The sequence below is a fragment of the Myotis myotis genome, unplaced genomic scaffold (genome assembly GCF_014108235.1).
Source record: "Myotis myotis isolate mMyoMyo1 unplaced genomic scaffold, mMyoMyo1.p scaffold_m19_p_2, whole genome shotgun sequence".
In the NCBI taxonomy this organism is placed as follows: Eukaryota; Metazoa; Chordata; class Mammalia; order Chiroptera; family Vespertilionidae; genus Myotis; species Myotis myotis.
In genome coordinates, this window is record NW_023416324.1 from 55,130,233 (window position 1) to 55,202,321 (window position 72,089).

A 72,089-nucleotide genomic window follows, 5' to 3' on the forward strand; every position below is an offset into this window, starting at 1 on the left:
ATAGACACAGACAACATTAAGGTTGATTACCAGAGGTAATGGAGGGTTGGGGGAGGTAGAAGAGGATAAAAGCAGGATAAACAGTGACGAAAGGAGACTTAACTTGGGGTGGTGAAAATACAATACAATATACAGATGATGTATTACAGAATTGTACTCCTGAAACTTACATAATTTTATTACCAATGTCACCCCAATAAATTCAATAAAAATTTTTTTAAAAGAGAGAAAACAAAAGGTGAAGGATTGAAAATATTTTAAGAGATGTCATTATTTACATACTACATGGCTCATAACCAAGATGACGGATCCAAATGGTGACCCAATGAGCTGACAGCTTGAAATCTCAAAGCTCATTCACCAAAGAGTGGCAGCAGGATTTGGTGGAGAGGAGGAGAGGTGACAACCAAGAGAAAGGCAATGAAGTGTTTTGTCTACACATACGTAGCTGTGTCCTCCTGGAAATAGGCTTCAGGGAAGGAGTGCTAGACTAGTTGTATAACCTGATCAATACAAAGCAAGAGCTCTAGCTGATCTGACTCAGTGGATAGAGTGTCGGCCTGAAGGGTCCTGAGTTTGATTACACTCAAGGGCATGTACCTCAGTTGCAGGCTCAATCCCCATTCCTGGTGGGGTGCAGGGGCATATTCGGGAGGCAACCAATTGATGTGTCTCTCTCACATCATTGTTTCTCTCTGTGTGTCTCTCCCCTCCCTTCCACTCTATAAATATCAATGGAAAAATATCCTCAGGTGAGGATTAACAAACAAACAAAAAATGCAAAGCAATGAGGCAAAGAAAATGACTGTTAGGTGGGGAGACTTTTCACAATCATTATAACCAGTCCTCACTGGGGCCCTCTAAAATAGGTAATCCCGCCATCATTTTGCAGATGACAAAACCAAGGTCCCAAGAGAGGTTACATATACTGACAAGGTCACAGAGCAGATGTCAGATGCAGGATTCAAGTCATTATCTCTCTGGCCCCAAAGTGCCTACTCTTCCTTATATTAAGCAGCTCTTCTGTGAATATAGAACGTTCCCAATTACTGCCCAGATATTTCAGGCAAAACCAAAGTTGCCCACATTGCCCACCTAGAAGACATTTGTCTGAGTGAAGCAGCAGTCACTTGGATTCTAAATTAATATCTCTCTCCCTCTCCCTTTCATCCACTGTGGAGAGGAAGCCAACACATATGAGAATAGATAAAGGCAGTGATTAGAAGGGTGTGAATACAAACTATAAGAAAGCATGAAAGTAAGGTTCTCTATTTATAATTGGCTTTAATTTGGAGTTAAGTGCATGTAAAGAGATGCTAAACCCAGCCCTTTATGTATGATGATCAGGAAAGTGATTTTGAGATGAAAATTTATTAGTCTACATATCTGCTCCTCCCTGAAACTCTGAGCACTTATTCTCATATTTTAATAAGTTTCACTACAGTTCAGACAACAGAGCTCTTATAGCTGTAAATAACCCACTGGATTCCATGCCTCTTTGTAAATTCCTAACAATTAACTAATTTGCCTAATGACACATGCTGGAGGAGGTAGATGATTTTTGTCACAGGTGCCAATGAGTGGAAATTTTTAATTGCATTGCCAATCGTAACTACTTAAGACACATTTTTCTAATTTCTCCACTTGTCACTTTCCTTTTTTTATCTTTCTTGTCTTCTGCTCACAAGTCATCTCTCCCTCTCTTTCTTCCAATGTCACCCCTGCAAATGGCACTCAAGGATAGAGTTTTCTCATCCCTGATTAAAATATCCAAAGATTCACATGTATTTTCTTTTTCCCAAGAGCCTACTACTAGATTCTGACCACACATTAGTTACCTTTGGGATAAGTTAATACCCCTAGAAGAAGTGAATCAACTTTTCTAGAGTAATGGCTTGAACTGCCTGGTCTAAGCCGTTGTCATCTTTCTCTGGGACCACTTTAAATGGCCCCTTTAGTGGCATCCCTAGTTACGCTCTGCCTGCTGCAACCCATTCTCACACAGCAGCTAGAGGATTTGTTGCTGTTGTTCTTTTTTAAAAAATATTTTATTAATTTTTACAGAGAGAAAGGGAGAGAGATAGTTAGAAACATCGATGAGAGAGAAACATTGATCAGCTGCCTCCTGCACACCTCCTGCTGTGGATGTGCCCGCAACCAAGGTACATGCCTTTGGCCAGAATCGAACCTGGGACCCTTGAGTCCCCAGGCCAACGCTCTATCCATTGAGCCAAACTGGTTAGGGCTGCTATTGTTCTTATTGTATACAAATCCATGTGCTGATTTTTGAAGTCCTCCTTTGGAGGACTCTTTAAAGTTCTCCAGTGGCTTTGACCACACATAAAAAAAAGAAAAACTACATAGAAAAGAGCTGGTCCCTGCTTCCCTCTCTATCCTCTCTCAACTCATCTTCCCCTCCATCATTTATTCCAGCTACAATGGCCTTCTCTCTGTTCCTATACACTGCCGAGCCCTTGCACTGGCTGATGTCTCTATGCTCTTCCCAAAATCTTCCCATGGCCATTCCTTTTGACATTCACTGTTTCATGTTGTTTTCTGAAGGAGGCCCCCTCTGCCCATTCAAACAAAAGCATCCCTCAACTTCCATCTATGACATCAGCCAGTTATGTTTTTATGATATTTTATTTCTATATTTTCTGTTCTCTTTAGATATCCACTATAATAAGTCCTCCAATGAAATCTAGAATTTTCTTGTGTTGTTCACAAATCTCCATGCCAGCCTGACACATAACAGGTGATTTTACATATATATATATACATATCTATATGTATATATATATATGTAAATATATATGTATATATATACATATATATAAAACAAATGAATACATATTTACAGTGTATTTTTAATATAAAATTGCCTAAAAATAGTATGTCTGCATTTTTATAAGTGTGAGTATGTGTGTATGTGCCTCTGTGTGTGTGTACAAAGTAAATATTAAAGTAGCAAAAAATAATAACTGGTTATCTCTAGGTTATTATAAACAGTTTATCTTTTTTCTTTTGTGTAATGGCTATAATTTCTAAATGTTCTTCAGTTATTATGGATTTTCATGGTATTACCAGGCAAGATCTTACTCCCCAATATTTGTATTGAGTCTGCCCAGCAGTGTGAAGCAAGGGCCAGCCCACCCCTGCATAGTCCAGTAACTCCTTCCCCATTTTCAGTTCATGACACCTGGAATGTCGACAATTAGATTGCTCCCCTCTACCTGTGGTTTGTGTGAGAGTGTAGGTGACACAGTAACACACCACGACAGTCATAGAGTCAAACAGAAATCTAGCTGACAATGAAATTCCTAACCCAACATCTCAGATACAAACGGGAATAAGGTACATGCAAATCACACAGAACTGCAGCCCCCAGCAGAGAGCCTGAGAGTACGGGCACTCCATAAACCCCTACTGAATACAGTGACTTTTACAAAATTTATTGTTCTAAGTAAAATAAGAGGCAGACCGCACAGCTGGATGCTTCCATCTCAAAACAGCTCTGGTGTTCTTGCTCTTGGCAAAACGACCTCATCAACCTGCAAACTTTGTGGCTTAAAGAAGATGGAAATCATGAAGGAAAGTGAAGGTAGCCATGGCCTTGGTATCTTTTTGCTGTCACTTCCAAGACAGTTTATTCCTCACTTCACAATGAAGAACTGGAAAAATGGCTCATCTGGAAAAAAGAATTGGATGCCTTTGATATTTGCCACCCTTCAACAGTTCTTTAGGGGCACACAACACTCAGGGGCAATCATTGTCATTTTCCCTGTCTCAGCAATAACAGCCAAATCAGCTTCGGTTAGGTGGTTATGCAAAATCAATTGTTCAATATCATAATTATCAGCTATTCTGAAGTGATTGAATTTATCGATGAGAGTCATCAATCCCAATGCATATGATATACCAGGGATAAGGCCTGAATTGCTAACTGTTCAGTGAACACGCTGGGCCTTGCAATTTTCATTGTGACAAATTGTTGACCCAAGATAGATTTTCTGACCTGTCCACCATCGTATCGTTCGGCTAGGGCAATTCCGTTGCAGGCGATAGTGGCTGTTACTGACACTTGCGTGGGGAAAATAAAGCTAAACATGACAAGGCTAAGGCATAGCATGTTTTCAGAGCAATAATCAGAACTTGTGCAAGTGAGGCTGGAACATATAGAAAGAGCGCCTGATTTGTTTTTATTAAGGTGAAGTGGGTTTTATTGCAGCTGTTATGATCAATTGGAGGTGAAAGGGAGAGAGAAACTACACAGAGAAGAGGAAGGTCTCCTCTCAAGGGCAGCTAGAAATCTGTCATGTAACCTAATCCTGCCAGACACACTGTGATCCGGGTCGTTCTTTAACCCAAAGGGTTTCCATCTGGACACGAGCAGAGGAAACAGCGCGTGGTGCTGTGAGCCTCACAGTTGCTGAAAGTTCCCTGTAATTTCTCATCCCCATAATCTTTCTTAAAAGTGTCGTGTGCGATAACAAAAGGAACAATCTTACGGCTGAAGTTGGAATCCTACTCACATGTTTTCTACTCAAGTTCAGTATAATTATGCACAACTCTGCCTGTTGGGAAAAGGAAGAGGATCTGTAAACAAACGATCCAGACTCATACCGTGAAGTTGAAAAGCAGGTGGGAAATGTAGGATTATTTGCACAAACATGTCAATGAGGTATGTGACTATGGGACTCAAATTCTCTCTCCTTCAACATTTATGCCCCCTCAGCTTTCACTTGTTTGCAGAGGGAGTAAGTGGTCGTGTCAGCAGTAGCTCCATGCGGTAAAGCCTCATTAAGTCCATTGTAGGTTACTTGAAGTTTTCTGAGTTTGAAAACACTTCGTTTTTGACACTCTCTTTCCATTAGGAATGCCTTGCTTTCTGGAACTGCTGAGTCACTGTTTATGCTGCCTGCCCTATATTGAGAATGCATCGCACTGTGTATCCATTTGCCACGGTCCTGCGTCACCTGTGGGCCCCACTCCTCCCATCTGCCTCCAGGTGCCTCTCTGTGGTCTCCTCAATCAGAACTTCTCTTCCACTCCCCTGTCCTCCCACTGACCTTTGTCCTTGAACTCGCCCCATATTCACTGCGGGTCCTGCAGTCATTCTAAGTGACTTCAACACCCCCAGGGGGACCAACCACTATTCCCATCATCCTCCACTTCAACAACTTATTCCCACCCAGGGTCTTACCTTCAGCATCATTTTCAGCAATAACAAACACAATCTCTCAATTCATCCCAGGGTCTAAATATTCTTTGCACTATTCCAGCTCTCTTACTCCCAATCCAACTCTCCTTTGCCCCTACAGGAAGGGGGGATGTGCTGATCCCCCACCATTTCACTGTCCTCATGTTTTCTGAATCTATATCTCCAATTCTGACCCTGCCATGAGCTACAAAAGTAGATTAATGACTACCTATGACACATTTCTATTTGGATATCTAAACAGGTACCACAAACTTAATGTCTTAAAATGAGATCTTGATTTTTATCTCCCAAACTTGTCATTTCCCCAGTGTTCCCCGTTTCAATAAATGTCACCACCATCCAGGAAGTTAAACTAAAACTCTTACATTGCCATTGTTTTTAGACACATTTTATTTTTTCCAGATTCTCTCTCTCTCTCTCTCTCTCTTTCTCTCTCCCTCTCTCCCTCTCTCCCTTCTTCCTTTTTTTTCTTTTCTTTCTTTTTTTTTTCTTTAGAGAGTATGGAAGGGAAGAAGGAGAGACACACAGAGAAAAATCAATGTGAGAGAGACACATCAATTGGTTGCCTCCTGCAAGCACCCTGACTAGAGCTGGGGATCAAGCCTGCAACTGAGGTACGTGCTCTTGACTGGAATCTAACCTGGGACCCTTCAATCCGAGGGCCAATGCTCTACTGAGCCAAACTGGCTAGGATCTCAAATTGCTATTTTAAATTTTTCTCATTTTAATATATCCTTCATTTAATCCTTCAGCAAGTGCTATTGGTTCAACCATCAACATATCTCTTCTCAACATTTCCAACTTCTAAAGTTAGCTCTAGTTTAAACTAATACATCATCTCTTAATTTTTTTTTTTCCTGTTTCCTTTTTGTCTCCTAAACTGCATGCTCCACACTGCAGCCAGAATGATCTCAATGCTTTCATTAAATCACATCACTCACCACTGTCTTTCCATTGTAAAGGCATCATGGTAGGCTTAATCTCCTGCTGACCTCATCTCCTCCTCCCTCTCCCTCACTTAATATATTCTAGGCACACTGGCTACCTTTCTGTTCCTTGAACACATCATTTTCTATCATGTCTCAAGGTCTTTGCACATGTTCTCCCTCTGCCTAGACTCCTCTTACGCCCACATAGTAGTCTGTCTGTCTTCCTGTCATCATTGAGACTTTAGACCAAATAACATAAATGAAGAGAGATGTTTCCTAACACTATAAAGTAGGCCCTATTCCCCTAGGCACTCCCTTTGCCAACTCCCAATTTAGTGTGTTTTAATACTTTGTGATATAAAAGTGTGGCCAGTTACTAGTCCTGGACAGTGTAGCTCAGTTGGTAGGGTGTTGTCCCCTTCACTGAAAGGCTGCCGGTTAGATTCCTGGTTAGGGGACATGCCCAGGATGCAGGTTCGGTCCCCAGTGGGGGGTGTGCAGGAAGCAGCAGATCAATGTTGGGCTCTCACATCTCGAATCAATGTTTCTCTCTCCCCTCCCATCCTTTCTTTCTAAAAAAAAAAAAAAATTTTTTAAACAATAAAGAGTGTTGTTACAATAAATCTGTCTCACCATCCCCACCCACTAAAATAACTGAAAGCTCCATAAGGTCAGGAAGTTTGGGACATTTAGTTCTTTCTATATCTCTTGGACACAAAACAGCGCTGAATGTAAAGCAAATTCTCAGTATTTATCGAAGATGAAATCAATAAAATTACATTGAGAAATGGCCTACGGTTTAATTTTATGCTAATAAAGATGGAAGTGCTGTGCTTCCAGACAAGGAAATGTATAAACACGATTTCAAACAGGGTGTTTGGCTACGTCGTAGCACAAAGCTCTCAAACACATCAGAAGCACCCATTTTCAGACAAATTTTGTGATCATCTAAACGCTTATACTGATGCTTCAATTTTATAACTATAAATGCTTGGGATTTTTTTATTTCTGTGTTAGGGCAAGACAGCTGATACAACACAGGGTAAATATAGTGATGCTTATAATTGTTTTAAAAGAGCCCATAGTTCACACATTTTATTAATTATTGCAAACTGGAACGGGTTTATTAGACATGATCTTTGGGCTGTATACCAATGTGACAAGGTTTATTTTATGTAATAGACACTGGGAGTGTTAAAAGAACATTTCAAGGATGTGCACTCCACAAAGTTGGCCAAGGATAACACATCAAATATTGGTCAGCAGCAACCAGTTTTAATCTTGTCATTTTCTTTAATGCATGTCTATAGAGACAAAAGAAAATAACTGATGAATTGTTGGAAATCATTAGCTAACAGCTGATAGAGCTTGAGCAGAGCTGTGCAGACTGCAATTGTACATCTCTCTAATCATTACTTGAATTTACTCTGGACCATGTGTGTTTAGGTAGTACTAGGTCATGCTTGATGGCATTCATTTTGTTTGGAACCTGAAAAAATGTAAAAAGAGTGGACAGAAGGCAGTTGACATTTATAGTGAGAAAGATTAGCTCTTGTTAACAATTATACCCATAAAAAATAGGATCAAGCTCCCATTGTAGCGTTCTCCTCTTCCTTCTGTGATTCCCTAACTCTTAGTACTGTACACTACCAATGACACCCAGGCTGAAACCTTGGAGTCATCGGAACTTCATTCTCTCCCTTCCTCCTATTGCCTCTTAAGCTCAGATTTCTTCCACTTCATTGGTTCCTACTTGTGCTTTTTTCTAGCATTGCAGAAACCATCTAATTAAATTACCTCCCGGCCTGCTGTACCCAATTCTATCTATTCCCAGCGTGAAGACTGAAGAGCGGGGAGGGGGGTGTTGCAGAGAGACAGGACTAAATCCCTAAAGAGGTGCACAGGAGCTGCCCAATACCCCCACGGCCTCATTAAAACTGTAAGCTAAGAGGACCCAGTGAAAAAGGCCCTTGCTCGTGCCTGGGAAATTCATCACTGGATGATCATACCATTCATGTCCAGTAATCGCTATTGAAGAAAAGTTTTATGACATACCATCCCCACTCATGGGGGCTTAGGTACCACTCCCCTATGCTCCCTTAGCACCTAGGCACAGATTTATAGGGATATGACTGCCGTATTTATGGAGTTTATATAATTAAAGCTTTGTTTGAACCACTTGAATCTCCAACCCAGATACTTACATGTCATCATTTTATTCCTGGTACATATTACAATGTCTAACATATCATAGAAGCATAGACAAGCCCTTGTCATGTTATAAGCATGCAATAACTCTTTGTTAACAAAGTAATTAATTAGTGCATGATTGATTAATAAACTAGGTTGTTCATAGGGCTTGAGGAGAAGGCATTAGGATCTTAATAACCTATTTTTGGGGGTGCACAGATGAGGCATCAAGAGTTCCCAACAGAACTCAAGCAGCTGATGATCTCAGTGCCTATTGTGGAAGAAAAACATTTGTTGTTAAATGCTTCATTTTTATACATTAAGAAACATATGCTAAGCCTACATAGAAGGAAGGCCTTAATTCTCTGCATTTGTTCTATGCTCCTTCAGAGTCCTGTGGATGGTACTTTATGCCTGGACTTTGATTCAAGCTAAGCAGCCTTGAAAATTCAAGGTTCCTTAATGAGCCAACAGAACATTCCCACAAGCAAGGTTTTGTTATCATCCAGATTTTACAGACAAAGAAACTGAGATTTTAAAAAGTTGAATAACTGCCAATGTCACAAAGCTAGTTAAGTGCAGAGCAGGAATTCTAAACCAGTTCTGTTTAACCCCCTAAGCCTTGTCTTAAGCACCATGATATCCTGCTTCTGTACCAAAGGTGAAGGTAAATATAGAAAAGAGCAGTACTTTTAGGTAGTTCCAGCATCATTAGTCAGATGAGGGCTAACTCCCGTGTTAACTAGAGGAGAACAGGAGGATCCCTACACTGGGCTGGTCAATAGTGAGTCACACACATGTCACTTACGTTTGCCTTGAACAAGTATCTATGTGCTGTAGGAAGAACATTCAGTAAGACATGCTACCTGCTCTGGAGAGTGCCTTAATGTGAAAGAGAGGTAAAGGTAAGTTTAGAATTCTCAGGAAACCCTTAGAACAGACATTTGGTCCAGTCTGGAGTCTAGAAAGACTTCCTGGAGAAGCCAGTGCTAGAAGTGAAAAATCAGAAGAAAAGTAAAAAAGGGTTTCCAGGCTAAAGGAACAGGATGCACAAACACTCAGAGGCTTGAAGTCAAATAAGTGGGTACAAAACTCTGAAAATGCTTGGGTAGTGCCCAATGCAAAAAGTGGAAATAAAGGAGTAAGTGTAAGATTGGAGTCACTCAAGGGATTAGGCAGATGCAGAGAGCAAGCAGGAGGAAAGTTTATTAGAGGGAACGGGGGATGGAGCCAACCGAGGAAGGTTAGGACTCAGCCTCCACTGTCCTTGGGGTTGAATTTTATGTGCCAAAACCACAAGGAGCAGAGGCTGGGGGATATAAGTGTTCTAGTCTGATTAGATGGAGTTAGTTGTCCTTCAGCCTGACGCGTGCTGGCCGTTGAGGCTGTGGGCTGTAAGCGGCTGTTGTTATCCTTGGCCGGCTGTCTCGCCCTCGGTGCCGCTGCCTCTTATTGTGCCGGACAGGGTGACCGCAGGCTGTTCCACGAAATGAGGCTGGGAGCCACTTCTCATTTGGGACTTTCTAGCCCACCTGAGCCAAATGTCCTCTGCTGGCCTGTCAGTAAGCAGATGAATAAGGTGACCATATGCCCAGATGTTCCTGGGATGCTGAAGTTTTATACCTGGATTTACATCTAAGTTAAGTGTGAATATCCCTCAAAAGTATCCTGGTTTGGGTGATAATTTATATGGACACCCTGCAGATGAGGCTACAGAGTGAAATAGAGGCCAAATCAAAAGAATCATTTATTTCACACTGAGAAGTTTCCGGATTTACCACAAATATAAAGAGATGATTTTAGGTAATTCACAAACAAACTTTAAAAAATTTTAATAGCTGTCTATGTAAGAAATATCCAAACCTGTAAAAAAATTTTATAAGAGTTTACTTGAGCCCAATCTGACAATTGCCGGGAAGCAAGATCTTAAATGCTCCTGAGAATGACAGTTTCGCCATTTCTTTTATGCCCTCGACATTAAGGAGGAAACAAAAAGATTACAGGAAGGTCAGAGAAAGCAAGGCAGGGATTGGATTATGAGATAATTAACAAGATTATGTGCTCATTAGGGTGTGGTAACTCAGCTGCAGAGAAACAATGGAAAGGGCTTGCTTAAGGCAAAGATTAGCCTTTTACTAAAATCATTATATGCCTGGGGCATGACTACTCTCCATTACCTGCCCAGTTAGGGATTTGTAATCATACCATCCTGTGAGATTACTTTCCCTGGAACCCCGTTTTCATTCACATAGTTATATACATACTAGAGGCCCAGTGCATGAAATTCGTGCACTGGAGGGGGGGGGTCCCCCCAGCCTTGCCTGTGCCCTCTCATAGTGCGGGAGCCCAGCGATCTATCTCCCCAAAGAGGTAGGCCCCGCCCACCCATCCGGGGCTCCTCAATGGATTGCCCCAAAGAGGTAGGCCAGAGCCACAGGACCCGCCTCCATGCCACGCAGAGCCATGGGACCCCTGGCCTCAGTGCGCAGAGCCACAGGAACCACCTTCCAAACCCCCGTCCACATGCGCACACACAGCCCCTCCCACCCGAGCACGCCTGCTGCACACACTACCTCCTTGTTTCTGCGTGAGGGCCTCACGACCACATAGGCTTTTATTAATAGGATGTTAATGAATATTGGGGAAAAACATAGCTAGCACCTCAAACTCATGATTTCATGGACATTATTGTCTTGAATAGACTAAAATAATCACTGCTCTGGTGATCCATCCTACTTGGACTCAATGTATTCAGACCCAGTTTTCTGGCAGGAATGTTTCAGAGCTTGAACAATTCTAAAAGGTTGGAAAGGACACATCATATGGACTCTTTATATGGATTCTCCTATATTGTATTCAGTATGGGTATCAATATATTCTTTTCAACAGTACACCGACTACCAGTGGTGCAAGATAACACAACAGTATGAAAGGGCTGTGTTAATGGCCAAAATCTAGGAAGCACTGCAGTAGGAGTCAAGGAGCTGAGGAAAGTCTCCAGGCCAGGGATTTCCATGGGAATATTTTTATTTTACTCTCCTGCTTAAAGCATTGCACTTTGATCCCTGGTTGGAGTTAAGGAAGCAATGCTAAATGGAGAAAATCCAGTAAGAAAATAAATTATTTTCATAATTCAAATAAATGGTGAAGACTTAAAAATAAAAGGTGTGGGGGGGGGGTGGAGAGAAGGCAATTTTTGAGATACTGTATGTTTAAGGGCTAAAAATCAATGAGACTAGATGATTGAGCAGAAGTGGGAGAGGAAAATGTCTAGTTTGACTCCTAGGTCTCTGACTAAGGCAACTACATAGAAAAGTGGTTCCACCATCCACAGCCAGGGCTATGAAAAACAGCGGGTTAGAAGCAGAAGACAGTGAATTTACCAGTTCTTCAGCCACAGCATGACCACATGGGAGTGGGAGGTAGAGGAGATGTTCAGAAAAGAGCATCACATTTAGAATAAAAAGAACTTGGTTCAAATTTTAGTCTCATTATTTACTTCTGGAAAATGTGCATAATGTATCAGTAGGTTGTTGTGAGAATTAAATGAGAGGCCATGTGTGAAAGCACTTTGTAAATTGCAAAGTTTCAGTTGTTATTTTGAAGTAAATAAGCAGAAGTGGTAATGAATTCGAAGAGTCTAAAAATGCTGAAGCTCAAAGGCACACTCAAGGAAGCCTACCACGTGGTCTGCCCTTGCTGTGCTGCACTCAAGCCACCTCCCACAGATGAGCATCTTATTTTTAAAATCCCCTAGAGAAAGAAACCTGATTCACCTGGTAAAAATCCTCACTATTTATCAATACTTAGCCTAATTTTATTGTGCTTCTACTCCTTTTGTTCTATATCATTGGGTCCCTTATATTATTGAAAACCCTTCAGGAGGGCTTTCCATCTTGTCTTCAGTAGGCTAAATGATACCTCATCTATTAAGCTATCTGCAAAGCTCTTGAATGTATATACTTCTCAGAGTAACCAGCTTAAAGAAATAACAATTCCTCACCTCTTTAAATCCTTTCTGAAAAAAAGCAGGTTATAAATAAGGAAGGCTTATTGTATACTGTTTTTTTTTTTTCAAGCCTAAACATCAAGATTTGTCCCTTGTAATTTATCTGAGATTAGATCAGTACAAGCCATCCTAACCTTAGTTTCTTAACCTAACAAAAGTGGGTGCAGTGATGCCCGCCCTCACTCTAGCACCGGTGAGGGGTGAAGCTGTGGTGATTAGCAGACTAGGCAAGAGGGACAATAGCACTAAAAGCACTTCACAGTGTAAACACCTACACTGCTGAAGAAATGTTTATGATGTGTTAGCTTATTTGACTCCTCTAGAGCCCCAGGAGGCACATTTGCACATGTAATGTCACCACATCAGAGATGGAAAAAAGCAGACATGAAATGGTCAGTTCTCATGTTCAAGATCCTATAACCAATAGGCAATGATGCCAAATCCTTGACCTACTGACTCTTACTCATGCATTTACTCATTCAACATGTTCTTTTAAGTACTTGTATATGTGATGTGTTAGGTGCTTGGGGGAAAAAACAATAAAGAAAAATGTACACCTGCCCTCCCACTGTCTTCCCCACCAGAGCTTACCGTCTAGTAGGGAAGAAAAATAAATAAAACTCCACCAAAAAATTTGTCAGAAAACTGGTTATCTGTCTGCTTTATATATTAAAAGCTTGGAATAATCTCCCTGATGAATTATTTGGAATATCAAAAATTTTAATGAATTTACAAATAAATTGTATCTCACACATGTTATAGCTTGAGGCAAACACAAGTTGTCTAACCAATATCCATACTGATAAAATGTTCCCCATATTTCTTACCAATAGAACCCTGAATTTGTATGAAAAAGCAAAAAAAGATACTCAAGTTTCCCCACTTCTTTTGATGCTAATGCTGGCCATTTGGTTCTGTTTGGACTGAAGATATGGAAGTAAAAATCTACTTAGCTAAGATTTTAGGGAAATTATTATTCTCCTAATAAAAAGGGACAGACTCAGCTGGCATATCTCTTTTGTCCTTTATTTAACTTCCCTTGCCCTACTTCACCCCCTGTTTCTTCATGAAATTGGATGTAATGCTCAGACAAGAAAAAGCTATTTTATGAGCATAAAGAAGACAGTTAAACAGTGTAATGTCATAGCAGAAAGATAGGTGAAGTCTGGGTCCTTGATGACATCATAGAGCCAAAATATAGCACAGCACTATCTACCTCCAAACTTCAGTATGTAAGAAAAACAAAGCCCTATTCTGTTAAACCCCTGATGTCAAATTCCTATTCTGTGCAGCACAAAGCAATTACCAATATGTGTGCAGCCTTTGTTTTATTAGTAATGAGAGACACCAAGCAGAATTCTTTGACATGAAAGAACATAATGTCACAGAGTAGCCTAGACTTGGGCTTTCTTTCTCTACTATCTTAGCTTGGAAGCAACAAATGAGAATATAATCTATGACAATATATATTGACATATGATCTATAACAGTAAGTGTTCTTAATTGAGTTCTTTAAATTTTCTATTGATCTGGATGCCAAGGCACAATTTTAGAAAGAGTGTAGATATTTCTAGGGTGGTTGTGTGGTATCTGGTCAGAATTGTTCCCTGTGTGCCTTTACCCTATTTGTGTGATATTCTACTGCCATGACACAGAACTTGTATTCTTCCACATAGGAGGTGTATGTGAGGTATTAGAGACACAGACGCCTATATAGTCTGACAGTGTGTGTGTGTGTAGGGGGGGGCAGGGGGGGCGGGGGGGGAGTGCAAAACACATTCTCTTCAAGACTAGTCTATTTACAGGGAGTTCTATATTCGCACCATCTTATACAAACACAAGCAAGCGTTCACATCTTGATCCTACTGAGATCCAGTGCAAAAGATAATGGAGGATCCCTATAAATGAGGAGCTTAAGGCTTCAAGTTTCTCACCACTTTTTCTGACAGCCACAGATACTCTGAGATCTGGATGGCTTCATCAATGGGCCCCAACTGGTATGAAGACAGCAGTGTGAGCTGGATGAGTGTTCTGCTGCCTGGGCTGTCCTAGAGAGGTGGCCATAGCACTCTCCCCTGATAAGGTGAGTCGAGAGGAGCCCCTGACACCAGTTAGAAGTAGCAGGACGTGCACAGATTGGGCTTCCAGTTTCACCAGTGGTAATCAGGTATATACATTTTGTACTGACCATTCAAAGTGGCCAGACATTCAAGAGCTGGAGACGCTAGATGAATCCCCTAGCCCCGTAGTCGGCAAACTGCAGATCTCAAACCACATGTGCTCTTTGGCCCCTTGAGTGTGGCTCTTCCTAAGCCGTAGGAGTACCCTAATTAAGTTAATAACAATGTACCTACCTATATAGTTTAAGTTTTAAAAATTTGGCTCTCAAAAGAAATTTCAATCGTTGTACTGTTGATATTTGGCCCTGTTGACTAATGAGTTTGCCGACCACTGCTAGCCTTTTAAAAGCCTATACCTAAAAGCCAATCATAAATTTCAAAAATTGCACTGGCCCAGAAGTTCAAACTGAAGTATTCAGTTCTTGTTGCAATAGCTGGTTTTGTACCCCAGACCTAAAAACTTTTTTTTTTGTACTCTCCCAGGGTCAGTATAATGAGAAAATAAAGAAGGAAGAGGAGGGGGGGGGGGGGGAGAAGGTGGAGGAGGAGGAGGAGGACAAAGGGAATACCTCTGCCTTCTTACCAAGACAGCACTTAATAAAAATTGAATAAACCTTTTTCAGCTTTCCAATGAAATAATGAGTCATTACTTTAAAATCAGAGAAAAATCTTTTCATTCTTTCAACAAAAATTTATTAAATGCTGATTTTATTGGTCTGGTGCTTTTAATTATATTAATTGATTATATAATTAATTGTGCACATAAATGTTTTGTATCATGCAGGTCCATGTGGCAGGTCTTGACCCTATCTTAAACTTCCCCGCCAGCCAGCATGCTTCCTGGCCATGTTTCTCCTCCTATACCTTTTCTTCTACACCTTGGCTACCAAACATCTTTCGAATGCAGATGGCATACAAACTAATTTTACTATTAGCTTAAGCAAAGCAAATAAGACATAAATCCTCTGCCAAAGAAGTCATACAGTGCATCCTAAAGCCCAATTTTATATGCAATTGTTAAAGGATCTACTGTTTGGTGTAACTAATGACACTGTTCTCCTTTCATTAACTCAGAATTAATTATGGGATCTCTTCTTTTCACCACCTGAGACTCTGAAATTGAATCCAGAATTTTAAGAGGCCCTAGTCCTCTTTGCTGTGGTCAACACCCATCACTAGGATAGTGAAACTTACAGAAAGTCACCTCAGATCATCACTACCCTCACCCCCAATCCCCCAGAAGCTGGCTTGATGTTTATAAAGGACCCAGGAGGGCTAAATAGAGTTCCTGAGTTGCAATGAACTTTGGGCCATTGACCATGTATCAAGTACAAAATTTTACAAAAATGTTAGGTAAAAAGATGGTAGAGCAGTTCTAAAAATAGCATTATAAGGGCTCAAATTAATCTCTTGAAGTAGAACATTTCACAACCCAAAGCTCTTGCCAGGAAATTCTTTTAGTCCGTTGAAGCTTTGCTGCCTCTCCAAGTCTCTTCCTGTCATTGAGATGTACCTGTTCGATGTCTGAAGTCAATTTTCCTAGGCAGTTGTTTTCACAAATGTTTTCTTTTTAGGTTTTTTCTTTTTCTTCTTTCCTCCCTTTCTTCCTTCCTTTTTATTTTTCTTGATGTTCTTCTAATCTCCATTTTTTTTTTTTCCAGTCTCCTGGTCTTCTTTGTCCCAAATGACATTTGCTAGGATTTTCAATTTAAGTCCAAAGGTAAATTTGATTTTCTGGGTGCTAATGGAAAGTACACAAGGCTACCAGAGAGTCTTCCTAACATGTTAGTCTGATCATATAAATCTGCTACACAAAATTCTTCACTCAGAATAAAATCAAACTTCTTCATCAAGGCCTTCATTTATTTATTCAAGCAAATAAATGTGGTTTCACTGAGAGATCTGTGTGTCGGGTATGGCTCTAGTACACAGATATTTAATATTAAACAGAGAGCATATACTCTCCTGGAAGCTACATTCTGGTGTGAGAGAGTGAGACAATAAAACAGAAGAGAGTAATATAATTTCTGATATTGACTGTGAAGAAAATAAAGAAGTATAAGAGGAAAGAGTGACTGGGAAAGGGACTCTTTAGTTAAGATGCTTAAGGAAAGCCTTTCTTAAGAGGTGACATTTTACCTGATGACCCAATTAATAAACACTTAAGATCAAAGTATTAACTAAAAAATGAATGTTAACATTTTTAAAAGAAATATTTATTTCCAGTTGATAATTGGCTTTAAGAAATTTGGGGCAATCAACTCCCTTTACATTACTGATACTCAGCTACTTCTGCACCAATTGCAAGGGGCCTGCTGGGAAAGGCGAGATATTGCCTGTATAGGGAAGAAGGGTGGGAAACACATTTTTTGAGTACACTCTATCTGAGTCACTGTGCTTGATGCACATTTCTTAATCCTCAAAAAACCCCATGAGACACATATTATTATCCCTATTTTACAATGAAACTGAAGTAAAGAAAAAGTCTTCTGTATATTTCTAAAAGGCTTTGTGTATTCGTCCTATCATAAGAAGAGTATTAAATGTTAATATTGTAGCAGATTATGTTGGCCAAAAAACTCCCCCAAACCTGTTAAAAAAAAAAAAACTTTCAGGAGAATCACACTGATAAAGTGTTGGTTGGCAAGACAAGAAAAACATCTAAGATAGTCAAATCTCTCCAGTGAGATCTAAGAAAAATAAAGTGTTAGTTACCTGTGAAATCTAATTATATGAAATTTAATTTATTCCTTTATATATGTATGTTACTTTGTAAGAATTATTTTGAATAACAGCCTATTTTTATCTCTTTCTACACTGCTCCCTTGTAGACTAACTTTTTGTACTTGTGTGTCCTTTAAATTAATAGAGTCTCACATTAAAGCAGAGTCAACTCTCTTCCAGGTAGTTCTACTGCTACTCAAAATATGGCCTGTATTGAGGTTGAAGCCCCTAAGTATTGTGAGACCTTGGGCAATGGGGTTCTTCTCAGGTAGATGATGAGAACATCTAATATCTAAGACCTCTTTCAAGTCTAAAATGTTTAAAATGCTATAATTCCAATTTTGGTTCCTTTTGAATTCCAATGGTTATAGTTTTAAGACCTAAGGAATGGCCTTGTCTTTGCAGTTTCAAATGAAGTAAATAAAAAGAAAATTGAATAATAACTAACATTTATTGAAGTCTTATTAAGAACCATGTTCTAAGTCTTACATGTAAAAATTAAATAATCTTTTACAACAACACTAAGTATTATAATGATTTTACAGATGCAGTCAAGCTATGGTTATTTTGATAGTCCAAAACCATGAAATAAAAGAACAGGAATTTGATCTCCATTGGATTGATAACAGAAGCTACAGCTTTAATTATTACACCATACTATACTCTTAATACCTATACTGAAGACCCTAGCTAAATAAAGGTAAACTCATCCTTAACAATGGGTTATGGGAGAGAGGGGAACTAGAGTAGTTTGGGGTTCCCCCCTTTTTTCTCTTTACCATGAACATGTACAATTAATTTAATTCCATTTTTAAATCATCACAAAAATTTATTTCTTCTTTTTCGTATCAGACAGCGAGAGCATGCCGGGGTCCAGCCCCAGCAGGTCCAGGGGTCCCCAAAGGTGTGGACGGAGTTGGCGAAGAAGGAATGACATGGAGACAGCGTTCAGTTGATCAGCAGCCTAGCCAGGATCTCCAGCCAGGATCTCCAGCCAAGTTCTGGTCTGGATCTCCAGAGAGGTTCTGCTTAGGATCTCCAGCCAGGTTCTGTGTCCATGTTCTCTTGCTAGGTTCTCCAGCCAGGTTCTGTAGCCATGTTCCCTCGCTAGGTTCTCCAGCCAGGTTCAGTCATCAGGTTCTAGTCAGGTTCTCTTGCCAATTTCTGTAGTCAGATTCAATCCAGGATCTTTTGCCATGTTCTCTCCAGCGAAGTTCTTCTGTCTCTAGAGAACGTTCTGTGTAGGTTCTGTGCCTAGGTTCTGTCTCTCTTGGTTCCGTATTCTAAGTTCTGAGTCTTGCTGTCTTATTACATCTGTATTTATACCAGTTGATTCAATCCTATCAATCTCTATTACAAAGGTTAGGGCGTTTCTTATCTCCATTCCAGGGAGTAAAGATTATGTAGCTTAAGCATGATTGTTCATAGTTAAAGAGATTAATTACCCGCCTGGCACTTAGTTAAGAGGTTTTATTCCCTCCCTAACTTCAGGGGAAAATCCCTACCTGGGGAAACAACCTTTCTCAGAGACCTTGCTTAAAACACATAGTGCCAAGAAGGTGAGCAAACATATTAAGAACAGTATGCCATATATGCCAGGACCCTTGAAACAGCAAGCATGGACCGGCTCCCGGCAAATTCCCCCTTTTTTATTTTTTAAAACCAGGCATTAAAAAGAAAAACCCCAAATGCTCTCTTGTATCCATTTTAAGAGTAGGATTGGCGCTTTCCGCTATTACCTGAGTCCTGATCTATCACCCCAGAGAGAGCTTGCCAATCCTGCACTTTCCCAGGGTGGAAAGGCTGCAGTGGGGTTAAGGATAAGGCTCCTTGGGCCTACCTTCTCCCATGCCTTTACATTTACCTTTCCTTCCTGAGAAAAGCATGGACATACTTCTTGTATAAAACGTTCTGTCTGACTGGGAGTAACCTTAATTCCTCTGCTAGCAAGCATATGTGTTAAAAGATCAATACACAGTCTTATTTCTTTAGACTCAGTATGGCACATCTTCTTAATCTAAAGATCAATACAGAGTCTTCTTTCTTTGGACTCAGTATGGCACATCTTCTCAATCTAAGTTCTGTACTATCCACCTTCTTACCCTACTTATCGTCTATAGGGGGGTCTGAAGTACCCTGGTGGAGTCCTATCCGTCCCGAATGTGGGGGTTCTCAATGGGGGTGGCTTACCTAGGGGAATCCTGTTCCAGGGGTTCCCAAAGGTGAGGACGGAGTCGGCGAAGACTATCCACCCTCTTCCTACGGTGGAGTCTTATCCATCCCGAGAGTGGGGCTTACCTAGGGGTCCCTGTTCGGGTGCCAGATGCCGGGGTCCAGCCCCAGCAGGTCCAGGGGTCCCCAAAGGTGTAGACGGAGTCGGCGAAGAAGGAAGGACATGGAGACAGCGTTCAGTTGATCAGCAGCCTAGCCAGGATCTCCAGCCAGGATCTCCAGCCAAGTTCTGGTCTGGATCTCCAGCGAAGTTCTGCTGTTTATTGTCTTGTTACATCCGTATTTATCCCAGTTGATTTTTTTTTTTTTTAAATATATTTTATTGATTTTTTACAGAGAAGAAGGGAGAGAGATAGAGAGTTAGAAACATCGATGAGAGAGAAACATCGATCAGCTGCCTCCTGCACATCCCCCGCTGGGGATATGCCCGCAACCCAGGTACATGCCCTTGACCGGAATCGAACCTGGGACCTTTCAGTCCGCAGGCCGACGCTCTATCCACTGAGCCAAACCGGTTTTGGCTATCCCAGTTGATTTTAATCCTGTCAATTTCTATCACAAAGGTTAGGGCGTTTCTTATCTCCATTCCAGGGAGTAAAGATTATGTAGCTTAAGCATGATTGTTCATAGTTAAAGAGATTAATTACCCGCCTGGCACTTAGTTAAGAGGTTTTATTCCCTCCCTAACTTCAGGGGAAAATCCCTACCTGGGGAAACAACCTTTCTCAGAGACCTTGCTTAAAACACATAGTGCCAAGAAGGTGAGCAAACATATTAAGAACAGTATGCCATATATGCCAGGACCCTTGAAACAGCAAGCATGGACCGGCTCTCGGCAAGAGCAGGAGTGGGAGGATCCACAGTTCATGGCAGAGTTTTGTGAATTTATGTCACATGAGCAATAGCAATGTTGAGCAACAGGTGGAAGTGGTAGGAGTATGAATGTGTGATTTTTGTATTACATGGTACATTAGTTGTACTTTTGGGAAAAAAAAAAAAAAAAAAATATATATATATATATATATATATATATATATACACACTAGAGGCCTGGTGCATGAAATTCATGCGCTAGGGCAGCCATGGGCAAACTACGGCCGGCAGGCCAGAGGCCCATTCGGCTGTTCTATCCGGCCCGCGGAGCTGAAAGAGCGGAGGGCTCTCTTGCTCTCCCCTCTGCTCCTTCACCAGCAGCAGTGTTAACATGGCAACTTCGGGAAACACGGCCGCAGCTCCTTCTTCTGAGTCCAGTTTAAGAACCCATTGTGGCCCTCGAGTCAAAAAGTTTGCCCACCCCTGCACTAGAGGGTGGGGGGGTCCCTCAGTCCAGCCTGCACTCTCTCGCAGTCCGGGACCCCTCACTCCTTACTGCCTGCCTGCTCACTGCTCCTTACCGCTTGGCTCACTGCTCCTTAGCACTGCCGCGGAGGCAGAAAAGGCTCCCGCCACTGCCACTGTGCTCACCAGCCATGAGCCCAGTTTCTGGCTGAGCAGTGCTCCCCCTGTGGGAGCGCACTGACCAGCAGGGGGCAGCTCCTGCATTGAGCATCTGCCCCCTGGTGGTCAGTGCATGTCACAGTGACCAGTTGTTCTGCTGTTCAGTCGATTTGCATATTAAGCTTTTATTATATAGCATATATATATATGCATTGTTCGACACTTAAAATATTTGATAAATCTACTTGTTACTTTTCTTGCTTTAAGGGATATAATTTTTTTCAGTTTTATTGAGAAATAATGGACATACATCACTGTATAAGTTTAAGGTATACAGCATGATGGTTTGACTTACATATATTGTGAAATGATTACAGTAGATTAGGCTAACATCCATCTTCTCATATAGATACAATTTTTTAAAAAAGAAAGAAGAAAGGAAAAACATTCTCCTTGTGATGAGAACTCTTAGGATTTACTCTCTTAATAACTTTCTTATATATTTTACAGCCATGTTAGCTGTATCATGTTGTATATGAGCTTTGTAGGATAAATGTGAATGTGTGGCTTAAAAATTATTATGCTCTGAGAATCCTTTGAAGAATCTCTCTCTAACAAAGGAAATCATATTATCTTTAGAGTATAGGGAAGTATATTATATAACTAGAGGCCCAGTGCACAAAAATTTGTGCACTGGCGGGGGTGGGGGGTGGGTTGTGTCCCTCAGCCCCACTTGTGCCCTCTCACAGTCTGGGACTCCTCCGGAGATAATGACCTGCTGGCTTAGGCCCACTCCCAGGTGGTAGAGGGCAGGCCCAATCCCTAGGTGCCTGCCCCGCAGCCCCTGGTCGGGCTCAGAGCAGGGTCGAGTGGGGAGTTGGGGCGCCGCCCCCTGTCATGCACAGAGCAGGGCAGATCAGGAGGTTGCGATGCCACCCTCAGTCATGCTCAGGTTAGGGCCGATTGGGGGGTTGGGGTGCCGCCCCCTGTCACACTCAAGGCAGGGTTGATGGCGAGGTTGCGGCTCCACCCCGTCACACACAGAGCAGGGCCCATGGGGGGGTTGGGGCGTCACACCCTGTCACACACAGAGCAGGGCCGATCAGGGGGTTGGGGCGCCTTCCCCTGTCACGAACAGAGCAGGGCAGATATGGAGGTTGTGGTCCCGACCCCTGTCACACACAGAGCCGCAGGGCAATAAGGGGGTTTGGGTGCTGCCCCCTGTCACGCTGCTCCAGGGGCCAGGAGGCCTCGTGGCTCCGCTTATCCCAGTGCTAGGAGGCCTCGCTGCTCTGCTGATCCTGGTGCTGGGAGGCCTCGTGGCTCCGCTTGACACAGGGGCAGTGAGGCCTCGCAGCTCCACTCATCCCAGGTTCGGGAGGACTTGTGGCTCCACTGATCCCAGGCTGGGAGGCCTCACGTCTCTGCTGATCCTGGTGCTGGGAGGCCTCACGTCTCCGCTGATCCTGGTGCTGGGAGGCATATTACCCTTTTACTATATAGGATAGAGGCCTGGTGCACAGGCGGGGGCCGGCTGGTTTGCCTTGAAGGGTGTCCTGGATCAGGGTGAGTGTCCTGCTTGGGTGCCTGACCAGCCTGGGTGAGGGGATAATGGCTGTTTGCAGCTGGTCACACTCTCTTCAGGGTGGGGGTCCCCACTTGGGTGCCTGGCCAGTCTGGGTGAGGGGCTGAGGGCTGTTTTCAGGCTGGGAGGTGACTGAAGCTCCCAGCCTCTCCTTTTTTCCTTTCTTTTTTATTCTGTATTTATTTACCTTCTATGGCTGTCACTGGAGCTGAGAGCCAGCTTTAGCTGTGAGACCTCAGCTGCTGAAAGCAGGTTTCTGAGCTTTGTTTACCTTCTGTATTTGAAACTTTGTTGCGACTCCAGCTCTGAGATCCCGGCCGGCTGAAAGCAGGTTTCTGGGTTTTGTTTAGCTTCTATATCTGCAACAATGTTTCTTAGAGAGAAGCTCAGAGCCCAGCAGCGGCAGGTGGGGAACCTTGGCTTCCTCCGTCACTGGAGCAAGCAAGCCTCCTGTTCGCGTCAGTTGTCTGGCTGCCGGCCGCCATCTTGGTTGGCAGTTAATTTTCATATCGCCCTGATTAGCCAATGGGAAGGGTAGCGAAGTTACGGCTAATTACCATGTTTCTCTTTTATTAGATAGGATGCTCTTTGGAGAAAAGAGGGGCAGGAATGGAATTCACATGCCTTTAAATGCAGAGTGTAGGAAAGGGATTAAGACCACAGCTCACACTGCAAAACAAATACATGATAATGTCCATAATTAACTTCACATATATGAGGTTAAAGGGAAAGGGGGCCAGTTTATGTTCATGCTAAAATGAACTAGGTCTATGGTCAACTTCAGGTTTGATGAGCACAACTTAGTAAAGGTTTGTGCACTGATCTCATGCCAAATGGCAGTGAAATAGGACTGCAGGAACCATATTATTGGACATTGAAAATATTAGGCTGGTAGTCACGTGTATATAAAAAAATGAACTTCACATAGAATTTTCTTTCGTGCCCATAAAAGAGAAATAAAGACGATAATATAGAGCACACAATGCTGATTCTAGGGACTACTTTTTTTTCTTTTCTTTAACAGCAAAAGGAGCTTCTGTGCACCCTGCTGAAAAGAGGAATTGTATTGGGTCCATGACAATAACTCACCACAAGACCTAGTAGGCTTTGATATGCAGACTATTATTGTTCAGTGAATAGACTCTAATGGAAGATTCTTAGAGGAGGGATTACTGCCATCGCTCTAGTGCAGCCGTGGGCAAACTACGGCCAGCGGGCCAGATCCGGCCCGTTTGAAATGAATAAAACTAAAAAAAAAAAAAAAAAGACCATACCCTTTTACTTTGAATTTATATTAGTTCACACAAACACTCCATCCATGCTTTTGTTCCAGCCCTCCAGTCCAGTTTAAGAACCCATTGTGACCCTCGAGTCAAAAAGTTTGCCCACCCCTGCTCTAGTGGATACTGACCAGTGCCCCAGGCCTATTAACAGGCAAAGTCTTATAGGGAGAGCATGACTGACTCAGTCTTGTCTATAAAGGATACCCTTTGACTGTTCTCCCCAGTGTTTTTCAGAGTTCCACATTCCATTCTTAAGGGTGGGCTAAGCTTATGTTGTTTTCTTTCAGCGATGAAGGCCTGGTGTATTTGCAGCTTGCTCAAGTCAATTTTACAAGTAGTCTTTACTATGTGCAAGGCATTTGGGATGGGGCATTAGCAGAAGGCTACAAAGATGAGTAAGATATAGTCTATTCTCTCTAAAATCTGACTGGGGGTGGGGGTGGGGAGAACACATGTAACTGCAATACAAGGCAAAATGAAATTCATTCTAAAAGCATTCCAAGAGAGAAGCTGTAGGAGGACAGAGTGCTGGAAATCTTAACATTTAGTGTATCACATAGATGTGGATGCATCAATCAGTTTCAAGCAACAGACAGCAGCCCAGGCTAATGTGAATAGAAAATGGATTTACTAAAATGGTGTTGGGTAGCACACAAAATTTCTAGGAGGGCCAGGCATAGAGGCTTTGTGGACAAAAGTAGTGTGCAAGATCACATAGCACAGAGCTGATCTGATGAAGACACCAGTGCTACAGAGCTGAACACAGATTCCACGACATGTACCCAGGGACAGTAAACATAGCATATGGCCCAGAACCACATTCTGAACTCTCTGAAAACTGATGTTGCTGCAGCAACTCTCACCAGAGTGGAATCCACACAATCCCTGCCTCTCCACATCACCAGCACCCAGCTACAAGTCTGGAGTAGCTATCTCTCATTGTCAGGGTCTGAGTAATGTTCCTAAACCATAAATTCAAGTGCCTGGAAGAACAATCATGTTTTCAGTTTCTCCAGTAGGCTCCAGTTCTTTATTATATGAGAGGGTGAAGAGTGATTCACAAACATATGAAGGGTATTCAGATGCTAGAAGGCCAAAATTCATCGCAACAGCCTACCTACATTGAGCAAGCTGTACTGGACACCTAATTTAAGAAGAAGAGATCTATAATCAGCCCATTTTTGCTTGCATGTCCTCTTTCCTTTGTTCAGTGAGATGATGCTTTTTATCATTTGCTACTATGCTGTATTCCCTTTCATCTTAGAGCATTTTGCAGTCTCCTGAGTGAGATAGTCAGAGCTGGTACTTCTAGGATTTACTTAATTGTGGTTTTTTATTTGTGCCCAGGATTATAAATAAGACTATATTGAATGGAAGATGTTTAGTTAAAGGGAAAAATAGTAATTCTTCTAAATTAGGTGGTGATTTGGAAGAAAAATATATATTATTATAACACTAGAGGCACAGCCTGCATCCTCTTCAATCCGGGACCCCTCAGGGGATGTCTGACTGGCGGTTTGGATCGGGCCTAAACTGGCAGTTGGTCATCCCTCTCGCAATCCGGGACCACTGGCTCATAACTGCTCACCTGTCTGCCTGCCTGATTGCTCCTAACCCCTCTGTCTGCCTAATTGCTCCTAACTTCTCCCCTGCCAGCCTGATTGCCCCTAACTGCTCTTCCCTGCCTGCCTGATCACCCCTGACCACCTCTGCCTTGGCCCTGCTATTGTGGCTTTGTCCAGAAGGATGTCTGAAAGGACATCTGGAAAAGGACCAATCTATCTGGTCTAATTAGCATATTACCCTTTTATTAGTATAGACTAGAGGCTTGTTGCATGAAGATTCATGCAATAGGCCTTCCTTCCCTTGGATTGGCTTCTCTGCTTGGGCCATAGCAGTGAGGCTTGGCTTCTCCACTCAGGCTGCAGCGAGGCTTGGCTTCTCCGCTCTGGCTGCAGCGGAGAAGCCAAGCCTCTTCATTCTTCAGTCGTCTTTGGTCTTCAGTCATCTTCAGTCTTCAGTTGTCTTTGCTCCGTGCCTGCATATGCAAATTAACCGCCATCTTTGTTGGGTTAATTTGCAAACTCATCCTGATTGGCTGATGAGCATAGTGGAGTGACACCAATTTGCATGTTTCTCTTTTATTAGTGTAGATATATTTTCAAAGAAACAGTTTGAGATAACTCAGACGGGTGGATAGTTCATCTAACAAAGGAAAGAAATTTGAGATATAAAAGTAGAGGTGACACATCAGCTATTTGCTTCCTTACAATGAGCAATATTCAACCCATGATATATAAGGAAGCAGAAGGACTTCAGGCAATGGAAAAATACAATAAAAGGAAAAACCTTGCTCAAGCACTTAAGGATAATATGAAACCTCTCTTAGGTTTCCCTAAGGGGCTCTGATTCACTAATAGATACTTCCTTGATTTCCTCTGATCATTAAGGAGAAAACTTTTGGTTACTAAAAAAACTTTAAATTAAATAATTACACAACATGAATGACTATATAGAAGATAAAAGGCATTCCCTCTGAATTTCAGACTCATATATACAAATTTCTATTCGAAGTCTACTTAGAATCCTCAAGTACATAGCACTCAACATCCCCATCTGAATTATATTATCTTCTCTCCAATCCCTGTTGACTTTATATTTCCTAGCAACCCCCGCCTAACCTCCTACATATAATCCATTACAATATTCCTCAATTTTACATCATAAATACGTTTTCAACCTGTCTCCTTCTCCCAGTTATCACAACCACTCTGTCTGAGTGCTAGTCTTCTCTCATGGGAATCACGCCATGTGCTCACACTTGCCTCCTTAGCTCTGACCTGTTGCCCTCAGAGCCATCCTCCATGCAGCATCAGAAAGGCCTTCTGAAACTCAAATCTCCTCTTGGCTACTTGTTGCACAGCTTTTTGCATTCTTAATATGATAGTCTTGGGCAAATCACTCAACCTCTCTAAGCTTCAATATCTTCATTTCAAAATGGAACATAATGCTTTTTAAAATGGAAATTATTCTAAGAATTGAATGATAAAATGTGTTGAAAGTGTCCAGCACAGTTGCCAGCGTAAAGTAAGTCCTTCTGTGAAATTTTCCATAATCATTATCAACAATTTAAGTCTTTTTGGTATAGATTTTCCATCAGAGAAGAATTCTAATACACAGCAGATACCTTTTGTAAAAATTAAGAAACAGAAAGGACAATGCATAAAAGATTATTCGCATGCTATCCAAAGCACCATGTAACAAATGATATCCTTGGAATCTCCCAAGGGGAAAAAGAGTCATTTACTTCTCAGTGGGAACAGTGTGTCAATGCAAAAAAAAAAAAAAAAAAAAAAAAAGTAAAAATCCACCCAGATGCATGAGGAGTGACAGCAGCAACAGCTGCAGCACCATTAAATGTTTTACAGGTATTCATTCATTTATGTATTCATCAAACATTTATTAAGCACCTAACATGTGCTCTGTGCTTCTTGCTGGGAATACCAAGAATAGAATTCAAAGTGTGCTCCTAAAGGAGCTCACAGTTTAGTGAGAAATTTGTAAATTAATGTGCTCTATATGATAATAGAAATGTGCACATCCGTGGAGATCTGTAAGACCCCCATTGAAAAGGGAAGGAACTGAAGGGAGTGACAAGAGTAGGAGGAAAAGGAGGGGGCAGGAAGGTCATTTGAGACAGAGCAGCACCTGACAGACACACCTTTCAAGAGGTCCTGCTTGATAAGTCAGCCATGAATCATTTAAGGTTGCTGTAGCAGTGCATCCAGTTGCGACAGGCTTTGCCCTGGAACACCAACCTGGGGCAATATTAGGTAGAGTACTATTGCCTCTGGATCCCATTATCGTCTGAGGTGCCTCCTAGATCATTGGTCTCTCCAGACCCAAGTTTAACACATTCAAAAGACCAATATCTTCAGCCCCTTCTTCACCAAAATGCACAAGATGGAGCTAAATCAGTCCTCCTTCTGGGCTACTCTGTCTAACCCCTTCCATGTGACCAGATGCTCTAAAGATGCCTCATGGCTTGTTAGAAGAATAGCAGAGGCCAGAAAGGAAGGAATGCAAGGCTATGTTTGTTGTTGTTGTTGTTTTACTTTGTTTTTAATCTTTATTGTTGAAAGTATTACATAAGCTCTCCTTTTCCCCCCATTGACTTCTTCCAGCCTGCCCCCACCCTGACCCCAAGCTCTTACCACCCCATTGTCTGTGTCCATGGGTTATGCATATATGCATACAAGTTCATTGGTTGATCTCTTCCCACCTCCCCTGCCTTCCATCTGAGTTTCAGCAGTCTGTTCGATGCTTCTATGTCTCTGGATCTATTTTTGTTCATCAGTTTATTTTGTTCATTAGATTCTACATATGAATGAGATTATGTGATACTTACCTTTCTCTGACTGGCTTATTTCACTTAGCTGCATAATACTCTCCAGGTCCATCCATGTTGTTGCAAATGGTAGGAGTCTTTCTTTTTTACTGCCATATAGTATTCAAGGCCACATTTTAAACACTGAGTTAGATCCTTATGCCAAACAAGGATTTCCAGACTCTCAGTACCTCAGATAAAAGGCCACCAATGATTCTCATTCATTCATCTCTAACACATATTCTTTCTCTCTCTTTCTCTCCCTCCTGCCCTTTCTTTTCCATATCACCCCTCCATATCTCTATTCAATCACCCAAATTATTGTTCAAGAAAACTAAACTCCTCCCCCAAAAACCCTTTTTTGTGTGTTCCTGCCTCAGTCACTCATGGCATTCTCTTTGGCCTAGTTACTAAGATCCCCAGAGGACAAAAGGTATTCTCTCAAGTCCAACTGTATCCCCTTAATGAGAAATGCAGGTCCCCTGACTTCCTTGCTAATATTAAAGTCACCCCGTAGCTTAGGCAACTGGGTGGGTGGCAATATCACTAGAGACAGGAAATAAATAAATCTGAAGGGAGCATAAGAAGCCCTCAATTTGACCATGTCAAGTTTGAGGGAATCTCTGAATGGAGGTGTACAGTGAGCTGTTGGAAATACGCACCTGCCTCTCAGTAGAAAAGTCCTAGAGATTAAGACCCAGGAGACATCACCATGTAAAATAGTGCCAAAGTCAGAAAAATTGATGAGATTGCCTAAGAGCAAGATACAAGCAAGGAAGAAGAATAAAACAATAAAGTCCAAGATGGATGAAGAAGATTGAGTACAAGTGAAGGAATGCATGGTCAGGGAGACAATAAGACTAGAAAGTGTGGCGCCACAGAAGCTAAGAGATGAGGAACATTCAAATTTGTTCATTCAACCCAACACTGATAGAATATCTACTATGTTCCAGGCACTACTATGGATGCTGAAACTATACTTGCCAAAAAAGGGGAGTGGGATAGTCCTTTTCCTCATGGAATTATATTCTAGGGGAAACAGATGAATAACAGGTAGGCAGTGATATAAGCTATGGAAAAATCTAAAGCAAGTAAGGGGATTGGAAGTGATGAGGGAAGGGGGTACTATTTTAGATAACTGTTTTCAGGGAGGGCGTCTTTAAGAAATGACACTTACACAGAGATTTGAATGAAAAGAGAAAGCCATGAAAATACATGGAAGAATAATACATGTTCTAGAGGCAAAGACACTGCCGCATGCAAAGGCCATAAAAATGCACTGGTAACTTGTTTGCAGAACAGTAGGCAGGCCAGTGTAGCTGTGGTGTGGTGAGTAAGGGGGATGCAATAGGAAATGAGGCAAGAGTGTTGTTGGCCTTGGGCCAGACCATGCAGGGTCTTGCTGAGAGGTCAAATGTGATGACTGACTAGATGCTATTTAACAATTAACAGACCATTGATGACCACCGGGAGAGCAATTCAGTCAAGTATTGTGGAAAGAAGCCAAACAGACTGCAAGAGTTGAAGAGTGGGCTGCACAAGAGAAAGGAGAGACCGTGAGTATAAACTCCCATTCAAGATGTGTGTAGAGCAGGGAAAGAAGAATGGGTTAGAGTCTGACTGATGGCATTGCAGGTTGAGATAGCATTTGTTTTAAGATGGGGAAAACTTGACAAAGAGAAAGATGCAGGAGAGAAAAAGGAAGAATCATGGACAAAGGAAGGCCCCATAGATGAAAGAATGAGATTCGAAGCACAAGGCGGTGAAGCTCTGCAGAGGAGGAGGGACCTCTGTGTGCCTACTGCTATGCATGTGCCACGTGATGGGGCGAGGTGAGCTCAGGAGTGTACGCACTGGCCTCTGTTTCTCCTGGGAATGACAAGGCACAGTCCTGTGCTGACAGAGAGGACTGGGCACAGGTGGGAGTCTGAGCTGTGTAGGGAAAGAAGATACAGGGAGAAAGTTGCCTAGAATCAGGGAAGGGGCTGGAGGAGGGGCAACCCACACTGAAGGAATTGACAAAGGTGGAAAACCCTTAGGTTTGAGAACCCCAGCATCCAATGAGAAACTTGGGGGGCTTTGGGAGGCAAGTCAGGCCAGAAAGGATCCCAGAGAGTAAATGGAAAGAGATGAGAGAGGAAAAGGAGCCATCTGGGAAGCTGATGCCCACACACTCGAGTGCCAACCCCTAGTTGTGAAGAAAGTGGTGGTGGACAAGAAAATCCACACTCTATCACCGCTATGCATTTAGCAGGCCGAATTCACAGCTAATTAAATCTGTGCCCTATCTGTTCATATCCAATGATTTCCTTTGTTTCTGAAGTTCTGGGAAAGCACATCTTTCAAGTTTGGTTGACTGATAAATACTTAATATTGGAAGTATTTCCATGTCACTTATCAGGATGTTACAGAATAGTGACTAAAACTATTTTCTCTGTCACCAGACCTCCTGGATTTGACCCCACCTCTGACGCTTACCAGATCGGTGACCTTGAGTAAGTTCCCTAACTTCTCTATATTTTTCTCAACTGTAAAATGGAAATTATAATAATACCTACCCTCGTGGGTGATTATGAATATTTATTAATTACTAGGACAAAGTCTGGCAATATGAACACTGTATTTGTTTAATAATAAAATTCTATTAATAAATAAAATTACAATGCTAACCATTGAACATCAATTAGCCTAATCCTCATTTTAAAACTATAAAATATGTTTGTTGTTTCCATTTTACAAATTAAATAAACTCTGGAGGGTTACATGACTTTCCCAAGATCACACTGCAAGGAAAAATAGTAAGTGGGACTTGATTGCCTGTTAATCTGCTCCCAAGGCATGCACTCCTTTCACTAAATCATGTTGCACTGGGAAGGTTTACACTTGCAAAGGTTACATCTATGTGGCAATTTCCAAGTAGAGAAAGCCACTATGTACTTGATGCTGTTCCCTTTTGAGTGGCTTATGTGGTCTGTTTTCATATGCATCTCAACTATGGAATCCAAATCATACCGCACATACACCAACCTCCCCGCCCCGCCCCCCATCCCCCCCCCCCCCACACACACACACACATACACACAAAGCCCTCATGCTCAGCACTGAATCACCACCCAGACTTTGAGGTTAACTTTAAAATGTATTAGTTTTGGTTTGGTTGTTTTAAACCTTTAATGGCATTTGATACATTAAGTTTCTGCCACCCTGGAGTATTTTTAAAATGTCAGTTGAAATGATTGATTTGTACTCACCTTTTATAAGGTTGCTCAAGCCCTAGCACAAAACGTCGATGACTGATTAAAGCAAAATGAACCATTTGCCCTATCTACCATAGGAATTCCCTCCATAAACAGCTCAGCTCATTTTCATTCGGGTCCCTTGCTGGCATAAGGCCTTCAGCAGCAGTCTAGGGCATCCCAAATGCCAGTCCAGACTGTTCTGTGCCAATGTCACCACAGGTTGCAGCGACATGGAAAAAATAGAATAAAAACATCCATGCACACTCAATATGCTGTTTCTTTTTTGGGAAGGACTGTCTTGTTAGAGATGCAAGGACATGCAATATCCAAGATCACATCACACACTCCAGATCCAGACTGTGGATCCAACTCCCAGCCTCACCACCTACCAGAGGGGGACCCAGGCAACTTGTAAACCCGGTGCCTCAACCTCCCCTTTTGTAAAATGAAGCTGGTTAGTTTCAACAGTACAATTTTTGTGTGAGAATTCATTGAATTCATGCATTTAGAATATGCCTGGCACATAGAACTCAAAATATATAACCCACTAGTATCATCATGGCATTTTGTTCTTTCTCCCTCTGGGTTTGGAAAATAGGCTTTGCTTATACAAGTAGTATCACTAATACATGGTTGTTTTGGATATTTTATTTTTTTGTTTATTTTGGTATGTTTAGTTGTTTGTTGTTTTAATATTATTATGTGGCCACATAAAAAAGTCTAAAAGATGTCACTAGCATATGGTGGTTATTGATTCTTTTTCATTTTGTCATTTGTTGTTGTTTTAATATCCTTACTTGACAAAACAACAAGTTTATAAACCCATGTCAGTCCCCAAATTAATTTTTTAAATGTAATGGTCCATGAAACCCCCAAATTTGGATATCACTCTCACCCTTAGGAATCTCTTCAATAAAATAGCTGCACCACTGGCTCATGTGCAGCCATGAACTGTAGGACATTCCATTTTAATTCCAGCAAGTGGGATGAAGGAATACAATGAAGACAGCTAGTGTGGCTCCTGGGACTCTTTTGCCAGCCCATCTAATTAGAGGCTGCTGAGGTTACTCAGGCAAGGCAGGAAGATTACCCTCGGCTGAAGGAGTGAAACTAGTTTCATAATTCGAACATTTGGAAATATAAGAGGGGCAGTGTGTCCATTTGCTTTACAAAATATATCATGTAGTTGACCCAAGAGTTTTCTTTTAAATGTGAAATAACATCAATGTAGTCAGAATTAAGTGTACCACACATATAGAAAAATCTTAAATTGAGCCTTACACTTCTTAACATCTTAGACGTCTGCAAATATGTCCTTAGACTGCAATAATTGTTATTCTGGGATGTCTATTAAACAGCATTTCTCAAAGTAAGTTCTTCAAAACAGTAGTAGACTGCAGACTGTATAAGTTCCCTGGGGCTGTCATAACAGTACCGAAAACAGAGTGGTTGGAATAAGAGTTATCTATTTTCTCACAATTCCGGGAGCTAGAAGTATGAGATCAAGGTGTCATCAGGGCCACACTCTGGAGGCACTAGGGAGCACTCTGTCCAGACCCCGCTCCCAACTTCTGGTAGTTCCTGGGCTTGTGGCAGCACAGCACCAGTCTTCACATGGCATTCTCCCTGTGTGTGTGTGTGTGTGTGTGTGTGTGTGTGTGTGTGTGTGTGTGTCTGTCTGTCTGTCTGTCTCGGTGTCCAGATTTTCCCCTTTTATGAGGATTCCAGTCATATTGGATTAGGGTTCTAATCCAATATGACTTCATCTTAAATTAGTTGCACATGCAATAGCCCCATTTCTGAGTACGGTAACATTCTGAAGTAGTGGGACTGGGTGTTACTAGGAACTGAATGTTTGAGTCTCCCCAAAAAATTCATACTTCGAAACCTAATCTCCAATGTGATAGTATTTGGGAGTGGAGCCTTTGGGAGCGATTAGATCTTGATGGTGGATCCCTCGTGAATGGGATTAATGCCTACACCAGGGACTCCAGAGAGCTCCCCTGTCACTCCAACAGGTGAGGACACAGCACCAAGACGGCCATCGATGAGCTAGGAAGCAGGTCCTCACCAGCACCGATGATGCTAGGAATTTGAATTGCAACAAGAAAGAAAATATGGTGGGGAATCCAAACGTTTCAATTATAGCCTCTAAGTTCCCGAGTCTGCCAGCACCTTGATCTTGGATCCCCAGCCTCCAGAACTGTGAGAACTGAATCTTGTTTAAGCCGTCAGTCTATGGTGTGTGTTTTTTAATTACAGCAGTTTGAATTAAAATAGAGCTTGGATATATGAATTGAGGGGTGGGGAGCACAACTTAATATATAACAAATACTCTTTCAAAAAATGGTTCTAAGACTAAAAAATATTGGGAAATTTTGCCAACTCCATCCACTACCTTCTTGAAAATATTGAGCTTCTACAATAAAGAAACTTTATGCAATAAAAAAAAAACTTCATAAGACGCAATGTGTCTCAAATTGAGGCAACTGGGGGATCTATTTTCTTAAGTGACATTCATTTACACCCACTATTATTCCATGAAATACTGCTCAGAAAATGCAGCCAGATTTCAAGCAGGACAGCAACCTGAGGCTAACACCATGGTCATTGTCCATAACAACTGTGAAAACAAATTCCAGGCAAAGCAGCAAGCCAAGCCAGTCCATAACCCTCTGGTCTCTCCTTGTCTCTTTGGAAGAAGAGGAGGAGTGTTACAAATCCTGGACATAGGAGCTATTTGTGGCAATCATGACAGACTCAGAATCAAGTGGCCAAAAGGAGGAGGAGGAATCGGGGCGCTGACATTCTGCCCAAGCTCCTTAAATGAGGCCATGCACTGAAGTGCACAGGCGACATGCCTGAGAAACGGCAGTGCTGGAAGAACCCGTAGGGAAACAATAGAGCGCGGTGGCGGCTGTTTTATGAGTGAGAAGGAAAAAGAGTGAGGATGCGCACTGGCTGCCCATAATCAGATCCACAGCTGGCTGCCTCCGGCAAGCGCTCCGCCAGGCTCAGCGCCCCAGCGCTGAGGTTTGTGGCCCTGCTAATCCCACTCTGCATATCTCCCTGCTTGACAGGCACGAGAGAGAAGCTACTGTGCAGGGGCTGATGTGCTTTCCTTTCCCAGCAGATGCTGCTTTATGGGATGCCTGACTTTGCGATTAACTTTGGCTTATTTTTATTTTGCTTTAGTTCCCGGTGCAAGCTGAGCCCCTGTGAGTTTATTAATCCAGTCCCTGGTTCTGCTCACTGCAGCTGGTTCACCACTGGGTCTGCAACTGGCGTTTTGCTCGCCTCCTTTGGCCTGCCCAGAACAATTGCAGGCCTATTTGTCTCCACTGGCTCTTTATCAGTTTAGCCCACAGACCATCTCAGATACTGCAGAGCCACAATCTTCATTCAGAGCTGAAAGGAAGATATGCTAAATATGACAACACCTGTGGAATCGTAGTAAGGCCTGCTATCGAAAGGGGAGACGCAAGCAATTGTAGTGCAGAGAGGACGAGGGCAGCCAACCAGGGGCATTTAATTAGAAAGCAAACTAGCCTCAGATATGTGAAGATGTGGGAAGTGATGCCCAAATTTTGATGAGAAACAAATATTGAATAAAACGTTTAAAAACAGATGGGGGAAGAGCACGACATCTGTCTTTTAAAGGAAACTCACTCAACTGAGTTCACAAAAAAAGCGACACGAGCTTAGTAATAAAAGGCATTTGGCATCCTCTGGTTAAAACCCAGGCTTCAAATGCCAGCTTCTGGGGTTTTCAATTATAGCCTCTAAATTCCAAACACAGGCCCTTATCCACACGGAACAACTGCTTAGCAGGTGAAACGATTCGCTGAACAGCAAGCTCAGAGATGGGATGCTAATGTCACGTTAGTGTCACGAAACTCAAGCAATCGGTGTCTGCAAGATAAGCCCGAGCTCCCACTTGGCCATTATTTGAAGCTTTAGAAGGTGATCCATTTTCCTCCCTGTTACCACACACCAAAGGACTCAGGCACACACAGACACGCGCAGTTACATGTACACGCACACGCACACACGCACACGCACACGCACACGCACACGCACACGCACACGCACACACACACCACTAGAGTTTCTGCCTCTCCACTTAGACACAGGGGCTGAAACCTGTGTACTTGAGGCCCTCTTGCCAAAGGCATGTGTGTTTTCCTGCCTCCCCTCTCCACTCCCCCTGAGGGACACGGAACAAAACAAAGACGAGCACATTGAGGAAAACTCTGGGAAAATAGGACTTGGTTCTCCAGGTGAGAAATTGAAACCCATCAAGACTGTTGGATAAAATGCAATTTTCTTCCGTCAGCAGCATGGAAACCAAAGCAAAGGACCACAGAAAGCAGAGGCTGGGAAAGACAACGAAACACAGGAGGGTGTGAGTGATTCCCTACAAGTGGTCTGGGGTGTTCTTTAAAACCGCATCATAATGTCAGGCTCCCTGCAGGGCTTTTTCTAAGCAATTCCTTCTAAGTGCCCTCAGAGTGAAAACTGGTAAGCTCGAGGAAAAATGAATTTCTGAGATAGAATACGCAGTATCTTTGGAGTCTGTGAGCCAGAGGGTGGTGCAGGAGGGCATTTTGATGCTAGGAATTTGAATTGCAACAAGAAAGAAAATATGGTGGGGAATCCAACTGTCTTTTGGCAAAGTTTGGAATATTTTGCAAAATTTTCACAAGCACTAAAAAGGAAATCAAACAAAACATTTTTTTCCTAACAATATTTTTCTCTCCCCCCCCCAATTCCATCCATGTTTTGTTCTTATTTCCACTAATAAGTCAGTTAAACAACAATGCAGATGCCCTGAGGTAGTGAATTGCTATTCAAAGGTACCTTATTTTGTCACTGAGACTAAAGATAGGACAGGTGAGCCATGGCCCCTCTGACCCTTTCAGGAGGCAGCATGTCCTCTGAACAGTGAGTAACCCAAAGTTCTCAATCTTGGCTGAACACTGGTATTACCTGGAGAAGTTTTTTGAAAAATGCTGATGCCTGGATCCTCCCTCCCCAGAGAGTCTGATTTATAATTGGTCCGGGCTGCGGCATGGCACAGGGATTTTTTTTAAGCTCGTAGGTAATTCTAACTCGCAGCCATGGCTCAGAACCAATGTAAAACTAACCGATAGCATTTGGATTTATTGTTTCTGCAAATCTTTTTCTCTAATATCCTTTTCCTTCCCTGCCCTTCCAGAATTCCCCATAGGCCTCTCTCCTGAACCACCACAAACTAATATTGTAAGTCTGAGTTGTAGCACAGTGCATGGGCCTAATGCCCTTTTCTGCTGGAGTCTAATGCAAGATGAATTAAAACAGCCCCCCTTTTCTCACTATCGGACTTCTCAATACACACATATATATACAAACTCAGTCTTCCCAGATTTAGTACACTAGACTGTGCATCAGACAGACTAAAAACTTAGTAGAATGGTTAGGGTAATTTCAGACAGGAGTTTCAAGTCTAGAAAAAAAACAGGGGTTTGTACTGAAGTGGACTCTCCTGAGCCTCAAACGAAAGGGAAGTCTCATAGGTAATTCCCCCACTATTTACCAGGGCCCTTGCCATCACAGGTAGCAAGCTCCTCCACCAAAGGCCTTATTTCTAAAATCCCTCAGTAGACTTACTTCACTTAGCATAATCCCCTCTAGGTCCATCCATGTTGTCATACATGGCAAAGTCTTATTTTTTATTGCTGGGTGATACTCCATTGTGTGTATGCATCTTCTTTATCCATTCATCTATCAGTGAACACTTAGGTTGCTTCCATATCTTGGTATTGTTAATAATGCTGCAATGAACATAGGGGTGCATATATATTTTCAAATTAGTGTTTTCCTTTTCTTTATCTTTGGATAAGAACCCAGAAGTGGAATTGCTGGGTCATATAATCCCTACCTTCTCCAGGGAAATGCCACCTCTTCCCACTCCCAGGGCCTCTCCTATACACCATATTCCAAATTGGATTTCCCCTGGAGAGGCAGCCATATGTGTAAGCCAGATGGACAGTGATGCTCTTAGCCTTCCAAGCTTCCCAACTTGCCAGGAGAGTCGTGGGATCTAGTCACAGGAGACAGGGTTGTCCTGGATAGTCCAACTGAGTTTGTTTCTTATAACTTACCACTAGAGTTGTAGTCCTACCAACAACTTCAGCTAGAGAGTCTAATAAGTTAATTAGGTAACTTATCTCAAGAGTGAGTTAATTGTCCCTCCCCATTCTCTACACACACCAGTACAGTCTTTGCTAGGAATCTCAAATTTAAGTAACTTCAGATACATGGGTATGAGACAGTAGAAAAGGTTAGTGACAATTCATTTAATGCTATTCCACACTGTATTAATCAGTGTTCTCCAGAGAGATAGAACCAATAAGATACACATGTATGGAAATATATATGAATCTATATGGAAATATATACTGATTTATTATGAGTAATTGGCTCACATATTTATGGAGGCAGAGAAATTCCATGATCTGCCTTCTACAAGCTCAAACCCCAAAAAGGTCGGTATAATTCAATACAAGTCCAAAGGCCTAAGCACAGGGTTGCCAATGGTTTAAATCCCAGTCCAAGGGCTAGAGAAGATGAGATGAGGTGTCTCAACTCAAGATGGAAGGCAGGAAGCACAAAAGGGTGAATTCCTCTTCCCTCCACCTTTTGTTCTATTCAGACCCTCAATGAATTGGATGACACCCATTTACCTTGGGAAAGACAATTTACTTTACTGAGTCTACTGATTCAAATGCTAGTCTCATCCAGACACACCCTCACAGACACACACCAAATTATGTTTAATTTGGACACCCATGGTTAATATTATATGTCAAGTTGACATATAATATTAACCATAAGAAATATTAAGGACATAAATATACAAATTATAAAAATTACTCTGACAACCAAACAAAGTACATTGGAAGATCTAAGTTAGCCTTATGGTTCCAGTTTTTAAACTCATATCTAAATCTATATTGAGGAAAAAATATTTATTTATTCCATCTTAAAGGCATATGTCTCAGCTTAGGAATCATTACTGACCTAAAAAAGATGTCCCACCTAAATCACCATTGAAGAATTATATTGCCACTAGTGGATGCACTCTGCCCCCATAATCAACAGTACTGTATAATTCTCACATTTACACTTTTTTTGTTAATCCTCACCAGAGGATATTTTTTCCATTGATTTTTAGAAAGAGTGGGAGGGAGGGAGGAGGGGAGAGTGAAAGAGAGAGAGAAAAAGAGAGACAGAGAGAAACACTGATGCAACAAAGACACATCCATTGGTTGCCTCCCACACACTCCCCAACCAAGACCAGGTATTGAACCTGCAAACAGGTACATGCCTTTGACTGGAAATCAAACCCAAGGCCCTTTGATACAGGGCTGACGCTCTAACCATTTAGCAATACCGGCCAGGGCTCACATTTATACTTTTGATCAAATTTCTCTTTTTACCCCCACCATCCATCCCTCTGTTCCTGCACTTGGTTGTTGCCTCAAATCTCACCTGAGCCTTTCTCAAGGGAGCCTTCTCTACTAACTACCCAAGTTAATCTGGACACCCTTAGGCATTCCCATAGCACCCTGCATTTATTTGTTCATAGAACCCTTTATAATTTTAAATATCTTCTCTAGGCACACTGACCAGATTGGAAAAGATTTATAAGTCAGATGATATTATATATTAGTGAGGCTGGGCAGCAAAATGAACTTTTTAACACTGCTGGTGGGAGTAAAGATCTATATAATATGCAAAAGAATAGAAATTAAACACCTAAGTATCAATCCCAGGGAAATTATTTCACATGTGTACAAAGAGATATTGCTGATAATGTACCTAGGTGTATCTTTGTAATGTATGTCATTAACAAAATGAATAATTAAATTTTATTCACTAAAGCATATTCATAAAACAGACTACCATGCAACAATAAAATGAAGATATTAAAGTTACATGTATCAATAGATCAATCTCATAAACATAATTCTAAGAGAAAAATTCCAGTCATAGAAGACCACCTGCAGCATGATATCATTTATATAAAGTTTTGAAATATTTAAACAAAATTATAACTTGCTTAGGGAACATATAGAGAGTTGTATTAGTTTATCCCAGGTGCTGCAACCTGGACCACACTTTGGATGGTTCAAACAGCAGAAATGTGTCTCACAATTATGGAGGCTAAAAATCTAAGATCAAAGTGCCAGCAGGGTTAGCTCCTTCTGAGGGCTACGAGAGAGAATCTGTTCCATGCCTCCCTCCTAGATCCTGGCCATTTGCACACAATCTCTAGTGTTTCTTGGCTTGCAGATGCATCATCCTGATCTCTGCCTCAATCCACACATGGCTTTCTCTCTATGTGCCTACCTGTCTCTGTGTCCAAATTTCCCCTTGTCATAAGGGCACAGTTATATTGGATTAAGGCCCACCCTAATGATCTTTTCTTAACCTGATAATTTGCAAAGACCCTATTTTAAATAATTCAGAGGGACTGGGGCAGGGGGCACAATTCAACCTATAACATAAATATATAAAGAAATGCATGATAATAATAAATGCTAAATCAAGGAAAGTGGTTACTTTAGGGGAAAAGGAGGGAAATGTGTTCAAGAAGGGGTTGACTTGGACTTCAACTGCTGTTACCGGAAAGGGGGCCAGGCCCTGAGTGGGTCTGCCAAGGGCTTAGTATTGAAGAAGCAATAGGAGAGCCTAGGCTGGACTGCCTTAGCTCTCTGGGAAGTCAGAGAAAAGGGGGCCTTGGGGATAAGTTCAGGGGACTAACTTGTGGTGAGTTGCCACTGCCCATTGCTCCCCAGGTTGCAAGTCTCATGGGATCCCTTAGAGTTTGGAAGATGCATGCCTGCAAGGGAAAAAGGGAGGAAGAAGAGAGAAAAAGGAATGGCAGGGCCTGGTTACTTTTTCTTGAGGCTTTTTCTCTTTCTCAAAGGTGGGACATCTTGGGGGAGGTCTCAGGGCAGGGTCTCAGCAGAATATTAATCAATTTTCCAGGTGTATTCCTCCAGGATCCTGGTCCTTAGTGATTTACTGATAGGTCAGTGCCAGAGAAGGAGCTCATCGGTCATCGCAGCTGATTCTGGTGTCACCCACCTGGTTTTGCTGCTTTTCTGGGCCTGGAGCTGAAATACAACGAAGGCCTAGATATCCTTTCCAGGGAGGTGACCTTCGGTATTTGCTGTCAATTGTTATCAATTTTGTTCAGCCATCTGTTTAAGTTTCTCTATTCTACTTGTCCTGGCTGACTGGACTGTCTCACTACTCTGGGGGTATTTTATTTCTTAAGTTGATCATGAATACACAAATATTCAAACTATTATTCATTATAGTTCCTTTCATGTCTAAAATATTTTATGATAATTACTAGAGGCCCGGTGCATGAAATTCATGCATGTGGGGGGTGGGGAGGGGGGCTGTCCCTCAGCCTAGCTTGCACCCTCTCCAACCTGAGACATCCCTCCCACAATCCAGGACTGCTGGCTCCCAACTGCTTGCCTGCCTGCCTGACTGATTGCCCCTAACTGCTTCTGCTTGCCAGCCTGATCACCCCCTAACCACTCCCCTGCCAGCCTGATCGATGCCTAACTGCTCCCCTGCCAGCCTGATTGCCCCTAACTGCCCTCCCTTGCCAGCCTGGTCACCCCTAACTGCCCTCCCCTACAGGCCTGGTTGCCCTCAACTTCTCTCCCCTGCTGGCTTGGTCCCCCCAACTGCCATCCCCTGCAGGGCTGGTCACCCCCAACTGCCCTCCCCTGCAGGCCTGGGTCCCCCCACAACTGTCCTCCCCTGCAGTCCTTGTCCCTCCCAACTGCCCTCCCCTGCAGGCCTGATTGCCCCCAACTGCCCTTCCCTGCTGGCCCAGTCACCCTAACTTTCCTCTGTTGCCAACCTGGTCACCCCTAACTGTCCTCCCCTGCAGGCCTAGTCACCCTTAACTGTCCTCCCCTGCAGGCCTAATCACCCCCAACTGCCCTCCCCTGCTGGCCCAGTCACCCCTAACTTCCCTCCGTTGCTAACCTGGTCACCCCCAACTGCCCTCCCCTGATGACCATCTTGTGTCCAGATGGGGGCGGCCATCTTTGACCACATGGGGGTGGCCATCTTGTGTTGGAGTGATGGTCAATTTGCATATTACCTCTTTATTATATAGGATAAAATACATATTTATAATTATAAAACACATATTTAATGATAATCAAAACATTTTTCTTAATGTTGGTCTTCAATATAAACTATAAAATATGTGAGGGCAGAGCCTCTGTATCACAAGCCTAGTATAGACCTTGACATATAGTGGGCATCTAATAAATTCCTGAATTAGTGAATGAGGGGGACATTATTATACTACTTAGAGATGAGGAAATTGAGAAGCAGATGAGGATACTGAGGTTATGGTCATATTATTGTATGGATGGTCAGCAGAGTCAGGGCTTGAACTCAAGTACTCTGACCTTCCAATATCACTATCCCCCTTTTTTTGAGTAGATGCGGAACTGAGGACCCCAGAAATCCAGAGTTATTGCTTCTTTTCCGTTGTCTTTGAATACTCAAATAGTTAATGGGCCAGAGACACTCAGATGTTAACAGGGCTCAGCCCCTCTAATGACAAGTGTACTCGTTGAGAATTTAGGGACCAACAATGTAAGTACGTGGAGCTCCATACCCACTGGAATTGCCTGGATGCAGGTGGGTAACCTTGAAGAATTACAGTGATCACATATTCTTTGTGGCAAAAGTAAATAAATAATGAACTGGAAGAAGCTAGAGGGGAAAAAAAGCAGACGATACAGCACATCTCTAGGGATAACAGTATCTAGTAAAGTCTGCCCAAATGGATCTTCCCATTAAGTTTATACATGTATCCCCACCCCTCTCATTGTGGTTGATTGGATCGAAGATAATTATCAGACCAGAACTTACCAATCACCTATGGATGAGAAAAAGAAAATGAGAAGTTTAGTCAGTATCTGCAACTGAATGGAAGCATAACATCTGGTTTGCATGCTATGGGTTAGCCATATTCCACATGTTAAACAGGAAACCTAGAAAGAGGAGAGAGAGAGAGAGAGAGAGAGAGAGAGAGAGAGAGAGAGAGAGAGAGAGAGAGAGAGAGAATCATGAGAAGGAGAGATAGATTAGCGATGAAAAACAAAGAGAGCCAAAGACTTCCCAGGTGCTCTTTCCAAATCCTTCCCGAGGGCCACCTGTCCAGGGAAAGGTCCCTGAAACTTTAAAATCAATGTTCACTTTACTTAAGTGAGGCCAAGTTAGTTCATATTACTTGTAACCAAAAGACCTGACTAATATAGCTTGGCAGATGGTGGGGACAAAGCACAAAAGAGAAAGGAATGAATTTCTCAGCCTAACAGGTGGCAGGAATAATGTACCCAGTCCCATTCTTCCAGCCTCGCCCACCTGCTACCTTTCCATCCCACACAGCAGACACATTTCCATATTTTCAATCCAGAATGGAAAACAAATGAGAAAAACAAAACCTTCTAAACTATTAGCAGAAGCCAAATGGAGCTGGACAGCCTCCAGCTACCCACTCAGCCACCCTCAAGCAGCTGTCTCCAAGAGCTAAATGGGGACAACTGAGCCAATAAGAATTCAGCTTTGGGAGCACACAGGAGCCTATCCCAGGGCCAAGGAAAGAGGTGGGATGCTGACGTAGTCATGGGAGTGAGAAAGGGTTTTAAGGGTGAAGAGTTTGTGTGACAAAGGTAAGAACTGATAAAAAGAGAAATTAGAGTAGGCAAAACACCAAATACCTTCTTTAACTTAACTCTTTAAAGGCTGCATTAGTCACTATTGAATGAGTCTGTAATAGTTTGAAGGGAAGAAAGGAAAAAACCCAAACTCATTTATTGGAATGTGTTCATGTCTACCAATTGCCTTATACTGGTAACATGCATATATTAGATGAACATCATAATCTTTAAGTAGTTACACAGAACTAAGCTGTATCCAGACCATGAGCATGAGTAACCATGTTTTATTCAACCTCATGTCACCAATAAGCAGCATGGTGCCTGACTTAAGGTTTGCATTCAACACATGCTTGGTGAAATTGACTAAACTGAATTTAATGTGCTGTAAAGATGATCCGTATTGGGACTGAAAGTTGGGAATATCCTCTTGATTACTGCAACCAGAGGTGAAGGTCTAATATTAATACATGGAGCCATGTTTCTGCCAAAAAGGAGAAAATCAGCGACTTTTCTACCAAACAAGTTCAAAATGGTGTCTTCTACACTGCAGCATAACTGAGAAGGCAAAACATATACAGAAAGCCTAAAGCATTCAGATTCTAAAGAGACAGAGCTTCAGCTGCAAGCAAAGTAAGCTGTGAAGCATTCCCTACACAACTGGGGGGGGGGGGGTTTCCCGCTATGCAATCCACCCATGTCCCTTCCACACCGCCAACATGACTATCAGCATCAAACATTTCCATCATTTGATGAGGAGACCTGTAAGTATCCCAGAAGGATTAAAAAAATGAAGGAATGTGCACTTGGGATGGTTCATATGGGCCTGGCAAAGCTTCATTTCTTCTGGTGTGAGTGAGAGTAAACAACCCACTAATGATATGCTTGCGGGAGCCGTTACTGAAAGGACCCCGCCAGGCATCAGGAGCATCACAAAGGGTTAACGTGGATTCCTAGCTCAGATGATGGGCAGCACCTCCCAAAATGCTGATTGATGTTCTGCAGGATTGGTCTGGCTTCCACCAGGGCCCAATGCATTGGGGCTCAGTGATCTTCTGTTGCAGATTACTGTCCCCCGCCTATGGTTTCCTTAGGTGTGACCTCTACCCCAGTTCCTCTTCTAAGCCTATGCCTCATTCCACTTCTCAACTCTCTCAGTGATCCTCATTACAAGCTCCTGAGAGGAAGATCATCTTGACCTTTTTTGCTTCCGTTTCCAGTGTGATGTGTTGGCATAATCTTTAGGCCAGGCATGCTTGAGGGCTGCCTTTGTGATTCTCAAATCCTCTCCTTTTTAAATGAATCCCTTCTAACTCAGAAGTTTTACTTCTCAAAACACATTTCTGCTTCAGACTTTAATAGCTTATAATGGAAGTAAAAAATACCAAAAATTTCTACTTCACTTCTTTTCCTCTGCATTTCTGCTGCAACAATTCTCATTCTTTATTCTTTTCAAGGCAGCATGGATTCCTCCAACTATCTAAGGAACATGCCTTTTACCTTCAAGGAAATGGTGAGAACAAAACTGTACATTTCTTGGTATTATTCCTATGTACTATTTTAACAGAAATAGGTGGCCAGCACTTTGCAAAGTCTTTTGGAAAAAGAAAACTTAGCAATTTTATTTCTAAATATTGTACCTACTGGGAACTAAAAGCAGGGAAATTTTAAAAGCCGATAGCCCTTTCTAGTTTCATAGCCAAGATCTGAAGTCCCTGAATCCTGACTCCCCAACTAAACTTCAGATGGATAGAGAGAGAACCCCCCAAATTCAAACTCTTAGTCACTAGCTAGGTTTTGCTCCAATTCTTTCAGGCCTTCTACCCTGGTGAACTAAGCTGGTACGTGTGACACTTGCAAGGATACTTTTTAATCTTTCAGGCTAAGATCAAGGCTAGAAGCTTAGGTTCTGCTCCCTCTTACCTTTACCTTGGGGCTTATGTTTCTCTCTTCAAATGATGGTGAGGTTGAAAACCCAGGGATTCCGCTAGTGTCACACTATGTGAAATGGAAGGAAGAAGAACAAAAGAGAGGCAAAGAAAAGAGAGAGAGAGAAGATAACTGTTTAACCCTCTTCTTTCCTCCAATTTAGCTGTACCTCTATCAAAGAAATCCCACTGCATGTAACTAGAAGACTATGTTGTCTAGTATCTAATCAAAGTCCCTTTGTCTTGGACTTGCACTGTCCAATATGGTAGTTACATGTGACTGTTTAAATTTTAATCTCAATTAATTAGCCACATTTCATGGTGTCAAGAGCCATCTGTGATTAATGGCTGCTCGTCAAATAGTGTAGATACAGAACATTTCCAATACTAGAGAAAATTCTAAGGAACAGCACTGTAAATCTAGACAATGGAGAGAAGGGGGTGGGGCTAGAGTTTTCTAGAACTTAGTGAGAATGACACATTAAGGTGAAATCATAAGGCAGACTCAGATGGTGGTAATAGTAGGAGTGGTGCTGTTAGTAATAGCTTGGCATGTATTAAGCACCTACCCAGGTTGATACAGGATTTGTTTCCATGTTATAGAAGGGAACAGAAAGGTTATATAATACGCTCAAGGTTATACATCTCTGAGTGGTGGAGCCAAGTCTCAATTCAGGAGGTTAGATTTTAAGAGTTCATTCTCTCAACCACTATGCGGGATACAGAAAAAGATCCACAAAACCTGAAAGAGGAGTGGCCCGTACCAGACACATGGAGCCCAATCCCGTGATGTTTTAATAAGGCTGTGTTTTTGCAGACACTGGCTGCAGCTTTCCACCAGCTACTCAGAGAGAAGAACTGGGACATCCGTTCCAGATTCAACAGTGTGGCCTTTGTCATATTTGCAGATGTTGGTACATTATAAAATGCATGTTCATTATTATTCCATAATCTCCAATACTTCTTTAGCTGTCATTCTAGCTTATAAATTCTATGGAGGTGGGGATCATGTCTGTCTTCCTCATTACTGTAATAACAGTATTTAATACCAGTACTAAATATAGTATAAAGTTTGTAGTAAGCTCTCAATATGTCTCCTTGTGTGCTTACTGAAGAAATAAATAAAAATAGCCTCTCCAAGTTTGCTATACAGTGAGATGTGGACTGGTGGGGTTGACCTGATTATTAGAGTCAGGACTTCGGTGTGCACAAGTAGTCAAGTACTTTGGTGCCACAGACTCAGCACTCTCTCAGAATGTCTCACACGATGGACAGTTCTTAATTTTGCAACTCAGCTTGCATTCTCTTTTCCTATGGAAAGCACCCCAATCTATCTGGGGAGTGACTGGTTCCCCATTGTGTACGACCTTGCAGTCCTGTCATTTAAAGAGACCTGCCCTCCTCTAGCCTCACGGGAAGCCAAGGTGAACCAACCCAACTCCCCTTCCAGACTGAGGCAGGCAGGTGGACAGACGCACTCCAGCTGTGACACCCTGCCCTTTGAAACTTCCCTGATTTCTGCCTTTTCTGAATCTGTTTTCTCAGATGTTCCTTCAGTTGTCTGAGTACCCTGCATCCTTACCAAACAAAATAAAACAAAACAAAAACCGTTTTTTATTAAGTTAGCCAAGTTAGTTTAGATTTCGTTAAACAACAAACAAACAAAACATTCAACTAGGGTATCTAAGGAGGCTTTTCCCTGCCTGCATGTGCTCAGCATCTCACCACCACCATCTCACCCAGGGCTGGCTACGTCATCTGTGGGCTCCGTTTACAAAACAGGGAGGAAGTGCTATTAAAATACTAAAAATAAAGCTTTTTCTTTCTTCTGTGGTCTGTCTCTCAACTCATCATGGAGTTTCTTTTTTATTTAGCATCATTCTAAGTTTCAAAAATTACAATTTGATCCCTAGCCAGTTCTACTCAGTGGATAGAGTGTCAACCTGTGGACTGAAGGATCCCAGGTTCGATTCTGGTCAAGGGCACATGCCTGGGTTGCAGGCTCAATCCCTAGTAGCTGGTGTCAGGAGGCAACCGATCAATGATTCTCTCTCATCATTAATGTTTCTATCTCTTTCTCCCTCTCTCTTCCTCTCTGAAATCAATAAAAATATATTTTAAGAAAAAAGTTATAATTTGAAATTATTATAATGAACTTTACTGTTTATATTGTGCAATGTCTGCTTTAAATTAAAATATCAGAGCATTTAATTGATATGCAGAATGATCAAAATTACACATATTGTATTTCATAGATCATATAACACATATGTATTTCATTCTAACTAGAACGGTGGGAACACTGCAAAAACTAACTCAACTGCTTTTACTTCACTTCTTGGTAAATGTACATTCCACCTTTGACTCACTCATAAGTAATTAAGGACCTAAAGGAATAATAACTACAGGAACCTTCCCCTTTTCTCATCATGTTCAGCATAAGTTTCAGGATGGCAGCACAAGTGAGAAAAGATATGATAAAGTTCCTTAGTCATTCATGTTTCTTAGAAATCCTTGCCTTTCTGCATTAAGAGCAGGCTCTGGTTCGAATGGAAAGCATGGCCTAGTGGAGCTGTCAGCACCCCTATTTACCCAGTTGTAGATGAACCATAGTTACCCTGTTGTGGCTTTGAGTCTCACTGAGCTCCCACACATTGTGTATCCACTCGAATTCTGTGCTTAGGGGCATTGCAAAGACTATATGCAAATGAGATGGTAATGAATAGCAGTGAACATGCATATTGCCATATACCCCTTCTGCTCACACACCCACTCCACTATCTCATTGGACTGTATTCATAAAATATAAGTTAAAAGATAAAATTGTTAACAATTTCGGGATTATGACAGCAGCAAATTGCTCCTGGGTATGGACCTCTGTGTGACTGCAGAGGTTGGATTATGCTGAAGCCAGCCCTAACCTCATTCCAACCTGGATTTGGAGTAGTAGCAAACAGCCTACCCTCCATCAGTGTCTGCCCTAAAGTCCGCTGGCCTGCCAACTCCTCATTACAAGGAGATGCCCCTGAATGGTAGCATACCCCGTATCCTTTCTGGAGGATTCAGAGAAAATAAGAAGAGATCAAATTTCAAATAAGGGTTTTATGCTTTTCCTACTTAGGTGCATTTCGGAAAAGCCTCTGTAACCCCACTTAATGAAAGGGCAGAGAGAAAAATCCCCGAATATTATTCTATTGCTTCATATAATATAAAAGAAGGGAGATTTTTACATGGCAGGAGAGCATCTAATAATGACCCTTTACTAGACAAGATGAGAACATTGCTGGAAACATTCTCAGAAGCTTTGAGAGGGACCCTCCTCATTCCCAAAGTTTCTGCTCTGCCCTCTTATTGTCTCAGTTCAGCTGTGGTAGCATTTGAGTCATAGAATCATAACAATGTTGAACTGGAGGGAACCTTTGAGATAATCAGATCTAACTAATTTTACAAATGGGATTCGATGACTTGCCTGAGGTCACAGTACTAGTCAGTAGCAACACCCGAAAAATACCTTCTTATTTTACTTTTATGCCCATCATTAGCCCATAGCACTCTTTTTCCTAACTATGAAAATAAAAAATATACTGCATGTTTCTAGTTATACAATGTTTTTAATGGAGAACAGAATCGTGATTGCCAGGGGTTTGAGATAAAGGGGAGTGAAAGGAGTGGGTGTGGGTGTGGCTGTGACAGGAAGTGAGAGGTCTTGTGGTGGGTCTGTGTCTTGACTGTGTCAATATCAGTTCCGTGATTATAATATTGTGCTATAGTTTGAAGAGATGCTCCCTGGGGAAACTGAGTCTCTCCGTATTATCTATATATATAAAAGCCAAGAGACCGGAATAACTGGAATGACTGGTCACTATGACACTCACTGCGACTGGCCAGCTAGCTCAATCGGGGATGGGGCCAGCTGGCCCAGCCCCCTATAGCCCTCCACCGTGATCACGGGAGGGTCCAGCGGGCCAACCCCCTGTGTCCCCTCCTCTCAGACGGCCCAGACCCCACCCATGCACGAATTCATGCACCGGGCCTCTAGTTTCTTATAACTGCATAGGAATCTACAATTATTTCAAGATAAAAAGTTTAATATAAAAATTTAGTCAAGGGTACACTTAAAGTTTGACTTCAATCATTTGTGATAAATAATAAAAGAAAACCAAACACTAAGCTAATAATAATTGAGCCCTATTTTCTTACATGAGCAACCTGAGGTTGTACCTGGGCCCTCATATTTCACACTATTCTTGATTTATTATTATTATTATTATTATTATTATTATTATTATTATTTCATTATTAGTAGGCTTTACTCTTCAAAGTTTTTTCCTGACATGGACTACTTGACAACACCCTTCCAAAAAAGTAAAAAATCACAGTCCCAGAATATACACAGTCAGGTGACATTGGTGCCATAAATAACCAAGAATGCTTACTTCATTTAGAATCCAGAGAGATTCTGAACATCAGGCCGCACCTCTGGACAACATGGTTTCATCTGTTCAGGATGACAATACAGGAGAAGAGACATGTTTTAAATATGTTTTTATTTACTTTAGAGAGAGAATAAGGGAGAGGGAGAGAAAGAAACATTGAGTGAGAGAAACGTCAATTGGCTGCCTCCTGCACACCCCACACCACGACCAACCCAGCACCCGGGCATGTGCCCTGAGAGGGAATCTAGCTGGTGATCTTTTGGTGGATGAAATGATGCCCAACCCACTGAGCCACATCAGCCAGGAAAAGAAGAGGCCTTTTTAGAAGAATGTCCGTTGGATACAAAACCACCCCATAAAGATTATTAAGGCCATTGGGGCTACTAGCGCCCATCCTGGAAGATCAGGAAATATAATTTCGTTTTCTTTTTCTGTATTTCTCTCTTTTTTTAATAGATTGATTTAAATTGCTCAGCCTCATCTCAAATTATACGAGTGGGTTAAGTGAGGTGCCACTTCCTGGAGTAAACACTGATCTCAATTCAGCATCTGTACTAACTACCATCAGAGAAGAATTCTTTGTTCCTTGGTCAAATGAGTCCTCCATACATTAAAGTAATGTAACTTTAAGGAAAGAGGAAAAGAGAAAAGGGATAAAGACATTAAAATTCAGAATAAAGATAATGAATTGGCTTTAAAGGAAGTTTAAACAAAGAAACTCTTTGTTCTGCAGAATTCCCAGTGGGTCAACATTGATTCCATTTGGAGTTAAAGCTAAAGTACGTTAGGGAAGAACCAGACTATTTTCAAGGGTGGATGTGAATTGCCTTTTCACAGGTATAATTGCCTTGTAAACAACCATGAAACAGAAGTTATGTATATTATTAGAATTATTAGGAGTGTGGATACATGAACAAAAAATATCAGTGTAGCACTACTTGGGCATGTATCTTAGTCTTGACTTTATTCTAGCATTTGAAACAAACTAAAGGTAATTGGGAAAATTTGGCCTTTTAATCAGTTAAGCAAAACATCGTTTCTTTCTAAGAGGAAAAAGAAATGACACTTTTGTTTCACTTATTTATCTATTCATCCTTTAAAAAGATAAAACCATTGCCTGGTCAGTGTGGCTCAGTGGTTGAGTGTCGACCTATGAACTAGGAGGTCATGGTTCGATTCCCAGTCAGGACACATGCCCAGGTTTGGGCTTGATCCCCAGTAGGGGCTATGCAGGAGGCAGATGATCAATAATTCTCTCTCATCATTGATGTTTCTATCTTTCTCCCTCTTTCTTCCTCTCTGAAATCAATAAAAATATATGTCTTAAAAACTATTCTATGTAAGCCCAATAGTAGCTATACAGTATATCTTGGGGATACAGCTGTGATGAAAAATTATGCAGCAAAAGTTTATCTAGTTTACATAGGTACCAGGCACTATTACAGCAAAGATTAAATCATGTAGTTTTTTTTAATAGCCCTGTGAGTTAGATATCACTATCTCCCTTGCTGTCTTCGGCATGATGCATCCAGAAACTTGTAAATTCTTCATAAGGAAAATCATCTCCAGCCTGTGGTAAAGAGCAAAACTGTAAAACCTGCCTGGCAAATCAGGTGTCAATTTCCCAGCTACTTCTTGTGGGCATTTTAAGAAATTTTTGCTATTCGTATTTTATATTTCCTCCTGATATTTCCACTGAAAGCAATTTTATTAATGTAAGGATTCAAACGGACAACGTGAAAGGAAAAGTAAATGATTTTTTTACATTACAGAAAAACCTTCATGGGAGAACTGACGGTTGGAGCTCAATCTTCTTTGCTCATTTCGAGCCCACAAGCCTAATTAACACTGGCTTGCAATCAAGGCTATTATTCTAGTGGCTACTTCCTCTGCGGACCTGCCACCACAGCACTTCTTACCACTTCTTGTTGTCAAGTTCACACAACAGATCTTTTCTAAAATGTCTCTTTTTCCTTTATGAGCATGAAATGAGTGGACGTTAGCCATCTCCCCCACTGCTTTTCTTTCGGATTCCTTTTTATTTATTATTTCTATTCTGAGGGCTCTCTCTGGAATGAAATCACTTTTTCTATTTTGCAAAGGCCTCCTTTCCCACTGGAAAAAATAGGGGTTTGCTATGCAGCAAAGTGGAGGTCCTCTGACTGTAAAATTATTAGAAAGCACTTTGCTGGGAATTCTAATACCCCACCCCCTGTGGGCATGGGATGGCTCCCCAGAACACGGTGGAGAGCCCTGCAGGAAACTGGAAGGACCCCGGCCTCAGAGGCAGGCAGATTTCGTGGAAAATTCCAACTCCATCAATTTCTAGCTCTGTGACCTTGGGCAAGGTTGCTGAGCCTCAGTTTCCTTGTCTATAAAATAAGGATAGAAATGTGTACTTTTGCAAAATTGTTTTAAAGATTTGGTGAGTACAGAACCAAATGTGTCTTTTTTCTTTCTTCCCTGGGGGGAGGTGGGAGGATCAAAGTCAAGGTGTTGGGCATCAAGTGGAGAGCTAAGGGAAGACAGAAGACACTATACAGACTCAGCATGCAGCATCCCAGCACTCAGTGAGAGCTAGTGTGGGGGCATGTGATGAAAACCACGTGTGGGGTCTAAAGTCAGACAGACCATGGTTAAGTCCAATCTTCACCAATTACTAGATCTTTCCTTCTTCTGTAATTGGGGGAATTAATACCTGTTTCAAAATGTCATCATGAAGATTAAATTGCACAATATTGGCAAAGTGCTTAACCTAATGCCTGGCACATAGTAAGCTCTCAGTAATTGATGAGAATTTTCATTAATATTGGTAGCAGTTCGATGTCAGTTTTTACTTTATGGGCATTTCTAAATCTTTTCAGGCCTTTATTTCTCACTTGGAAAATGGGTGCATTTGGAAGGTACTTCATACAGCAATTGTTAGAATTGAAAGAAACCACTAAAAACAGTTGGCAACATACTTGGCACCTAGTGGATAATGAGTACTTGTTTTCTCTCTTGCCTGCTATGATCATCAAATAGTAGTTGAAGATTATACTCTGGACTTTCTGAAAATGAATATTACTCCTACCTACTTCTCATAAGCTCTTTCTTGGTATTTCTCTCCACCTCTTTGATTGGTTTTCCTCTGTCCTTCTCAGACCTGAACCTTGATGTGCGATCCATCATTTCTGATTATCCAGGAGATGTGTCTGAAGTTTTCCCGGAAGACCCTCATTCCAAAAATGCTCTCTACTATGGTTCCCAGATTTCTATTATCAGCAATTTATTTCTCCATGTTCTCTGTAAGACAGAAATTCATTTTAACACTTCAATTGGAGCAAGTTAAAACTTTCCTTCTTGACAGGAAAACTAAATACCCTGGAAGGGACTGGGTGACAGAGTCAATGAAGAATGTGAACATAGAAGAAAAAGCTTTCAGAATAAAGGCAGGGGAAGGGTTCGCAAAGAACACAATGCCATATTTTCACAGCGTTTTAAGACATAGACCAAGGTCTTCTAGAATTAGCTTCTCAAGTTTCTCTCTTTCTTCCCTGCCCTCCCCTTCCCCTCTCTGCCTCCTTTTCCCATGCCCCTCTCTTTCTGCTCCCTCCTTTTCTTCTTTTTCTGATTCACATTTATGTTTGTCCACTTAAATAAAGAACGCTGCGTTCTCTTTTTCTATTTAGGGTGTTTTATACTGTTTCCCATTTCCCTTTCTTAGTTTCAGGGACCATTTTTATCGCATTTGCAACCCATATGCTGACACAGCACCATTCCCCTCCTTCCCTTTTCCCATTTATATCAAATACTGTGCAGAAAATTCATCCTTCTCAGTGTCAAACGACAGATCCACTTTAGACATGCATTATTTTTATTCGAGGTAGGTTTTATTCCTACTGTCTTTCCCATAACCTTCACAACACACACACACACACACACACACACACACACACACACACACACGTTCCCCATCATTACCTGACCAGTAAATCAAAAAGCTGTCTATTCTTTGTACCCTTTAGAGATGTGTGGAAATATTAGATGGTGAAAGCTGGATCAGTGTAGAGTGAATTGGTGCCCAAAATCTAGAAAGCATGGAAGCTTATCTGATCAGATTTCTTCTTCTTTTTCCTGAAACTTATCCCAGCTTTTGAATTTGTAAAAGTGAATGAATAGTTTGGTGAGAAACAGATTTCTCAGAAGATTTGCATCATGTCCAGCTTCTTTTTTAGGGCTGAATTTTTTTTATTAAGAACACTCTTTCCTTCTGGCAATTGGAGAAATTCATGTCCAGGAAAATACAATGGACTCACAACTAAAGGACACACAACTAAAGAAACACATGTGCTCTTAGAAATATTGAGTCTGTGGTCACTACCTTTTGAGTTGCATTTAAGCCTAATACAGAGACCAGCATCTACTCTGGTGTTCACTATCATTGGGCATAAAGATCTAACATGTTGTCTATAACCAAAACTGTTGGAGGAGTCTTTATTGCACAAATGCTCCCACATTCTGATCTCAAACAAGTAATTCTTTGGGGACACTACTAGTAAAATTATTTGGGATATAATAATTGTGTTCCTATAATAACCCACTAGATTATTATAGTCTCTCTGAAGGAAAGCTCCTGACTCCAGGCCCCACAGCACAGTGCATATGGCGTGCCCTCAGTAAAAACGTTTTGAGGTGAGTCCAACAGTGGATATTAGCTAAGCCATGCTTAATGAGTGAATCACAGGTGAATAGGTCAAGGGTTCAAACTACCACAATCTCATCACATTCCATTATGTAGTCCCAGACAGATTCAACACAGATATAGAGTTCAATTTAGAGGCTGAGACAATGGCCAAAGAAAACTGCCTTTCTCCCAAGCTCTTGTCTGTTTTTCCCTTTGTAACATGCTATACATGTTCCATTTATTTGGTTTGTTGCTTCACTGGATTGTTCATGCAATGCAGTATCACCAGACTGTGAGTTGAGATGGTCAATTTATGTGCAACCAGAGTGATCCTGGAAAGCAGTCATGTTGCACTGAGACAGTTTTGTCCTGACAGGAGGCCATTTAGCATTGAGCTCCCTCACTCCCAGGAAGACTTGCCTTACTAAGACCAGCACAGTTACTCATTGGAGCATCATTTCTCATAGAACGGTGGAGTGTGAATCAGGAATTCTGTTTTGCATTTTTGCCTCTTCCCACACTTGTCCTTGGGACCTTGGGCAGGTCACTAAACCTCTCTGGACCCATCCAACAGCACCTTAAATTAGTATTTTTACATGTGTTATCTTATTTTTTCTTAACAGAGCTCTTTAGGTTAGATGTTGCTCTCCTTGTTCTACAGATTCTTACAAAAGCCAGCATTGGTTGAGCACCAACCATGTGCCTTGCACTGTTCTAGATTCTGGGGATAATCAAACTTATGGCTCAGAGAAGTTTTGTGGTGAGGCCACTACCTAGAAATGCTTTCTAATGATGACAATCTGGGTAATTTTAATCAACACTCAGGTTGAAGACAACAAAGAGGAGGGAAGAAATATAAAAAGCATCTTCTTTAAAGCACCTAAGAAGTACGAAGACCCTGAGAATAACTCAGCCACAGTGAGGAGATGAGGATCCAGAGAATTAGACCCAGCTCTCAAAGCTGCTTTTGCCTGAGTATACTTGCCTATTTGGAAGAAACAGCTACAAAACCAAGTTGTGATTTTGGTGACTTTGAAAGAAGGGGGTTGGGGATGGGATAAAACTCTAGGACCTGCCAAACCTAGGAAGTATGACAATTTCCCTACATTAAGGTGGGACCCCATGGGGCATATAGTCTCAAGAGTGAACCAGAAATTAACCAACTCTTGCTTGATTCTCAGCCTATATCAATGGCAATTAGGGATCCAGAGAACCTTAATGCTTAATCTTCTATTAATGTTTTACGAGATGAGTATAGAGTCTATACTATAGACTCAAGTCCCTGGAAGAGGCCAACAAAAATCCTCTTTGGATAAAACTATAATTATCCTAGGCCTCCAATTTTTAATAATATAATGTCAAGTATATCTGTAGAACCAAACAGCAAGGAGACATGAATCAAGAGGGGTACCACAAAGTATTAGTAATATGGTTCAATTATCAAACATAAACAATAAAATGACATATTTTGCTTACCATGTTTAAAGAAATAAAAAGTATCCTATAAAATATATATAAGTAATAAGAAACTATAAAGTTACATAGCAGATTTGAATAAGAACAAATAGAGCCCTCGCAGGCTTCTCAGTGGTTAGAGCATCAACCCACAGACTGAAGGGTCTTGTGTTCAATTCTAGTCAAGGGCACATACCTCAGTTGCAGGTTTATCCCCAGCTCCGGTGAGGGCACATGCAAGAGGCAACCAATCCATGTCTCTCTCTCTCTCTCTGTGTGTCTCTCTCTCCCTTCCACTCTCTATGAAAACCAATGGGGAAAGACAATATATCTTCAGGTGAGGATTAATAAAAACAAACAAAAGAACCAAATAGAAGTTCTAAACCATAAGTTAAAATAACAAATTAAAAACGGAATTGTATTTAACCTATGTTAAATGCAACTAAAGATAGAATTGGTGAACTGACAGGTCATAAGATATTGTGCAGAACAGAGCACAAAGAAGCAAAATACAGAGTATAGAAAAGGTAAAATACATAGAAGGCACTGTGAGACTAACACCATTTAAATCAGGATGGGAGAAAGGGACTGTGATGAGAGAAACATTTGAAAAAACAACTGCAGATAATTTTTCAGAATGCAAAATTAAACTCAAGGCTTGTAACTCCAAATTGTATGTTCTTTCTTTGTAGTTGGCACAGTCTTAAATCTCTTTATCCCAGCCTTTTTTACTGTTTGACATTTACTTTTTTTTTCCCTTCACTTACGCTTATCATAGGTGTTTATCCTGAAAAAAAAAAATTATAATACCAGTTGTCTTTGAAGAATGATGATGATTCTGCTCACCATGTCTTATAAAGGACTTATTGAGTGTCTCAAAAAAGATCTCATTACAATGCCAAGGGGTCAGTGCCATATCCCTTGGTTTTTTAAATAGTGTTATGGGAATCATAGAGAAGGAAACAAGTAACTCAGTCATGAGGAGCTTGAAAAGCCTTCAACAAGGAGATGACATTTCACCTGGGTCACAAAGAGTCTTGAGGGAAGACTGGGAGTTTGTCAGATTCATAAGGTGGAGTGGGCATTCTAGGCAAAAAAAAAAAAAAGAAAATGTGTGCAACCATCCAGACATTAAAATTCATGGGATGCATAAAGAAGCAATTCATGTTGCTTGGAGACAGAGTACATGATAGGACAGGAGGGAAGTTCTGCTGAACAATTTAGATGGCATTAAAATGAAATGCACATCCCTTTAAGGAACTTGGTTTTATCCTATAGGCCAATATTCCTCAAACTAGAGTCCATGTATCCTTGGAGTAAAGTGACGACACACCCTTATGATGCAAAAGTTCTCTCAGAAAATTTTTCCCCCTCCTTTTTGATGAGAACCTAAATAAAACAAAACAAAGAAGCAAATAAACAAAAACCCTACAATGAATACAGTTATATTCTAGATCATGTGGATTATTACCATATTTGTTGCCTCTGGTTACATTGTCACATTAGATCTAATGTGGGAACCAAATATGCAGTAGAATCCATTTTGCAAATAAATAATCACTCTAACTATAAAACAATCAAGAGTGGTAGGGTCTATGTTTATTAGAGACTAGAGGCCCGGTGCATTAAATTTGTGCACAGGGGAGAGGGGTTTCCTCAGCCCAGACTGCACCCTCTCCAATTGGGGATCCCTTGAGGGATATCCAACTGCCAGTTAAAACAGAAGTCAGACATCCCTCTCTCAATCTGGGACTGCTGGCTCTTAACTGCTCACCTGCCTGCCTGCCTAATTGCCTCTAACCACTCTGCCTGCCTGCCTGATCATCCCTAACTGCTCCCCTGCTGGCCTGATCTCATCCCCAACTGCCCTCCTTTCTGGCTTGATTGTCCATAACTGCCTCTGCATCGGCCCCCACCACCATGGCTTTGTCCAGAAGGAAGTCGGATGTCCTGAAGATGGCTGGTCGACCCGATCTAATTAGCATATTATCTATTTAGTAGTATAGATAGATTATATACGATAGGATTGCTTAAATGGAGTGGGGGAAGCCTTTTTCAGCAGGAGGAGATGCTCTTAGCAGACAAAAATACATAATCCCTATATCTGGACTGATAGCCAGCCATATGCACTATACTGCCAAACCAGTCATTTAAAAATTGAACCACTTTCTTACACCTTACACCAAACAGTTTAAAAACCCTCCTCAGCCCCCACCTTACATTCTGCCTTCACAATTCACCCAGATTTGGTTCTGATTGATCGGTTTCTATGCCAGTCTCCGGGCCTATCTCCTGGCCTATCTCTGGGACTGATCCACAGCCGCCACAGCAGTTGCAAATCAGGCCCTGCCTCTCTCTCTGGGCCTGATCTGTGGCCTGATCCTAAGCCACCACACCTGCCTCGCTCCACCCACACACACCCTGCTGCCCTGTCGCCAGCCGCCAGCCGCCAGCCTTGCTGTGATAGGAGCCTGTGCTCCATGCACTTCCTGGTGACCAGTCATCCATCTGGTCCTTTAGGTCATGATGGCCCCTGGCCTTTGATAATGTAGATTACATGCTTCATTTTAAAAAGTCTGATTTTAAAAGAAAAAATTTTATGCACTTCAAATAAAACAGAGTACCATCAGTTTTTGACCTTGATATAAGTGACAGTTTTTAAGTTTTAATTTGTTAGTAAGTGCATTTGATTATATGGGGTTACATAGACATATCCTAGAGGCAAAATGACAACTGTCAGACACTTAATTAATTATATTCACAATGAATTATTTTACCACTTATTATGAAAAGTGTTTTATGTTTCATTGATAATTGAAATAAAACACATTTTCCTAGAATACAACTTTTGTTCCTTAAGTAAGGCAATAAATTGAGACTCTGATGTGAGATCATGAAAACAACATTGTACAGGAGAGTGACAGCCCCTCTAAGGATTTCTGGTTTAAACAAATGGTCAGAAACCGATTTATTAAATAAATTACTTGTTTAGAACAAATCAAGTTCAGGTAGCATCATGAGGCATTGGACAAAAGATCTTTGGTTGAGTTTGAATAGATTTTCTTCCAAATTTCAGACAAAATGGAAACAATGATAGAAAACTTGATTTATAGTCAAGTCATTTCAAAATGGTCTAAATTAGCCATTTCCAGAATTTGCTGACATCTTTCCACTGGTTCTGTGCTACAGCCAGGAATATTTTCCAACAACTATAAAAAATAAAAAATAACTTCAAATATCATTTTCCCATATACCGCTCCAGTAATAATTGGATTAGGTAATTATATAATGAAGATTGAAATATCCCATAATGATGAACCTATCATCAAGTCACCAAGATAGCTCCATAGGGATCAAGGGACAGCCTCACTACAATTGGCATTTGATGATTATTCCACAGACAAAATTACTATAAGTAGGTGGTCTCAATATCCTAAAATAGTAAACAAAACTGTGATGCTACTTAATACCCTTATGGACAACACCCTTAAGTTAACAGCATTGCCTCTGTAGTGTTTTTAAATTTAAGACACAGAAACTGAGTAAAGATAACACATACAAATATAGAAAAATTTAGCTTTATCACGGTACTTTAATCTTTCACATTAAATTAATGTGGTTAATTAGAATCTTGTTGATTCTATAGTTTTGCTTGTATTTGGTTGTATATTTATTTTTGGATTTAGATTTGTATATTATTTATGAGGAAAGTAAGTTATACCTCATCAGACATCTATAGATTTTGTTCATATTATAATAAATAATGTAAGTTAGCACTACGAGTCTCAAAGAATTTTTCGCCTTTAAAAGAAAAACACTAGTATAGGCCCTGTGTTGCCACTGAAATATTTAAAAAGGGGAGTAGGTGACCAAGTTTTCATTTTAAATTTACCCTCAGGCAGTGTGTGAAGGTTAGCATGAAAAGGGGCAAAACCTGAGACAGGAGTTCAGTTAGGAAACAGTAATCTAGTTGAGAAATAGTGAGGATTTTAACAAAAGATACTGCTTCAGGATGGAGAGGAACTGGGACATGCCAGGTGGGTCCCTTGTGATTTATTTCCTGTTGTTTACAATGGTTTGGGATCTATTATACAAGGGCATATGGCTACGTTTACAGAATAGGGTTTGGGGGGAAGAGGATAACTTACCAGCTGGATCAAGAAGTTTAAGAAAAGATGACGGTCTCTGGACCTCAACATTATTCCACAGAGGGGCATGCTGGGCCTGAAGCTCTGATTGACATAAATGGGGGGCCTATGTTTAAGTGGAAAGATGCCCCCCCCCCATTCAGCCATGAATCACTCTCTTTATGGGACAAGCCTGAAGAACCAAGCCTTGACCCTGGGGAAGTACACAGTCCGCCTAGAATAAGACTGTCTAGCCCTAACTGATTTGGCTCAGTGGCTAGAGCATCGGCCTGCAGACTGAAAGGTCCCAGGTTTGATTCCAGTCAAGGGCATGTACCTTGGTTGCAGGCACATCCCCAGTGCGGGGTGTGCAGGAGGCAGCTGATTAATGTTTCTCTCTCATTGATGTTTCTGACTACTCTCTATCTCTCTCCCTTCCTCTCTGTAAAAAATAAAATATATTTGAAAAAAAAAAGAATGTCTAAATTTGAGGTGCTAGCAATTAGGGAATTGCTAGGAATGCTAGTTCTTCTGAACCTAGAAAGCTTGAGCTCATGTGATGAAGTAGTTGACCTCACTGGAGGGAGGAAACCTCTTGACACATTGGAAGTAAAGCTTCTGTGCAACTCCTCCCTCTGAGAGAAAAAGAATTCCTAGTTCCAGCTAGCTCTTTGTTCAAACAATGAGGGTGAGCTTCCAGTGTCATTTCAGACAATTCTGCTTATTACACTGCCATCTAAAAGTTATTGTATAGATACAATTAATCAGAGTTGGTGAGTAGTTGAATTTGGGGGTGTGAGAGAGAGGGGAAAAGGAGTCAAGAATCACTCTGAAGTTTGTATCTTGTCTAGTTGAGCATATGGTGATTTCTTTGAGATAAAGGGTAGGGGTGAAGAAAAGGGCTCTATGGTGAAGAGGGAGATGATACATTCACATTTGAGTATGTTGAGTTTGAGATGTCTCTAATACATTCATTTGAAAGAAATGGAAGCTAGGCAATATTGATTTGAAAGTCAGATGCACTGGTTATACTACTTGAAGCTTGAGAGGTGAATGACAATGATATTTTTCTATGTAGTCTGGGAAGAGAAGAGAATTTTAACATTTAACAGCTGTGCAGAATAGTAGATCAATTGTTAAGTGAGATGAGGCTGGGGCAGAAAGAGGAAAAAAAAACATATATAAGAAGCCCAAGAGTTATCATTATAGAACTAATCAGACAATGTGAGAATTTTTAGGAAAGTAGTGAAAGCACATTTTACCATTGTTTGAGAAATGGCTGAGCTTAGAAAGCAGATGACTTTTTTTCTAGAAGTTTGCTGATGAGAGAAGAGAAAGAGAGATAAAGTAGGAATCAATGAGGAACCAATGAGAGTATTATTTATTAAACTTTAAAATCATATTGAAAACCTTATGAGTTTGGTTGACATATTAGCTGTATGGGATAAAGTTGGGTCATATTTCCCTACCTCAAGTTTTTTTTAATGATTACTAGTATAATTTTTGAGGTGTTTTACTAGTATAAATTTTGAAGAGAAGAAGATATTTTGCTTTAAGTGTAAACCAGATCTGCAAAAATTGCTTCTCTATTCTAATACCCTTCTTGCACTTGCCCTGACTTCATTTTTAGCCCCTCCAATTCAGACCTCTTCTCAGTTCCCAAGACCACAGTAACCTATCAAAAATAAAATCCCAGTCACATCATTCACTTGCTCCTGCATTCCACTATCTGGTCCTTGCCCAAATTTAAATGTCTGTTAAGCACATATTCACTGAATACCTCCATGTGCAGTCTAGTGTGGGAGACCAAGAAGTACATTTTTGAGCAATCATAAAACAGCCCGATACAAACTATAATAGGGAGAAGCCTGGAAACTAGATCTAGAGGTCCTCAGAATGTTGATGGCTCAGACAAATCCAAGGGAATGTCAGGAGTTGGTTGCATCTCTCATAAAATGGACACATATGTAATACCCTTTGTAATACTTTAAGCAATAAAAAAAAAAAAATGCTCCATTTTGCACTGGTAATTTTTGTGTCTTTATATATGCTGTCCCTTCCATTTAAAATGTTCACCTCCATGCCCATCAGCCTGTGGAACTTCTACTTATCTTCAAGACATTACACACAGGCATCTTTCCCTTGAAGCTGTCTACAACACTCCTTGGCTGGGCCAGATGTCCTGACTTTGTACTCCCAGAGGAAGTTACACTTACTTGTGAAAAAACATTTGTCTCCACATCTATCTATGTATGTACTCTTCGAGGGTAAAATATGTCTTTCATTTTTAATGCCTCCCCATCTAGCATAGTGCCTGGCACATAGTAAATTACTGAATGAATAAAGTTGCTTGACAAATGAGTTATCTAATTCTAAAGCTTTTTAGAATTCTGGGCAAAGAGGTGCTATGACCCTTGAAAATTTCATTTAATTTTCCAGATATTTTCCAGCTTTGTGTTTGGCTATTGATAACTAAGGTCCTTTAATACAATAAAATTCCTAACTCTATTATTTGACTCTCTGTGCCTATGAGCACACATAAGATTTGATTGCTCAAACATGTTCACTATTGGCAAAGTCTGATAAATTCATCATTTAAACTTCAACCAGAATTTATTAAATATTTACTGTGTTCAAGGACCTGGGCTCAGTATATCAACAATGCAAATAAAGTCATTATCTTTATGGAGTTTATAATCTAACTAGAGGCCCAGTGCACAAAAATTCATGCACTTGGGGGTTGTCCGTCAGCCCACCTGTGCCCTCTTGCATTCTGGGACCCCTTGGGGGATGTCCACATTCCAGCTTAGGCCTGCTCCCTGGGGTATTGGGCCTAAGATGGCAGTCAGTCAGACATCCCTCTGGCAGCCCGGGAGTCCTCAGGGGATGTCCAACTAACGTCTTAGGCCTGCTCCTGCCACAGTTGCTGTGCCAGCCAGCCATGAGCCAGCTTCTGGCTGAACGGTGCTCCCCCTGTGGAAGCACACTGACCACCAGAGGGTAGTTCCTGCATTGAGCGTCTGCCCCCTGGTGGTCAGTGCACATCATAGGAACCGGTCATTCTGCCATTAGGTTCAATTTGCATATTGCCCTTTTATTATATAGGATGAGAAAAACATAGTAAAGAAATAAGCTTGCATGTAAATATAATTTGGGATAAGAGGTATGTGGGTGAAAATAATGTGCAGTGAGAGAGATTAACAGAGGAGGCTTATTTTAAATTATGGGGCCTGTTATGGGGAAAAAAATATTTAAAGCTAAGACCTAATGGGTGCATAGTAGGTGAGGACAGAAGGAGATCATTTCTGTCAAAGGGAGACATTTAAGAATGCCTGTACACAGGAAAGCTAGGGTGTCCAGAGCCTGGTGAAGGAGGGGGTAACTCTCCTGAGTTGGGATTGGAGAGGTAGGCAGATGCCAAACCATGCTGTGACTTATGGGTGGGTCAAGTTAAAAATTGTAGAATCATTTTTACCATTAATGGGAAATTTTTGAAGATCTTTTAATAAGAAAATTATATAATCATTTTCATTTTTAAAGATCACTTGACTATGGTATAGAAAACAGATTTGGCCCTACCTGTGTGGCTCAGTGGTTGAGCATCAACCTATAAACCAGGAGGTCACTGTTCAATTTCCAGTCAGGGCACATGCCTGGGTTGTGGGCTCAATCCCCAGGAGGGGGCGTGCAGGAGGTAGCCCATCAATGATTCTCTCTCATCGTTGATGTTTGTATCTCTCTCTTCCTCTCCCTTTCACTCTGAAATCAATAAAAATATATTTAAAAAAGAAAATGGATTTGAAGGGGCAGGAGGAAATATGAGAGCCCAATTAGAAGACATTTGGTTAGAAATTTGGGTTTGGTTGCCTATAATGGAAAACCCAGAAGAATGGCTCACAAAAAGCTCAGAGCCGAAACTCCTCTCATGTGTGAGGAAGCTCAGAAGAGCTACAAGGGCTGGGGAAGAGGCTTCATATGTCAGAGCTGGGGCTTCTGTGATGATCTGAGCCTTTCCCCCATGGGACAGTCACAAGGCATCTGCCAGTACTGTCACATCTCAGGCAGGAAGAAAAAGGAAGCTCTAAGGCAAAAATGGAACATGTCAGCACCTGTCCCCACCCCTTAAAAGACTTTCTCAGAATTCCACCCAACAACTTTTACTCACATATCACTACTCAGAACTGTGTCACGCAGCCAACCCTATCTGCAAGGGAGCTTCAAACTTTTTTTTAAAATCTAGGTTTGTTGCCATTCCAGACAAAATTAGGCTTAGAAAGGGAGACAAGAAAAATGAAGATTTGATAGCAAAAGCTGCCTCTACCCTTATCCGCCCCTTTTCATCCCTCGAAGGGAGGGTGGGCATGGTTTGCTTGTAATTAGGATGGTTGTGCTGTGTGAGGCAGAACACGCTGTTGTTTGTAAATTTAAAGACAGGAAGAGAAAGGTGCTTGAATGAAAAAGGGCTGAGAAGGAGGCTGAAAGATGCAGTAAGTTGGTTCACTCAAAAGCCATGCAGCCCTCTTCTAACTTTCTTTCTGAAACAACATTCCTAGATCCCTTTGCAGCTGGGACACTGGCATATTATTTCTTGTTCACACCCAATGCACAAAGTCCCCCAAATTTTGGATGCAGAAGTGGGCTGTGAGTGGTGGCATATTAATACTCTACAGATATCAGCTTTTCTGGCAGGAAGTTGACAAAAGATGTCTGATCTGCAGGTATGGCCAGAATTTTAGGGTCCTGTCATTAAGCTTAATATCTGCCAAAGAATCCAGGGATGTAGTTGGATATTTGTGTGGAATGCATTGCCCTTAGCTGTGTTGTTTATGGCCATATAATATCTAAAACTCATCAGCTGTTGGTTTTTTTTAGATTTCTTTTTTTAGTTAATGAGTTTTCTTTAATAGAGACTGTCCTGATACAAATAGCTACAGTGGATTCAGTTGTCCACATCTAAGGACCTTGAGTGGTATAGGGAGTAGAGTCCTATGGAACAGTGAATAGGTAGGTTATTGTACTGTTGTGAATATAAAATGTTTGCATAATGTGATGAATAGCACATGCCATTTTATTAAAAGCCAACTACCTACTTAACTCTCCTTTGGTATATATTTCTTTTTTAAATATATTTTTATTGATTTCAGAGAGGAAGGGAGAGGGAGAGAGAGAAAAAAACATTAATCATGAGAGAGAATTATTGATCGCCTGCCTCCTGCACGCCTCCTACTGGAGATCAAGCCTGACCTGGAATTGCACTGTGACCTCCTGGTTCATAGGTCGACCCTCAACCACCAAATCACACCAGCCAGGCTCCTTTAGAATATTTTAAAGATGCCCCAGGCTCTCCAGATAATGAATCCTTAATAATGAACTCCTGACAATGAACTCCAAGGTTTGCCACTCAACCTTGTTTTTATGGCTTTGGGTTATGGCTTTGAGTATGTTTTGTAGGTAATTCATCAGTGCACACATTCATTCATAGCCAAGTTCTATTCTGCTACCTAAATGTCTGGATCGCATCTACTTTTCTATATTTCCACCATCACAATCAAAGCTACCATGATCTCTCTCCTGAATTACTAAATTAGTCTCTTAACTAAAAATTCTCCCCCTAATCTAGGTTTTACAGTTTTGCCTGAATTTACAATGCAAAATATTGTGGATTAAGACAAACCAGTTTCTGCAGTCTGGCCCTTGTCCACCCTTCTAGGCACACTGGTCACCATCCTTTCTTCTTTGTTCTGATTACTTGCCACACTCCCCAGCCATTGCTATGCCAATTCCTCTTCTTCAAGAACGTTTTTCTCCTCCTTCTTTCCCTGGGAAACTCTTACACATCCTTCGGATCTCAGCTTAAGTATAAATTTCTACTCCACTACCATTTATAGCTTCATCATAATGGCAATTATTAATGTATTTTTTATTATTTGTTAATGCTTATCTAAATCCTCTAGATCAGAAGTTCTATGTGAAGAGGAACAATGTTTGATTTGGTTCTCTAGATACCATGTATTGTTTTCATTTAAATTTATTTATTTACTGAGATTGAACAAGGACAATGCCTTTCGAATAGTGAATAAAAAGAACTAACAAACCAGGTAGTTACATATGTAATTGTTCATTTTCATATCAAACCTGCAAAGTCGGCAGTATTTCTAAATTTGCAGACAGGTTCCATGAGCAGTAAGTGGCAGAGGGAGGACTAAAGTCCAGGACTGTCTGACTCCAAAGCCTGAATTCTTTCCATTTCACCATGCAGACTTCCCCCTTGTAAATGAGACAGTGTATGTGAGAGCACTTTGTAAGAAATATCACCAGGTGTTGGGTATTTTTATCATTATCATGTAGGCTGAGAGATGAACAAAGGGCAGTAATGCTGCCCACCATCAATATCAAATAGCAAATGATGACGGAAATATCTCTGTTTGCACAACACCACACTATCAGCGTCCTTGCATTTTGGTTTGGTTGGCAGCCTCAATAGTTTAATGTTTTGTTAGGTGTCTTGTGATAACCAAACACAATTCATCTTGATTATTAATGTCTCTTGAAAATTTTTATAATAAATATAGTGTTCTGATCTGAACCAGATAAAACTAAGATTTTATTCAGCTCTCCTCATCTTAGAAACCCATAAGTCATCAAGGATGTAATGCTAGAGACAAAGAACAGAGGAGGAGGAGGAGGAGTGCAGACAGAGCTAACTCATCATTTTCTTATCTCTGAGGAATGTGTCCTCCCTGTACTTCTGACCCACTTCAGCCAATTACTTTGATTTGTAGCTGGGACTTGGTAGCTTCCAGGTAAACACACGGTCTGCTCCTTCTACTCAGTAGAGTCAAAGGAGGGAAAGTACACAGTCCTTATGGTCTCAAGAGCACCCCATTCCTTAAGGCAATAACCAAAGCAGACTGGGATTTGAGGAACATTTTAAGAGCAGGAAGAGCAGGAACTCTGATGACCAGTTAATCCAGTCCCTCATCTCAAATGAGGACAGGAAGGAAACAAAACCAGGAACAGTTTTTCCAACACACTCAACATTACCAAAATAACTTATAGGCAGTGATAAATAGTATAGACAATGCAATGGTATATTGCTTTTTTACAAATAACATTTATTATTTTGCCATTGAGGATTTGAAAGAAAGGCTAATTGTAAGAAGTACAATGATATTAAAAAGCAGCCAATGATGGTGCCACCCAGAAATAACATTTGTTAAATTTTTATTAGATATATTTACTTTCAGTATTTATATTAATATTTTCACACAGCTGTTACCTATCAAAATATACAATTTTGCATCCTTTTTATATTATCATCTTGCAATATCATTAAAAGTTCTTCATAAGCATAATATTAATAGCCAACATAGAATTTTATTAGAAAGTTATGCATATTTTACTTAGCCTTGTTTCTAATTGAAGATATTTTCTTTTTTTCCTTTTATTGCATTACACCATAACAAACATTTTTATTACTAAATTTTTGTCTGTATATTTTATTATTTCCTTAGAACAGATTCTGGAGGGGAGATTTTTGCATCAAAGGATATGAAGAGCAAGGCTTTTAATACATACTTTGAAATTGCTTACACACACACACACACACACACCAGTGCTCATCAACTTTAAATATTAGTCATTTAAAAAATCTTTAATATTCCAATAAATAATAAGTCTTATTTTAATTTATATTTATTTGATTACTGAGAGTCAGTTGGCATTTTTATATTTTTCTTATATTCCTTCTTGTATAAAATATATTTACATATTCATTTTTCTATTGGGCAGTGCTAATTTTATTAAAGATTTGTGTGAGTTTCTTATATGTTCAGGATGTATATAGTTTCATGGGACTAAGGTCTAAGAGTTGCTGTTATTTCTGAAATAAACAGAGTTTGGCAATCAACTGACTCCAATTCATATAAGTTACTACTAATATTTTGAAAGATGGACAAAGAGATCATGATGATTGAGAAGACTAACAAGCAAGCTTTAAATGTCTATAACCAGTGATCTTTATATAAGGAGGACTCCAATAAGGCAGACATTTTTAGGATGAGAGGAGAATTCTAAAGGTTCTAATGATTTCAAGGGAATTAGAGAGTTTGCCTTCAAGGTAAGAATTTTATTTGACTTTCTATCTCTGTAGTGATGGATTATGGGTGTTAAAATGCAAACTGATAAGCAGGTAATCAAATTAAGATGAAAAGACAGAACACTTTCGACGTTGTTTTACTTTGCTGAGATGATGTACTCATAGACAAGATCAAATAAATTATCCAGGAGTTTTGCAATTAAAAAATATTTAAATGTGGAGAAAGAAATGAAAATCAAACATTAATAATGACCTGGAAGGTGGGAATTGGCATATTTATTTATTCTTTATTTCCAATCCTATGACTTTTTTCAGTAAATATATACTACTTTATAGTCAGGTATAACAACAAAAACAAAGCTATAAGAAAATGGCCTGGACTATTTGCAAGTTCAACAACTTTAACAAAATTAAAATAAGAGAAAATTAATCCCACTAAAACTGTAGTAAGTATATGAGACTATTTATAGAGTGAAAATTTGGAAGCAGCACCCCTACTAACACCAAAGAAGAAAGACATGTATTAAGTAATGAGATAAGCACAGTTGCCAAAGGACCACCTAAAGAATTCAAGATTTGCAGTAGCACAGACATAGACCTAGACCTCCACTTTTTTATTGAATGATCTTAGAAAAACCTCTTAGCCTCTTAGCCTCAGCCTCCTCATCTGTAAAACAGGAACTAATTATACCCACTTGCAGGATAACTGAAAATTAGTGACAAGGTATGTAACGCATTTAGCATAGGTTGGCACAAAGTACGTACTCAGTAAATGGGTAAATATTATTTTTATTATTATCATTGTAATATAAAAAATGCATTTTATTCCCACTTTCCAGATAAAGACAGAGTGTTTAGATAACTTGCTCAAGAGTTGGTAAGTAGTGGAATGAGATTGAATCAAACTATTTTTTACTTCATAACTGCTCAGAACCACTAAAGTGTTCAACACATGATATTTGAATGGCTGAATGAATACTAAATGTAAAGAGAAGATGCTAAAAGCCGATGATATAATCAAAATAAACATATTTTATGTCTCTGGAGAGTTTAAAGTTCTAGCTCGGAAATAGGAAGAAGTGGGGGTCTACACGGCTACATGGCATTTTAATTCCTTCTCCCAATAAAACTTTCTCTCAGTGTAAGAGAAATGAGCACATTGAGTCAAACAGCAGGGTGTTAGAGGAACAGAATTAAGCTGTTGGACACAAATTCTAGCAAGAAATAAAATACATATCTCAAAATCTGGGGAAAAGATGTTTGTAAAAAGACTCAGTAACCCAACCAACAGTGTTTTAAACTGAGATATGAACAAGAGAAAAGTAAATAAATAAAACCACCATGGCACATTCTGTGGACAGCAAGTGTGACAAAGAAAGGTGCCATCATGAGAGTACAGCTGGCAATCTTCAAGAAAAGACTGAGGAGTGAGTTGGTCACAATCCTCACAGCATCAGGCCTGCCGACATGCTACAGGGGAGGTGGTCATGATCATACATGGAACAGAAAGAGGTGAGGGTGTGGTATGGTAAAGGAACTGCAAGCAACTCAATATGGCTAGAAGGCAGGATGTATCCAGGGAATTATGGGAGAGAGTCAAGAAAGACTGGCAAGATCCAAGGTAGGAATGTTTGGTATTCCATGCCAGAAAACTTGAGTTTTATATTGAAGGAGAAGAGATGCCACTGCCAAATTTTAAGGAGGGTAATAACAGAATCAAGTTTGGGTCTTTTTATGGAGACTGGACTGGAGAGAGACCATGGCAGTTGGCCATGGCAATGGCTGGGATGCATACAAAGTAATTAGGGCAACAATTATGATGTCCTAAATGCAAGAACTTGCAGGGAACTGGAAGGAAGGAAGCTGTTTTATGAGCTATTTAGGAAATAAAGGCAATAGACCTGGATTGTGTGGGATGCAGGAGAGCTTAGCATTGCAAATGACTCATCCAACTTGAAACATCTGCACTTGCTTTTATTTTTTTCTCTCAGTCTCAGTTAAAATGTCATTTCTTCAGAGAAGTAATCCCTGACTACCCTTTGAAACACACACACACACACACACACACACACCAACAACAACAACAACCTTCCCAAGAAACGATGAAATACTGCCATTTGTGGCAACATGGATGAACCTTGAGAAAAGTATGCTAAGCAAAATAAGTCATCAGAAAAGGCTAAGAACCAAATGATTTCACCATAGGTGGGAAATAAAACTGAAACTCATAGACACAGACAACAGTATGGTGGTTACCAAAGGTCAGGGGATGAGGGGTAGTAAAGGGTAAATGCAGCCAAATATATGGTGACAGAAGATTATTTGATTTGGGGGTGCTGGGCACACAATGCAATGTACAGATCATGTATCATACAAATGTACACTTGAAACCTATGTAATCTTATTAACCAATGTCACCCCAATACATTTAATTTAAAAGTTAAATTCAAAAGAAAACACCTGTCTCTCACATCACTGTGCTAATGTTTTTCATAGTAGCGATCTCAATCAGGGATTATTTTACCTATTTGTTTACTAGCCTTTGTCTGCCTTCTCACTAAGTTATAAACTCAATAAAGAGTAACTCAATGTTTGTCTTGTTCATCAATACAGGGCCAGACATAAACTAGGCTCAAAATAAATGTTAGTTGAGTTCATGTTTCTAACCTGAGCAACTGAGAGGTGATGGTGCCAATGACAGAGTTTGAAAATACAGGAGAAATAAGAAATGTTTGTGGGGATGAGGAATTCTGCTTTGAAAGTTTTTAAATTTTAAGTGTCAGTTTTAAGTTATTGGAGAAATTACAATCAGGGATAGCTAGTGGCCCACTGATGAAAGGTGATGGAAACTTGGGGCACAGAAGTGGGCTGGAAATGGGGTTAAGAGCCAACTGTATTTGACAGCAGCACTTGAAACTATTTGTATGACAAGGTGCCCTGCACATTGGTACTGATTCTAGGGCACAAGTGGGAGCTGAAATTGAGCCTGGGTCTGGCTTGCCAAGCTTTGTGCCCTAGAGAAAATCTGAGATACCTGGAGAAAGGAAGTTTGCTTCTTCACCAAAAGGTGGTATTTTCTGTCAAGAAACTGTGATAACCCAGAAAAGCAAGGAGAAGCACCTTTTTCTAACGTGCACAAAAGCATAGTGTAGGCAAGCAGCATGCCTGACTATGAATGCAGAACACCCAGGAAAGAGGGCAGAATAGCAGCAAAGGACCTGCCACAGTCTCATTCAGATGGGCTACACTTTGATGTCTGGTGGTGCAGTGCTCAGAATATGAGGAAAGCAGCATGTGGGTTCTTGGAGGTGAGTCCAAATTCCAGCTCCTTTGATTAGTGGCTGTCACCCCAAAAAGTCACTTTGCCTCTACACTTGCTTTTTGTGTTTTTTTTAAATGGGGGGTGCGGGGCGGAAATAATGGTGCTTAGCCCATAAGACACTTGAAAATATTTGATGACATAATGTTAGTAATGCATATATTCCAGTGTTTGGCACAGATCCCACCCTAGAAAATGCTGATCATCATTATGATGGCTGTAGAGGACACTGAAGCACCATCACCCAGATGCTTCTTTTGGAAGAAAGGAACTTCTCCCCCAGTGGAGAGTACTGCCGACAGCGAGTGCTTAGCTGTCAGCATCTACAGAGATGTTCTTGGCTGCAGAGAGCCACCTTCCACAAGATCACAGACCCTTCCTGGAGCAGCAGGTATCTAATGACTCATCCACATGGGATATAAAGGCCAACTCCCTTCACCCCAAGTTAAGACAACTCTGAAGGTTTATTCCAGATTTGGACCTGCCCTGAAGGTCAGGTCAGCCTCCACTAAGGCTAGGGAGGGAATAAATAAGTAAGAGAATAACACACTCAGAGAAGGGAACCATAATTAAGGCTGCAAAGCTCACTAGAGGTCTTTGTTCCATGGGAGAGCCTGAATGATCCACCAATCACCAAAGTACTAAGGAATACACCAGTGACATGGGTGCCAGTAACTCTAGGAAGTGCACTGGTAGCTCTCCTTTTTATACCAGAGCTGAGAGCTGGAGATTCCATTGTGGATTAGACTCACAAATAACAGGGTGATGATAAGACCCTGAGACATTGAAGGCCAGATGCCAGAAGCCTGATGGATGCAATTATGGTGAGTGACCGAGTCAGAAGGACAGGTGTAGGGCAAGGGTCTGACCTTCAGAGGATTATGGAGAAGGTTGATTATCTATGGCATGCCTGGGTAAGGCATGGGTAGGAGAATAAATGGGCAGCCAATGAGG